At 41.7% G+C, this 72,089-nt stretch overlaps 1 protein-coding gene across 3 annotated transcripts; it reads right to left on the bottom strand.

Annotated features, from left to right (window-relative positions):
• Positions 1 to 25,111: 25,111 nt before the first annotated feature.
• trak1a (trafficking protein, kinesin binding 1a) lies at positions 25,112 to 59,450 on the bottom strand. 3 transcript variants are annotated; one of them, XM_084557108.1, is made up of 16 exons: positions 59,281 to 59,450; positions 51,213 to 51,407; positions 39,293 to 39,369; positions 37,456 to 37,572; positions 37,189 to 37,289; positions 36,925 to 37,033; positions 36,600 to 36,678; positions 36,316 to 36,446; positions 36,136 to 36,210; positions 35,801 to 35,938; positions 35,433 to 35,509; positions 35,086 to 35,325; positions 34,333 to 34,661; positions 31,685 to 32,161; positions 30,381 to 30,483; positions 25,112 to 29,567 (listed from the first exon to the last, which is right to left on the bottom strand). In XM_084557108.1, the coding sequence occupies exons 3-16, from the start codon at positions 39,341 to 39,343 to the stop codon at positions 28,511 to 28,513; spliced, it is 3,084 nt and encodes a 1,027-aa protein (XP_084413234.1). In that variant the 5' UTR covers positions 39,344 to 39,369; positions 51,213 to 51,407; positions 59,281 to 59,450; the 3' UTR covers positions 25,112 to 28,510. The 3 variants fall into 3 exon arrangements, with proteins under 3 accessions (XP_084413234.1, XP_084413233.1, XP_084413235.1); XM_084557107.1 differs by lacking the exon at positions 59,281 to 59,450 and adding an exon at positions 54,201 to 54,265; XM_084557109.1 differs by lacking the exons at positions 25,112 to 29,567; positions 59,281 to 59,450 and adding an exon at positions 54,201 to 54,265 and having other exon boundaries at positions 30,073 to 30,483.
• Positions 59,451 to 72,089: the final 12,639 nt, after the last annotated feature.

Below are 72,089 nucleotides of genomic sequence, written 5' to 3'. Positions count from 1 at the left end.
ATTGAAGGATTTTAAGAATGACTTTCTCAAGGGAAATAACGCGAGACTACATTCAACAGCTTTTTCTAATGCAACCTTTCATCAGTACTAATGCTTCTCTCTGGGCCATAAAAACAGCGTTTGCGTGTGTCTGTGTGTAATGTTCACGTTACCACTTACACATGTCACTTTATCTGTGTCATTGTGTTTGTGCGTGTGAGACGGTAATGACAGAGGAGTCTGAGGGATTGAGTTGAACAGGGGAAAACTCTTATTAGGAGAAATATCCATTCTGATGTTATTAAATTGTCCTGGATGTGAGAAAATACCCTTATAGTGGCATTTCTGAAATAGTAGCAGACGGGATGTACAAAATGCTGTCCTCGGCTATAGGTGCAGAGTGGGTGTTTTGTGCTCAATAAGGTTGGGATCAGCTGATTCAACCACTGCAGCATATTCCACTTCTTTATCCACAAAAACCCTGGGTAGCTTTCTCATCTTCTTTTGATCTCAATAAGCTTTATTTTGAGGCAACTACCATGTTTAGATTGGGTAGATATATCCTGACCAAGTTTTTTTGTCCCTCGTCCCATACCGATCTTGTAATATTCAGTATCGGCCTATTTGAGTCCCGAATCCGATCTTAAATAAGCAAAATGTCCTCTCCTTGGAGATTCATATAGGCTTTTTTTTAAATCTTCTCCTAGATCACGTGTGCACCGTGTGGCTGTATTAAGCTGTCAAAGCTAATGTAGCACGGAAACGTTAGCTTGTACCTTGGCTCCAGAAAACCTGCGTTCTGTAGTACAGAAAAGGGCTGCTCTAACTGTGTAACCCTCTCTGGAATATCTTTCACTTTGACTTTGTCTCGTGGAAAGGTTTCTCTTCTATAAAACGAAGCATTCAGCGCTTTTTGTTCTTTTGTTGTTTTGGTGGCAAATCAAGTTGGCAATATTGAATGATAATCTCCTGCTACCACCTCGCCAAACATCCACATTGCATAATTAATAAATGTATGTCGGCCGACTTCTTTCACCAGAGTAAACTACTTCCACACAGCAGTCACGTGAGTTTGGTTCCTCTTCTTTTGATTTTTGGTCGCTTTTATGCTAGCCAACCAAAACCGTAGAAGAAGTCGTCTTTGTTCTTTTTGGGCAGCTTCGATGCTAGGGTTACCACAAGCACGTGGTTTTGATTTACGGCACACCTAAAATAAATAACTATAAACGATTGGGCTTGGCTGAAGCCCGATACTGATCCGATAATTTTAAAAATTCCCGGGTTACCAGTCGGGCCATCCCTAGATTCTGTTTAAATATAAAGGCAATCAGTTGCGGGGTAGAAATTAGAAGCAATGTCACATTTCCTTCTCTCCTCTGTACCTGGGCTATATTTCAAATTACTATATTCCCATCTTATATACAAAGATTAATCTGAATCAGAAATAGCTCTGTCTGAGCTAGAAGTTTCCATCCTCAAAGATCCTCTCCTCTCCTCTTTTAGACAGTTATATTGCCAGCCTGAGGCAGTCTGTCACTGGCAGGAAACAGAGGAGTTTTGCTGGCAGGATTTAGTAAATGTGTTGAAAACACTGTGACAGGCTGCACACACAAGTATTTATACATATACAGAGAGAGACACTGGAATATAACAGACCAGACAAACTAAACCATAACCACATCCACATTAAGTGACATTACACGCAACAAAATGATGTGAAACCTTCTGGTAACTACACTCCCAACTCCAGGTTTGGAGCGAGTGAACATGACTTTTTTAGTTTCGCACTTGTTGTGTAAAGTTTCTTGGCCGTCGTGTGTGGTATGAAAGAAAAACATAAATATTGTATAAAGCAAGCCCCTTATAAGTTCTGTGGAGGTGGAAGCGGCAAATACACTTGCTGAACATATGATATTGGAGGTTTCAACTGCATGAGCAAAATGAGAATTGCCATTTTGGGCAGGACTTATATTTAATGGATTATAATCACCATGACTTTAAATGTACATTTACTAATGACATAGATAAGATGCTTATATTTGTTTGAATAGCTTGTGCTGTTTAAATACAGGTCTCAATATAATGGTCTATATTGAGCATGTCATATCTAAATGCTGTTTGCAAACACTGCCAATATTATGTGATATGACACTATATAATTATTACTTCAGGGGGGCTGGTTGCAACACCACGGAACTGATTGGTCTCAGTTGGCTGGGTCAGTGTGTGTGATCCATCATCACCTGGATGATTAAATAACACTGAGGACAGATCATTGACTCACACACACACATACACTCACCCTCTGTTACTCACTGCTTCCGTTCTGTCCCTATAGCTCCATGTGTATAAAATCAATAAGAGTCCCAGCTCCCGCCAAAAGGTCTACAAAGAAATGACTCCAGAGGGATCACACTGACCATCTTGTGATTAACCTGCAGGGGCTGTCTGTATTGTTCACTTCCCACGGGGTGTGGGAAGTGTTACAGGATGCAGGTGTTTCTGTATCTGCACCATTGTTTTTGTGTGTATGTGTCTCCAGGCAGCATGACACCAATAAAACTGTGAGAGAGAGACACACCATTCAAATGATGGACTTAAAAAAGGAAATGAAGGCATGACGCCTTCAGAGTCCACCCAAAGGCTAAGAGAGAAAGAGGTGCTTCTAATATTACAAAGTGCTTGAAGAGGCGGCTATGACTATGTTATTGCTACGCTTTGTTAGAAGTGCGGGGCGATGGCTTTTATTTTATTTTTAAGTGCCTCCAGTGACAGTTGGAAACTGAGACAAACAGAGCTGAACTAAAAATTGTGTGTGTCTCATTTCTTGGTGTAAACCATCCCCAGGAAGTCCCTGCTCAGGGTGAAGTCCTGGGTGTAGTTCAGGAATGATCTGGTTGAGCTTGCAACGCAGACTGTTACCAATTAGTCAAGTGTGAAAACATTTTTCCCACCTATTTGCAACTACCTTTTCTAAAAACGTGCAGCTGAAAACAGGTTTATGTTCACTGTGCCATGACCAACTATATGGAGGTAGTCTTTATTTGGAGCTTGTTTTATTTGCTGGGCTTTGACAGCTCTGGAAATGCAGATAACTAAAGGTTGAGTTCCTTTCAGTCAGGATGCTCACATCAAAGTTTAAACCTCGTATCACAACAATAACATACAGTTTTAGCAGTATTTATAACTTTGCTTGTGATGCTTTGGAATCAATGTAAGTAGGTTTGACACAGACTGTCTGGGGTTCTCCTTGAACGCTAGGGATCAACGAGTCTCTAACCGGAGTAACCATACCATTTGTCCAGTCATTTGTCCATACGTGCGTTTGAAATCCTAGTGTTGTGTCTTAGGTTCCCCTGCCTGCAGCAGGTGGCAACTACAATATAATAATGTAATTTGGCATTGGTCAAACTTGCATTGTTTGCTTGCCCGATGTATGAGATAAATGGGTTACTACTAGTTGAGTTGAGTTATGCTTTGTGGGACCAACTGGGCAAAACACAACACCGGTTATATCCATCTGGTTGGTAATGAGGCTGTGGTGGGAAAAATTAGATATGGCATGCTGCCATAGTCATATTCAATATTAACGGAAAACTGAATTTCAAAGTGATCGTAGCTGTTTGCTCATTCATTCCCTATTGTCCAATTTATGTCTCCCGACAGTGATTTAAAAAAACAGGTTGATTCATATTTGCCTTAACGATGCAAGATGGGCCAGCGTATGAATTCTGTAAATAAATATGCAGAATCTGGTTATGGAAAGTGTCCGTTTGTATCCGCAGTGGTACTCATACCCTGCAGGCAAACAAGCTTGCACACTGCATTTGCCAAGCTATTACCTTAAACACATCCACTGTAGTTGTTTTAAATCGTAAACTGCTGACAGCTCAATTTCCACGTCTCAAGTTGCTTGTCGGACTGCGACAATGACCCGTGCATGGAACAGGAATTGTTGACTCGGCTTTCTATCATCCAGATATCCACTGACTGCACCGGGAGCTAGGGCTGAACGATTAATTGCATTTGCGATAAAATCGCGATATGATAAAACGCGATTTTCTAACCGCAACTTGCGCGATTACAAGGTGGTCACGTGACGCGAGCGACGCGGATGATAAGCTTCTGACCTGGACGATGTCTCCGAGCAGCGCGCGCACCCGCGACGGTCGGCTTGTTTACCTGTAATTTGCTACCACTAGTTTTTTGCAACATGGCTGAATATTTGTCCGACTCTGAGGTTGTGGACGAACCATAGCGGTAGCAAATTACAGGTAAACAAGCCGACCGTAGCGGGTGCGCGCACCGCTCAGAGGTCAGAAGACATTATCCGGGATGATGTTAACATAACTCCGGACTCAACGGGGAATAGCATTAGCGTATCATAACAAAGTATTGGCGGAATTAACGAGTTTCGCTGCAGATAATGCGTTAATTAGAGGCTGCGTTTCGATGCCCTGACCACTCCCGCTATATGGATATACACTGATCTAAATATCTCCTGAACAAGTGCAAATGAAACAAAAGTGATATTGGTGAGTAAATGATGATATTTTATGCTAGAAATAAGGTCCAGGTTGTAAAAAACAGTAGTTTCCCTTTAAATGCACAGTGGCAAAGCCACAGATGTTTCTGTAATGAGCAGTTAAATAAAAATGTCATTTATTTCAAGTCATACATCTTTTAATTTAATTCTAACAAATAGGCCCAGCCTATGGGAAAGAACATTTTACACTAAATGTATCTAATATTGTGTTGTTCATATTTAAATCATTCATTATGTTTTGTTGGGGGGAAAAAAGAGAATGAAATAAAAAATAAATAAAAAATCGCATATTAAATCGCAATCGCAATATTGGGGGAAAAAATCGCAATTAGATTATTTTCCCAAATCGTTCAGCCCTACCGGGAGCCCTGAACCACTGGACGTTTCCCCTTCACGAAGTCATCAGATGATAGCTGATCGGTTCCCAGATTGACACACACAGTCAAGACCTTGAAGTGACAAATAACCAACCCTCTTTAAACATGCACTCACAAACACATATTTAATTTGAGTTTTTTTGTGTTGCCATTAGGGTGAAGAAAGCCAGTGCACTGTTACCAAATAGTCGATACACGTCTATCAAACGCTTATTATATAGCACGCTCTATTTACTGTCCTCTCATCAGTTTTATATAACATTGACACTATGTTGATGCACAGTATTAGTTGTTTTCAAGTGGCTTTAGATGTACTTTTAGAACAGTACGCATACACACACACGCTCTCTCTTGACGACCTTTTGTATTTCCATAAAGATGAGATATGCTCATGTAACTACTGTAGACACAGTGCTCTTAGTCATACATTTATTTCATATTCAACACACACACACACAAATCAAACAGCGTTGTCACCAGTGTGGGTTCAGCGATCACTCGTCATAATGCAAGCGACCGTTGCATGTGAATCACTGGATCAACAACCTATTGTTTCTCCGTTCTTCATGTAATTTGATCGAGGGCAGCTGGATGAGCAGCACGGATATTCCTCAGTGAGCGAGCTCTCACATGATCTGTTTCTTAATGGGGGTCACGGTTGTTCGCTCGGCTTTTACCTCTCGAGTTTTTCCTCTCAGCATCAGTGTGATTAATTGCAGCATTACTAAATTTAGTCAACTTTCCGGATAAAAGCGGGTTTGAAATTTACTTAGGTTGTAGCTGTGTTGGTCACTACTCACTCACAGCAGCCCTTTTTAATGCTCTGTGCATTTAAAGCAATAGTTGTCATTTGAACAGAAATATTGATGGCACACATGCATGTATGCTAAACATGAAGCTACGTCAAGAAACTTCCAAAAAGACAGGAAACCGGACTCAATTTGACGTTTTACAGGGAGATTGCTGTTTAGACTATCGTGTTTTATATGTGTGCAAGTCCTGGGTGAAGTTTCATATTTATCTCACAGACGGTGAGCTTTTGGTCACTGGACCAAAACAGATTTACATATTTCAATCACGACTGAGAGTGTTTGATCTCCAGACACACATGGACGTCAAATATTCACCTAGTATTTGTGGTAAAACTTCCCATGACACTTATTCTCACTATAATAAGTAAGGGCTAACCTAATCATGCCTCTAACGCCACCTCTAATAGACTCAAATAGTGGGGCACTGAGAGAAAGTACTGGAGCTGGAGTCGTAGCACACATCTTCAGTTTGTGATTGGTGAGACGGATAATTGGGGAGGCTTGAGGAAGAAAGGCGCAGTGAGAAGGAAAGGGGTTTAATTGGATCGGAGCCACTCTGTAGAGTCATTTATGTTTTCATTGAGAACAAAGAAACACACCTCTGACACACTGACAGTGATGCTCATTTACAAGACAGACACACTGCTGTTTAATTGCTAGGTTGGAGTGTTGTGTGTCTCGTTCGATTTCGCTAACAATCTTGAATGTGGAAGCAGTTTGTCTGAGAATTACCCTTGTGAGCAGAAAGGCGTGCTGTTGGGTTTTCAGCACTTGAGGTCAGGCTCTCTTTCATTCATATAATCCCTGACCAATTAACAGATAACCGGTTTACTGGAAACGAAAACAAATGGAGCAGGTTGGAGGGACTGATGCAGAGGGAGGTGGAATGGCGGACTTGGTAGTTAGAAGTTTGAAGTGAAACTGCCTGTAGATAACGTTATGAGTTAATCAGTAATGTATAAGGGACAGAGAGATGTTTTCTACAAAAAATAATGAATTTGATATATATATATTATACAAAAAATAACAACACTCTGCTAAGACTATAAAATGTATTGGACAAGACCGTGAGGTAGTGGGAGTGGGTGAGTGGGTTTGGCCAACATCCTTCTCTCACCCACGTCCTCGATGGAGTCCAGAGACCAGTCCAGGACAGAGCCGGCCCATCTGACCAGCTTGTTGAGTCTCTTCCTGTCCCTCGACACCCCAAAAGACCTCAGTCGTCTGAGCAGGGGAGGACGACTTTCTATGCCCTTCTTGTACAGGGCGTTTGTATTGTGTGCCCAGTTCAGTTTGTTGTTGAGGTGAACACCCAGGTATTTGTCAGTCACCACCTGCTTCGTCTTGCTGGCTTTGATATGCAGGTGGTTCAGTGCACACCAGTCTACAGAGTTGGTTATGACATCCCTGTACTCCAGATCGTTTTCCTGAGATTCTACCACATCAGGCACACAGTCACAAGGCCTCACATACTGCAGTCTGTTGGTGAGGTAGTCGGTGGTTCATGCAGCCAGGCTACTGTCTACTCGAGCTCCTTCTAGTTCTCCCTGAGCAGTGATATTTGAATGGTGTTGAACGCAATGGAGAAGTCAGGATTTGTCAGGAATCTTCTCTTCTTCCATCAATGGGCTCTTACCACCTGCCAACTTCCATTACATATTATGACTGACCATTAACAGCTTAAAGGCTGTCAGTCTGTGTAGTTGTCTTCTTAGAGAAACTGTGGAGAGCCTTACCCACGTAGTAATTAGTCAAAATTGCTGTCTGACAGGAAAATATTTCCAGTTAAAGTGTGCAGGTTTTTTTCTCCCACACATCCACCAGCTGCCATCCCATATATAAAAAGTAATCAGAATTAGGACTGTCATGAATCAATCAGTATTTGATCTATTATTGCTGGTAAAAATGTTTGCGTATTCTTCTTGTTTTTTATTTATTATTTTCTTCCACAGTAAAAATGACTTAATAGATTTAGTCTACCAGTCCATCTGTGTGTAAGTAATCTTCAGGGTAGTCGACATCCTCGTTTCCACCCTTTTGTGCGTGTTCATCTTATTCTAATCAGCATCCAACAGACAGCCCAGCTGTTGCTGTCTTAACATCTCACATTTTAATATTTAGACTGTCACGAGAGGATGAAATCTAAGAAATAAAGTGCTTGAATCTGTAGCCAAAAAGTGGTGCTCACACCTCTCAGTGGATACATTTCAATCACATTAAAGATTAAAACCCAGCCAGTCTCTGCTCATTAAAGTTTACTACATGATCCTGGAGTTGTGAGTTTGCCCAGATTTAAGTATTGTCTTCTCTTTCACAGAAGAAATATAATGTTAGAACAAGCTTAAACTAGAGTTTTATTTCAGTCCAACACAGTAAGAGCTTATTTCATTTATGCCTTCGACCTTAAAGAGCAGATCCAATGGGAGCAACTGCAGTAGGCTGTTCATTACCAGGACATCATAAAAAAAACTGACGATAATGTTTTAAATCCTGTTCTCTGCAGGCAGGTTTAGACACACACAGGCTCATTAGCAGTTTAGTTTTTCTGTGTGTTTAGTCTCTGGGGGTTACTCTTTTGAGTTGATTAAATCGGGAGTTATCATAATCCGTTCTTTGGACTAGATCTGTTTTTTTTTTTGTTTTTTTTCAAATCCACCCCATGAGACTGAAACTATAAAAGCAAAAAAGCAGAATATGTGAAAATTAAACTCACTGCACACTGGAGAAACGGCCAGCTACTTTACATTTATAATTATTCTTTCACATAGCTATACCTCCATCCATGTATAAAATCATTTGATAAGATGCATCTGTGTCTGTGTGGTGCACCACCTCTGTCCTTTGTTTCTACCACAGGAACTTTTTCTAAAGTTAGGGAACTTTTGAAACCACTCACGCTGGCCCCTGCTCCACCCTAGGGACCTGGACAAGTTTTATTTAAATTATTTCACCCCTCAGGGGGTTGTACTTTACAGAACTACAGGAACCTTGGGTTGGGTCAAGCAATGCTCAAACCTGTCCGACTGGTCAAGTGCTCACACTCCAATAGCTCTTCAAATCTGTTTTCTCGCTATTATTATTGTGTAGTTCACATTCATCACCTGCTGGACTAGAGTGGGGCAGGTTGTTATGTAGCTGCACAAAAAAAAAATATGCAAAATCTAAAAACATCTGTTGCCTTTTCATCCTTCAGAAGATCCATTTACTTGCTCTTAGGAGTCTTTAGACCACAGCTTAAATGGAGACCACCAGCGCATAGAAGTACCATGTTAGTTCCTTGGGAAAAGTTCTTGGGACCAAACGTTTTAAGTACTTTGGGTGAAACCCACTGATGGACAAAGACGGACAAACCTTCTGTTTTGTCACCCATAGGATTCCTAGTGTCCCGGTGATCTTGAAGCTCAGTTTGATGGTTCTGGCTGTCACCACCTCTGGCAGTGCTTTTGACTCTGCTTAACTCCTGGCTAATTCAAAAATTAAGCACGAGGGGAGCTGTGGTGGGCAATTAATGCTTAATTGGACAACTACTGACCTGTGACAGCACACACTTGTCACTGAGATGTGCCACACCCTTAGTTATCTCACTCGTTATGAGTGTCTCAGTGGTGCTTTACAGTCAGAATGACCCTCACATAGGCACGTTGTTTGGATGTTGGATGTTCAAGGGATCGAACCGAACAGATGTCACTGGGTGAGAGAGATGGGGCACAATGGACAGGTCCCCAGTCTATCACAGGAAGAGACAAACAACCTTTCACACTCACATTAACACCTACAGCCAAATCACTATTAACCTGTCTTTGGTCTGAGGGAGGAAGCCGAAGTAATCTGTGCTATTATTTACAGTTGTCATGACTGGGTAAATTCTGCGACTGTAGAGTTTGACATTTTGGCTTGGGGGTCTGTCTGGATCGACTTTTGGAGCCAGCCTCAAGCGGACATTCGCGGAGCTTCCTCTTTATTCTTCAGCTCCACGGCTCTTTAGTGAGTCATCACTCCTTGGTCGTAGAGGAATTCGTCAGTGCTCAGTTATTTTCTCAAATATCCCCCGGTTTGATTTCCAGTCCACAATTTAACAGCTAATCAAACTAGCAGAGTATAATTTATCAACAGCTAAGGGGCCACTTTCACTGTAAATGCAGAAGAACGGTCTTGAACTGTATTATGAGATACACACAGAAATCGATATTTCTTGTCTTGTAAGTAAATACAGCCAGGAGCCTCTTATCAGTCCACTTCCAGCAGAGAGCACACCCCAAACACACGTCGACTAATTAATCACCATAATTCAGCCTTTTGATGGGCATGTAAATAATGAGCTCCATCAATAATCCCACGTATTTCTCTGCTGACACACTGCATACACACACTACCTGCTGTGTCCGCTATCATAATGGCTTCCTGTGAGACTGCTGAGCAGCAGGGTTATTAGTGTGTCATAAATCACATTTAACACCGCTGAACTAATGATAATCACACAGAAAGAAATGAGACTCCACGTGTTTAGTCATGTAACTGTGCACCCAACAAGGTTTCTGTTTAGATTGTCAAACATTTTCAAAAAGTTGGCGCACATAATGTTTCATTGTTTCGTCGGCTGATCAAAACCAAAGAATCCTGCACGCCTGCGTGCTCACTTTAATAACTCGGTTTAATAACACAGGATTCTGGTCCTCAGACTTTGTTTTGGAAGAAAATACACACGGCCTTTATATCGTTGGCGCCGTTTGAATTGTGATACTTATTTGTATTAACGCTAGATGAATGAAAGTCTCAGGACCGACAGATTGAGTTAGACGTCAGCTGTAAAAGATAAATCCTCGTGGGGCACGTGGAAAAGTCAGTAAGACACGGTGGAATGATTCATCACGTAGACCAAAAAGATCAATGAACAGTTGAATCGACCTGCTGACGCATCATTTGTCAGATTTCTCCACAACAGCATAAGAGCAAACACAGTTTCATTCAACAACAAATGTATTAATGGGTCTTTCATTGCTGTGTAAATACCGACTTAATTGTGCCAGTTCCATGCTGTGTATATAAAACGGAAGTAAGAAGTACTGGATACCTAGAAACGTGAATTTTACCTCTAAAACATTGAAACATTGTACATTTAAAACACATTACTATGAAATAATGATATTATTGGATACCCAGAACATGTGATTTCTACTTTTAATTAATTGGCTTTTTTCCATCATTATATGAGTAACTGTGATCTGATTTTATACAGAACAGTGGGGGACAGTTAAAGGAGTTTGTTGTCCGACTGAGTAGTTGGAGGTGTGGAATCTGTCACCTGCAGCTCTTCATCTAACAGCTCATCGTGGCTGCTCCTTCCTATCCTGCTACTCCTGGCTTGATTTCAAACTGATTTACTGTCAAAATATGAAGCAGCAGCAGTAGTAGGAAATGTTCACTTTGCATAAGCAGGCAGCTATCGTCTCATATCAGTAGTCCGCAAATATATGGACACTACAATACATTCATCAGTGGGCTATAGGCTCTGTCACCATTGTTTTAATAGACAATAAAAAAAAAGTCTGTTTGTGTCAAATACGCACATTTTCTTACATTAACTGACCGACACTTTGCGAGTAGTCACAGTTGCGATTCTTTTCCTAACTCTGAGGAACTTTTGATTCTGCAGTGATGTGTCTGTTCAGAGATTCATTTTTGAATTATCATATCGTGATTTAGCCAACCTCTTAAAAGCCAGAAAATTTTTATTCAGCCGATGTACTAGGACCGTTACAGTGGAGGCCACTTCTGGTCTAATGAAAGTGCAGCTCCCCCGAGCATCACGCTGATGACCCTATCGCTGATTAATCGTCTAGAGGGAAAATCCTGGAGCCTCGTCACATTTACAGCTAGGCGGTGCCGCTGGTGGCTTTTTGAGAAGTATGAGAATTTCAGATTTCATTAGCATACGGCGTGTTAAAATGTGTATTCTCAAAAAAGCAGCGTTGATAAGAAAGCCGTCATAAGAGGGCATGCAGACACAAAGACAGACTCACACAAACCACAACCACGCACCCTAGCAGAGACGTAAAAACAGAGTCTGATGTAGGCTGTGGTTTAGTTTGACCCACCTCTTTCACAATGACCGGTGAAGAGGAGGGTCCACTCAGGATGTGAGCTGTCCTGATTAGCAGAGCAACGTGCCCGAGCATGCTAACAACTGCCATGAACTCAAAGTCAAGTGGCCATACTGAACAATAACCACTGCAGGAGCACACGTGTTTGCTGTGAGTTTGCTGTGAATGATGTACATGTTTATTTTTGTAAGACCTAAGTGTGTTGACGTCAGCATGATGGTTACGCAGCTCTGTCACATCCATTCAAAATTAATGCATCCGTAAAAAATTTTTTAAAAAACAGTATGTTTGCGTAGGTTTATGTCCTCAAGGTAATCTCTTTATGTTTACAACAATCATGTTCAAACACTTGCAGCTAAATTATTTTCGTTAATGGTCGCGTGCTCGGTCCGTAATATTTGTATAATCTCTCTTGAGAGAGAGTGGCATCTCTTTCAATGGGAGGCTTTGAATTGATGGTGAGGTACTGGCATGACATGGCTCAGTGTTTATGCTGCGGACCTCCGTTATTAAATGTGTCACTTTAGGTTAGAGTCAAACGTCGTGAAATGGAAATCATGGTGCCAAAACTCATCAGGCAAATATTCCAATAACGACTGCAGCTCATAGCAATAAGAATGACTGCGTGAGGCCTGGAGCTATTGTTGGAGACACAAACACTGATTCAGAGAAACATCTCTACCTTGTATTACAGCAGGCAGAATAATGTATATCTATATATAAATAACTGGATAAAAGGTGACAGCAAATGCTCACTGAAAAATGTAACAAAGCATTGTAGGTTGAACATGTAATCTGAAAGGGGTCACCAGTGGTGATGAACACAGAGAATTATCACTTTTTCAACGTTTTTCAGTTTTTTAGAAATTGTCCAATTGCACCGTTTTGAAGAATGGTGCAAAACGGTGCAAATGCAATAGTGATTGCCTCCAGTTATGTGAGGATAGCTGGTGTGTCCTCTGTTTTGTTGTCATTGCACAGTAAAGCTTTTTAAAAGCTGATAAACAGCCATATCTATGTTGGCTAATTGCTATTTACATTAAGAACCTAAGGCTATGTTCAGCCCTGGTATTAATATTGAGTTATCCGACCCCAAGTGAGCCGATGTGTTTATGGTGATGAATGACATCGAGTTAAGAGATTTTTCTTTGGTGTTGTGATCATCTGCCTCTGTTCGTCCCTTGGTGAGTTTCAAATGGCAACCTCCGAGGCTGAAAAATGAAGCCAACGCTGAAGTGCCATAAACTAACTCTAGTGGCCACTTGAGACTGGTTCCAGAAACAAGTCAATCCCATACACTGTAGAAAAATATATAAAAAATAGTGCTTGACAGTGTAATATGGTATGTAACACACACACATGCACCTATACACACACTTCCCCACTTCCTCCCAGTGGCCAAACTGATGCTAGAATTACAGGGATATGGGCGGCGCCATCTTGTGAGGTAATTTTTTTTTCTCCTTCCGCAACTGAAACTTTTGCTGAAATTTCACAGAAACCTAGAAATTTCTCCGCACCTCCTCAGTTAAACTTTCCCTGATGTGTTCCATCTTTATTGATGCAAAATTGCGGAGATGGAGAAGCAGCCGGAAATACTAAAGCGTAAACATGCTACCACCAAGTGGACCAATCACAGCTCTTGTGGTCTGCGTCGCTGTGACGCATAGTTACATTTCTGGGGAGGTGCTCGTCAGGCTGTGGCGTTAGGGTCTGCATAGGGTCTGGGCTGTTGCTGTAGCAACTCAAGTTGACATAGAGGAGGTGTGGCTTATGATCTATACTGCAGCCAGCCACCAGGGGGAGCTCTGCATGCTTTAGCTCAATTTGGAGGAGCTGCCATGGTGTCCACCTTTTTTTGTAGCTTACGGTCAATACCCAAAAACCTCCACGTTAGAACAGAAAAAAACAATGTAAACATGTTTTTATATATAAACTCACTCATTTAAATTGTCATACGTAATTAATGGTGTGGTCATGTTGAGTGACAGGTGTTTCCCGACACTAACAGTCACTATCCCGAGTTAGCTCTAATCAAGCTTTACCTCTTTGCCCCTTTTTGCATCAGTGAACTTGATTATAATCAGTAATGAATGTTGATATAATGGCTCATGTGATTTATTTTTTTTTTTTGCTGACAGATATAAATGTTCAGTCCAGTTCTGCTTAAATTCTGAGTTTTTGGGTTTCGGTTTAATGGCGTTCTACCCCAGCATTTTGACAAGAGCTATGTTAGTAAAATAAGTCTCTTATCATTCAACTGGCCTGCCTCCCAGTGCAGAGAGCAGCTGTGCAGACGTCCCATGAATCAGATTCTGGTTTGCCAGATTATGGTTGCAGAAAGGTTGAAATTATGTCGAGTGTGGACTGCCTGTAGACCGTAGGTGATCCTTCTGCTTGGGAAACGTATGTCTCCAGTTATTCATAGTAATGTCTGAGTGCAAATAATGTCAGTTTCTCAGGAGAAACAACAAAACAAGAAGCAAAATGTAAAGAGCTGCCTCTTACAGAGTTGTTAGCTCCAAGTGTTTTTGTCAGGGCTCCGTTTTCTGGTCCCCCTGTGCTCTCTCAGATGCATCAAACACCTCTCCAGCTGAAGAAAAAGTTTGTGCTGGTGCTGCGGTCAGTGTACGGGGAAATGTTCTGACACAAGCAAAGTGCAGACGTGTTGCTACAACAAACCTAGCTCACACAAAAGCACACAGGTTTAAAATGTGGCACACCGTAGAGAATAGATTAGTGGTGACACAGACCGTTCATCTGTTCATCTGTGCATTTAAGGGCGCACTGTTTTTTTTTTCTTCAGTTGTTGACCATTACAAGCAGCCATAAAGGCATCAGGATGTAACCACAGGAGGTCGGAGCCATAAACACACACAGGAGAGGAAGATGTGGCGCTATAATGTGCATAAAGTACACAGATCAGCAGGAGGCTTCTGGTGTATGAACGGACAGAGAAAAGGGCAGATAAGAAAGCCACCGAGCTTCAGTTATAATCATGAAATAAAGATGCTAGATATGAAAATGGGTGTGTTTGTAGGGTAATGTACAATAAAACCCTCACATTGTCATTTTTAATCTGTGGTTAAGTTGGGTACTGTTCTGGTGTTGCTGTCACGCTAGCAGAGAGCATCTGTCATCACTAGTAATGCTAGTATTATGTTGACTTTAATACGTGAAAAATTAATTTTCCATGCACTAAATATTGACAATAATAAGCAGATTTTAAACTTGGATAATAAATAAAACCACAATCTGAGCTAACCTACCGATAGTGTTTATGTGCTTATTAAAATTAAATGTTTAATTGCAGTGATTCTCTAAAAAAAATGGGGGAAACAATGTAAAATGACTGGAGATGTTCCTCTGCATCTTTTCCTTCCTGATACCAATACATGAAAATAGCATATGGACCAATACCAAGTACTGGTCTGTTTTATTTAGTTTTTTTTCGACAGCTTTACTGTACACTGCAAACCGTGTATGAATGTGATATAACTACTAATCACCTGCACATCTCTTAAACTTGAACTTGTGCTTAACTCATGCCCAGCGTTGGTTAATGACCAAATTCGCAGGACAATAACGAAGACATTAGATTTATTGTGTTTGCACCAGCACAAATCAGTTTTTGTTTTTTGCACAAATTCCTGTGAGGAAGGGTTTCTTTCTGTCTATTTTCTTCAGTATGTTGGTTTGACACGGTGGTAATGAGGATGATGATAAACACAAGCTTTTGTGGTTCTTAAGTCCATTTGCATCTGGTGGAGTGAGTGGTGTTAAGAGGCAGCAGCAGCAGCAGCGCTTCACGTTACTGTGAAACTATATGAGATGATCACAGCTGCTACAGAAACACTGGTTGATCAAGCAGTGGTTCATCTGTATAAAATGAAGACAAGGATCTTTACTGTATCGTCTTAACTTGGTGAAGTAACCGTAACATGCAGTGTTTATTTTTTTCTTTTTACTCTAATCGTCTTCTTTCTATATTTATTGATAATCTAGCAGGAAACAGTTCAGGAAGTCGTGTCTTTAAAAGAGATATTAGACTTCTTTGATGTCAACTTTCATGTGCAGCGTAGTGTAGTTGGTTCTACTGTTTAGTTTCCTGTTGTCAAATCAGACTTGTGTACCTGCTAGCACGGGACATCCATGCGACCTGGCAGCCCTGGCGTCACAACCGGGCAAAGTGACTGCGTGGACATTAGGGATAGGTTATTGTGGGGCAGTTGAGTGGGAGGCATGGAGAGCTGGGGTTATTACTTGATGAATTTATTCTTAAAATGATTAATATGTTATTTCCTCCATATTGATCCTTTAACGAATATAAGAAAAAACAGACGCAGTGTGTGCCACTTATTTTACAACAATTTTAAATATATGTTGACACGCTTCTGTTGATATAATACTTGTTTACTTACAGCTGTTCTGTCTGGTTCCCTCATTATTGGCTTTAAATGGTTTTACATTTTAAACACAGGAAACATCGGTATAAACTTGTTTTTGTGTTGCTTACGTTTAAGAGTAACCCGCAACTGCCTGCATTAAAGGAACAATATTAAGTTTCGTTTATAAGCAATAAATGTCTAAATACTTCCATTTGACAGATGAGTTCTGCCTCACTCATGCAGAGACACGAGTAAATAAAAGCGACATCTTCTTTTCCATGTCATGTCATCTTGTTCTACATCCTCCCGATGACGCAGGTGATACGAGCAGAGACTGCTAAATATAGCTTTGCACTGGAAATGTCATCACTGTCACATTCCTGAATAAAAAAACCTCGCCGTGTTTTCGAACTTAAACTGATTATATCCTGGCGGGACCAAGCAAACTTCTGCGGCTTCCATCCTCTCCGTGTATCATCCTCGCATCAGTCTCGCATTCTCCGCCTCCTTCGCCTCTGCTGTCTAATGTTTAATCATTTGTGAACTACAACGATTAAGAAATTCACATAAGTGACAGTTCCCAAACAACCCACGTGTAACCCTGCAACATATGCAGATATTCTTCTGGCCGTTCGTTTGGTAGGCGTTTCAGGGACTTAATTTATTGGTTCAAAAGTTCTGGAAAGTACCTTTTCTCTAAAAACGCACATATTTGAGATTAGATTAACTTTGTTGCCTTCAGGTGCAGCACAGTGCTTTATAAATGACAATAATTAATTCACTGGGGTCAGGTCAATCTGGGTGATAAAAGACTCATAATGTCATTTTCTGTACATTTTCAGTGAGTTTGTTATAGCCTGAATAATAGTGGAATATGAAATATTTTTAAAAACAATTAGATTTCATGCTTTCTGACATGGATGCACACACAAACCAGCACTTAGCGTACACCGATCAGCCACAACATTAAAGCCACTGACAGGAGAAGTAAATAACATCGACCATCTTGTGACAATACAATGTTCTGCTGGGAAACTTTTGGACCTGGCATTCGTGTGGATGTTACTTAGACATGTACCACGCACCTAGACCAGACCAGACACCCCCACCCCATAGCAGTGATAAAGGCAGTCCACTCTGGGCCAAGTTCCCCTGTGGAGTGTGAATATTTTCTTCATCATCGTTGCTGTCTTCATCACCCTTGAGAGGTTCTGCAATCTGTCTAGCCTTGCAAATGTGTGGTATTGCACAGGCTATGATGACTTTGCAGACTTGTATCAGGGGTCAGCCGCACCCCTCCGTGGAAAACATGAAAGCGCCTCTTCAGTTGGCCAATGCCACGCTCCACTACTGCCCTTGTGGTCTTATGGGCCCTACAAGTTAATACAGACATAATCAAAATTTCATTCACTGGAAATAATGTGAATGATTTAACACATGACAATGTACATTATTTGAGGGAAATATTTAAACTACTAGGATACTCCAACATGCTCTTTACATTTTATTTTCATGCATAATTCTGTATTGTTTGGGTTACCTGTTGTAGTTTAGTTGTGGCCCTTCGTCTGGATGGACGTAAGGTGTTAGGAGCCATGGTTTGCATGGGTAGCAAGTGTCAATTGGCTGGCACAGAATGTCCCCCGAAAGTCTGTCTGAGGCCACTCTCGGAGAGTGTTTTGGCATCATGTGTTGAGCCTGGCCATTTAGCAACAATGTCCAAAATCTTTAAGAGTATTTATAAGTGTGGATATCCAGCGGAAACTGTCGTGTTTGCTTGATGACCTTGCTGATGGAGGGTTGTGACGGACCCAAGTCATCACTTTTGCATTGTTGCTTTTTTCCTGTTGCTAAATACCTCACGGTTGTGATGACTTTCATTTCCGGTGAAATTGCATTGTGGTGTTGGGTTGGAGAAGCAGGCGCATCTCTAATGAGATCAACCACGAACGTGATTCCTGCACGATCCAGTCTGTAGCGTTTAATTAATTCACTGTCATCCAGTGTTTGAAGAATATCTCTCCTGCCTCTTCTTTCTGCCATTTTGTCTTCTGCTTAAGAAACTCCTAAGCCTCTTAAAAGTCCTCCTCCCTGCTCTTAACAGATCTCACCTTAGGAGCACTCTTAAGAGCTAAGATTCTTTAGGAATAGCTTTTATCTTTACTAGGATCTACTCTTAACTTTGAGGGGAAAATCTTGGCCACTAGGAGCAACTCTTTGCGCTAAGAATCTTTAGGAATGCGGCCCCTGTGCCCTCCAAATTCCCTAGATCCCAAACTGATCAAGTATTTGTGGGATGATCCACAGAGGCGCCTCCCCTCAACCCATAGGACCCAAAGACCCCCACTGACAACACTCTGTTGCCAGACACCACAGGACACCCCAGAAGACCCATGTCCATTCTCTGATGAGTGACAACTGTTTTGGAGGCACAAGAGAGACCTACACAGTATCAGGAAGGTGGTCATAATGTTATGCCTGATCGGTGTAAATTTACAGTACTGTAAAAATATATTTCAGTGTTTCGTAAAACTAGTTCTCATATAACTTTACAATGAAGGAATCGTTCTATTACGTAGAGTATGTGTATGTGCGTAGGTAACGGATCACTGTCCGGATAAAACAATTTTTATCCGGAGAGACATGTAGACAAAACATGTAGAGTAGTCCTGTGGTTAATCCAAACGGGTTATAAAGAACAACGTAATAAGTTGAACCCAAATAATTTATTCAAACGGAAGTGGCTGTGGTTGCTGACGAAGTGACAGCTTCATCTAAAAATCTAAAACCCTGGGGCAAGAGTGAGCACAAGAGTCAAGGTGGTCGTAGCCAGAGGCGTGTTTCCAAATGTGCCGACTGAGCTCTTCTTCAGAAACAGGAAAAAAAAAAAAAAAAAATGCAGGTGTAAGCCAAGGAAACTCAAAAAAACACATCGAACTGACTTCATTATGGACGGTATGAGCACTCACCTACTGCATCCAGCGAGAACTGGATGAGTTAAATAAATAAATGGATAAGTGTGTGCAGGCTACCGTAAAACGTGGTGGCTGCATCTATCCAAATGGTTGCGAGAGTCATAAACCGCTATTATCAGCCATAAGGAGTACTTGCAGATCTTCAACAGGCCTTATGGTCCACACAGAGTCCTGATCCCAATGTCTAGGAGTAAGTCAGGGATTAGGTGAGGGGACAGAAGACACAGGGACAGATGAAAATTCTCCAAAATGCATGGGAGAGCCAGTCTGTTAAGTACTAGATTTTGCTTCTAAATAATGGCTTCTTGTTGTTTTTCAATTTAATCCAGCTATTGTACTCTGTAACCGAGGAGATAAACTTCAACAAGGTAAAACTAGTGGGATTTTATTGTGTTTTCAGATTAAGATCATCATCAGATGATGATTTTTTTTTTTTTGCCCAGCGTGTCCGGAGGAAATGTCAGCTGATTGTTTGCTTCCCAAGCGGACCGAGAAGAATTCAATTGCACTTCATCTGGCCTGATTCAATTTGCCGTCTGGCAAATTGTAATAACCTGATATAAATATTAAAGTTAAAAATGTCACAGTGAAACCGTAATGAGTGGAGCAAAGGGCGGAGGAGGGGGACCTGCCTCACGCAATTCACTTTCTCTGGCACCGGGAAGTGGAAGACATTAACTCTCATTTTGTTGGGCCCTTCTAGACCCGTTGATAATCACATGAAGGAAACCTGGGATAAATTGAAGTCAGTTACCTTATGGTCGTGTTGTCTCAAACAATGAGAACATGCAGTGATAGTGTAGGGAGTATCACACCATGATATTGAACTATTGAAAAGGAAATACTAAGCCACAGTTTACATGGACGCTCATATTCCATCAGTTGTCAGTGTAAGACCTCAACCAGAACCACAATGCCTCATGTAACCACTTCAGTCAGAATTTTCATTTGGTTTGAGTGGTGGTGTAAGCCTCTGATAATCCCTTCACGGGGAAACTAGTAGCGGCTAATAACCTTATAAAGGTTTGATCTCATCTTTTGTCTCTGGGTGCAATAGATGAACTCATTCTGAGTTGTTAGAAAAGATAAGAACAAAGTCTGATGTGCATGTGGTGGCCTATTAGAATCCCATGGACCTCCATGTTCATGTCCAACTTTACAGCAGAAATAAATTCCTTGGTACAAAAACATAACTTTGGCAGCACAGTGGCGTGGTGGTTAGCACTGATGCTTCATAGCGAGAAGGTTCCAGGTTCGATGGGTCCTTTCTGTGTGGAGTTTGCATGTTCTCCCTGTGTCTGCGTGGGTTCTCTCCAGGGACTCTGGGTTCCTCCCACCATCTAAAGACATGCTCATTAGGTTGATTGGTGATTCTAAATTGGTCGTAGGTGTGCATGTGAGTGTGAATGGTTGTCTGTCTCTCTGTGTTAGCCCTGCATGGCGACCTGTCCAGGGTGTACCCCGCCTCTCGCCCAATGACAGCTGGGATAGGCTCCAGCCGCCCCGCGACCCTTCACAGGACAAGCGGTTACAGATGAATGAATGAATGAATGAATGAAAAACATAACTTTGGGCTGTATTGCTACTAGATTCATGACAACCATGCAGGTGTGAACCTTTACGCAACTCTCCTGTTTAAATTATATCAGTGGGCTTGACATAATTGGACTGCTTGGTCTTAAATGTTCTTAGTGTGACCAGTAATTTAATGAAACTACATACATTTTAAATCATTTCATTGCTTTTATGACTCCCTACACTTGTGCTGCTGTAGCCTTTGCCGCTATCCTGTCATTTGCTGTTCAGCTTCAGTTACATTGGGTCACGTTAACATATATATACCACAATTATATGTATACAGTTCTGATGGTAATTACAGAAATAAGGACAGCGTCAGCCAATTAGCAGCCCGCAAGTGCCTGTATGCAAACATGTCGTGATGAGCTCTCTTGCTGCTGGTGAGATGACAGGAGCCCGGAGGGTCCTCGTCATTCAAACTGGATTCAGGCAACTCTAAGCATGTCAGTGTGGACGGACAGCACAAACATCTGCACTGATGTGGTGAGCAAATTAAAGCTGCAAGCAGCATTGAGGGGGCCAAGCAGAAAGTTCAGCAGTCCAGACTCAATGCAGTTGCATCAAACATATAGCATTAAGCAGTCACAGCAGGTTTCAAGTCAAACAACCCAGGATTGGTTGAGATATAAGCTCACTTCCTGTTTGGCGGCTTCGCTGCAAATTTCGATTGGCTGTTACGGGCGAACGGTTTTAGTTCCGAAGACAAAAAGTAATGCATTAATGAAGCATGGTCTGTAGATGACGTGTGTGAAGTTTGGTGTTGATCGGACAAAATTTGTGACCTGTGAAAACTTTTAAGTGTTTTTGATAAAATCCGAAATGGCGGAAAATCCATCATGGCGGAAATTGACGTCATAGGGTGCGTTGAACTCGGCTTGGTCCAAGGATTCCAACGATACCTCATTTTTGATAATCAGGTCAACGGGTCAAAAGTTACTTGCGTGAACGCACGTCCAACTTGGGCCTGTTGGTGGCGCTAGAGCACTCGGGGTGCCGACATGAAACTTGGTGAAATTAATCAGGGGACTGTCCCCAATCAGTGTGCCAAATTTCACAACTTTTTACCAGACGGTTCTATGGGCTGCCATAGACTCCCATGGCGGAATAATAATAGGGAAGAAAACGTACAAACACAATGGGTGCCTTCGCAGCTTCGCTGCTTGGCCCCCAATAAGGAGTAGCTGCTATAGGGGGGAAACCAACTATGTTCCAGGGCTCAGGATGCACACATCTGCATCACAATTAAAGAGCTGAAAACATTAAAGATTCATGTCCATACTATGCTAGTATAAATATGGATGAGGGGGCACTTCTATCTGGGGTTAATTAACACGAGGCTTCAGTGCTGCTATAGCTGGATGTGCAAACAGAAGAAATACATGCATGATGAGTTCAAGTGGGAAGTGTGGCAAAAAGAAACACTATGGACCCCGATGTAAAGCAAAGTAAAAGTATAAACCAATGCATTTTGGAGCAGACATATTCTGAAGGTAGAATTGTTAAATGTGTGTGTGTTTGTCTGGTGTCACTGAGTCAGATGCTGCATTTATGGATTCAGGCTGAATCTGCCCAAAGTCGGTGATAAACATTTAGTCAGTCTGTGCAGAGATTACGAGGATTCTCTGTCTTCTTCAATCAGTCTGATGGCATTTTACTTAAGGAACTGAATTACGTGTTAAAAATGGGTAAATGCCTAAAATTGTGTTTTCAGCTTTTATTATAGTTTGGCCGTGATTATATTTCAAAACACGCATAAGTGCCTCGTGAGAAACTGGTGTTCGGTAACTCATCCGTCTGTTTTATATATTGACAGTCGGCCTCATTAACATAGTTACCTCCGCGTGTAAACGATGCACTTGCGCTGAATGATTGGTATCACTTAAGGAAACACACTCACCCTGGCAGATTTATTGCTCCCTGTTGTCCAGTGAACATATGTTTCGCATGTTTACACTGGATGAGGAAACCTCTAATGGCAGCACTTTAAACCCCGCAGCTGGTTTGCGCTGTGTGTGGCGGCGGCGGGCGGGTGACAGCGGGAATCGACCGGGTGAATAAGCGGCGGCTGAGCTCACAGTTCTGCTGTCTGTCTCACAAAAAGACAAAATCGGTGTTAGAAGGAATTCTGCAGAAATGTGGGAAAATGCACATAGTCTGAACATCTCAATATCATGAGGATTTATCCAGTAGCTGTTGAGGCCTCTCACTTAAAAGCACAAATGTCAACCGTGTCATTTTGAGGAAACCATACTAAATGGCAACCCTTTCAAATGTTAATATATCTGATCTGCAGTTGGTATTAAATGAAAAAGTCATGGAATAATTTCTTATTTCTTTCGTCTCAACCCATTTGACAGAAAAATATATGAAGTTAAATTCATGACCTGCTTAGAAATAACACATCAGTGATAATAATTTAACTTCTAAACACCATACACAGTTTATATATGGTTTAAATCTGCTACGTTTCCGCACGTCTTTCGTCTCTAAAGGCTGTGTTTTGAGATTTTTATTTTTTTGTGCCAGCATTTGAGCTGATGACACAAGCTGGTAGAGCTCTCCCTTTGGTCACAGGGTAACAGATCGCTGAAGGATGCATCCCATCGTGCTTCACCTCTTGAGGGGTACGATCACACATCCTGTCGCTGAAGTGGACCCTCCTTAAAAGCTGCTGTTAATTAATCCGTGCCCAAGAGTCTCTTGAGTGATCTCGCTTCTGAACGGCGCGCGGCAGCTGAAGGGGTAGAGACACACGGACTTCAGTTTTAAGAGCTTTCTGTATCTTGAGGGAACCTTGAGGGCTTTCTTATTATTATTTTTTAAAAATATTGATGGAGACAATTAACATTTGTACACCGGTCAGGCATAACATTATGACCACCTTCCTAATATTGTGTAGGTCTCTCTTGTGCCTCCAAAACAGTTGTGACTCATCAGAGAAAGGACACTGGCCTTCTTAGGGTGTCCTGTGGTGTCTGGCAACAGGATGTCGTTAATGGGGGGGACTTTGGGTCCTGAGGGCAGGGGCCTCTGTGGATCATCCCACAGATACTTGATCAGTTTGGGATCTAGTGGATTCTGAGTCCAGGTCAACACCTTGTGCTGTTTGTGCTGAGTTGTCCCTACTTCCCTGCTGCCATCAAAGAGTGTCATTGCTATGGGGTGGGGGTGCCTTGTGGGTGCTACATGTCTAAGTAGCATCCACATGAATGTCAGGTCCAAACGTTTCCCAGCAGAACATTGTGTTGTCACAAGATGGTTACTGTTATTCACTTCTCCTGTCAGTGGTTTTAAAGTTGTGGCTGGTCTGTGTATCTTGAGATGAGATTTTTTTTAGTGTTTTCTCTATAATTTCCACTAAGATTCCAGTTCCAGATCTCCAGCACTAGATTTGATTAGCACAGCCATCTCCGTCTGATACTGGTACTTACCTCCACAGATCACGAGCTACAACGGACCATTGTTGATCTGAACTGAAATATCATCACTAAACAAGCTGAGCGAGACAGAATCCTTCTCTACCATCATCTCAGTCTTCTTGCGTCTTTTTACTTTTCTGCCCTGGCTGACTCAGCTTTGCAGAATGTTCTCATTTCCCCCCCCGTGGGAGCACACACACCTGCCAGTCCTCCTCTAAGCATCGAAGACATTTCGCATTCATCCATCGCTGTCTGTCCATCTGTCCCCTCTCTCTCTTCTCCAGACAACACTCTGGAGTTGCCTCCCTGCGAGTCTCTCTTCTAACTTTCTCCTGATTTTCAAGAGGCTCATAATCATAATCACGATAAATAAACAATAGTTTGGAGCCCTCAGAAAAGTGAGAGTTGGTGAAGTCTTTCTACCCCTGAGTTAGCCCAGAGGAGAGACAGGAAGGAGGAGAAGCCCAGAGAAAGCGGCTAAGCTCCACTCTCGGGTCAGGAAGAGCACACATGGGTTTGCTAGATCAACACTGGATGCTTCCCGTAATCTTTCAGTTTGCTTTCTTCTGCGGGCTTAAGAGTTGGCCGCGGTTTGTGTTTGCGCCAGCTGTCGGGTCCGTTCTCTGAGACACACTGCCTCCCTGTGGCATGAAGCTGGAAGTGGAAGCAGTGAAAGCCAAACGAATACACACTTAAAGATGAGAGAGCTGGACGGCAGCCGATGAAGCCACTATATGAATGTGTTAGATTAAATGTTTAGACTGGTAGACAGCTTTTGAAGGTGAAAAATAAATGGTGGAATAAGATTATGGTGGAGAATGACAATAAAAGGGCAGGAGTCATTTTTGAAGTATTTTTAAATATAGGAATGCATTCTGGAGATCATAGTGTCTAGTGTGTAGGAGTGTGTAGTGTGAGCTGTACTGGTGTTCAGTACAGTCAGTTGCTGTTTGCAACCTCACCCCTAGACTCAGCCACGCTGGAACCGTCCGACGGGACCCTGTGTACATATGCCACGTAGAAAACACTGTATTTCTGGTGCGACTTCACCTGCTACCAAGGAGCCTGGAGGTGAAAGGTAAATTGTAGGAAAGCCAAGACCACAGCAGCGCTTGTAGTTAATGGAACAACTTTATTAGACCGACGCGTTTCAGCTCGTAGCCTTTATCAGGGTCATGGGATTTCTTGACCTTTCTATATGGGCCATGTATTCATGCTGTTTGTCCCAGCTAGTCGTCAGCTGCTGTTCAGCTAGCACAGAGCTGGCATCGTCATGGTAAAGGATGCTGTAATTCGTGAACCAAATGTGAGTCACGTTGGACTCAAGCTTCACAAAATGAGTGTTTACCGAATAAGTCAGACAAGTCAGTCTTCATGTTTTTATTATTTTATTGACAGTACAGTCTGTTCTGTAGAATAGAACTCATCAATCCCTGACCAGAAGTTTGTTTTCCTTCCTTTCACTAATTGAACTCATCTTTTTCCAACTTTTTATTTAAAAAAAAAAAGAAAAGAAAAAAGCATGAATATCTGTGATGCATACATTTACAATGTCATAATAGTCCCCCTAACGAGGATAACAAACTCAAGTTAAATCAACATACTGTACACAAATATATGGCCCTACAGCAGATTACTTTTTGCAATAAATTACATTCAGATGATACACAGTAAAACCAGCACACACAAACACGCCAACTCTCCGTTCCTTCAGTCCGAACACTTGTTCTTAAATACTGTAAATTGGCTTTGTTTTTCTCTCTCTCTCTACTAAATGTGCCACTGCCATGCTGCTTAATACAAAGAGTAATAAGCAGCATCAATGTACTGCAGGCTTGTAGGCAGCTAATTATACTTTTTTTTTTTTAATGGAAATGTTGCTAGGAAGCCATTTTAATTTAAGTGCCACAGAAATGTTGAGCATTGAACCACAATAGCACAAACTTGAGAATCGACAAAATAAATAAAATCTGCAAAAGACCTTCACTTAAACTAAGTAAAATGCTTCTAATGATAAATATATTTAATAATCATTAATCTCCCAGCAGGTTTAGCCCCTTAATCATTAAGGATTACAACAACAGATCGCCAGCATCACAGCCAGCTGCTTTACCCATTTCATTCAATCAGTCATCGGTCCACTTCCAACGTCCACGACTCAGACTTTGACGGATGTAACCTCCATGATCAGCACAAGTGAAGACAGACGTGTGGCAACATGTCTGAGCTGCCCACTTGTCAAATAAAGCTGACAGAAAGTGTGTCTTAAAAATAAAACGAACCTCAACCATTTGTCCTTCTTTGTGGTGGGGCTGTTACATGCATCAAAGTCTGAGGTAGACACTGAAACTGAGTCAGCGATAGCAACACTTCCCTTCATCAACAGATACAAGCTCAGGCTCTTAAAACCAACTGTTGAATATTTCAAGTCTCTCTCTTTTTTTTTTTTACAGTTACATTCAGAAAAGTCTCATTGTTTAATATTGCTTTACATTTTTTTATTCCACCCACATGCTTGTTTGAGTTTGACACAGTAAATTAAACCGTGCCGATCTGTGATTCGATTTAGCTATGAAGCTGCTTTGTGGAGACACAATGTGCACAATGTTGCGAACGGGCTTCGACCCTGGTTTCAACTTTGGTTTTTAGCGAGAGCTTAAGGTATTTGTGCCCATGTCACGCCTCACTCACAATCAAATCACCGTACATTCCCCTCAAACTCTGCCTATAATGACGAGATGAATAGAGCAGAGGTGAACCAAAATAGAAAACAAAGAGGGGAAAAAAATGTTTTGTGTTGTCTGCAGGTCTGTAGTGAGCGTTTTAACAGGTGGCTGTCTGGCTGGAGTTGCTCCGCATTTCGATTTGTGTACAACATGTTCCCCTCGGTGTCTAAATCTCATTAGGAGACCAAAACAAAGAGCTACAAGCAGGCATCTCAAAACGAGCATGCGTGGGCAGTTTCAGATGCAAATTAACCCATTAGCACTATTACTCGCATTTACATATCATGTAATAAAAGGCAAATGAATACAGTTAAGCAATCAAAGAAAACAAAAGGTTACTAGGAGATAGTAATATGTTGGTTTTTAGGCACATAAGAACGTTCAGTCACAGCAGGAGGACATATCAAAGCCCCAATCTGGATTATTTTTTAAAGTACAAATTACAGAATCACGACAGGGGCTGCTGGTAGAAAATAATCTCTAGAGCATTTGTGGCCCGTCTTTCATTTAACTTCAGTGCAGCACAAACAAACCATCAGGGATTAAAAAAAATACCGCAATGACCTGAATATAAGACAACAGTGGTTTTAGAGTAAGTTGATTGTCCTAATTAGTCTCTCTATCTTCTTTGGCAAGACCATTTCATATGTTAGACAGAAGAGTGGACACATGAAATAGTTTTTTTTGTGTGTGCAAAATATCAGACTATCCACAAAAAAAGTTTTTGGATATGAAATGAAGAGGGCACAAAACTTTACATTAGTTTATAATCTCCTGTAACTATGAATCATTATGGTTTTGTTTGCTTAGAATGATTCATATCTACAGAGGGAGGGTCACCATGTTCCTAAAGTAGACCAAAAATAGACAAATAACACTAAAATAATGCAGAAAATTAATAATTTATAACTGGAAAAAAAATAATCTAAATATCAAAAGTAATTTCATCATTTGATGTATTATGACTTTTTGGTACAATTGTAGACAGTTATATATTTGAGAGCAGCTAAAGTCACCTGGTGGCCACCAAAGGTTGCAGTTGGCTGCTTCACCACTAGATGTCACTAAACACACCACACTGGTCCTTTAAGGCCACATGATGCAGCACTTTGTTCAAGTAACTCAGCGTTATCCCAGATAATCCTCAAAAAACAAACTTATATTCAGGTCATTACAGCATATTTAAAATTCATATATTTATATATTTTTTTAATTCACTCACGGCTGCTGAGAGGGAGAACAAGACTAAAAAACATGTTTGGGGGGGGAACACAGTACATACGCCAGATTGGGCCTTTAATAGTACACTATATGACACAGTATATTGCATATACAACTACAATAAACACGGAGGAAGGCAACAAAGTAATCATCAATCTGGCCTGACAGTATGAGTATAACACAGTGTAACAGTTTCGGCCACTACTGGTTTGGTTCATTCAGGGGTAATTATTTTAGTGAGTCTCTGGGTGGACTGTCTCTTTCATCTGGGTATACTCTACGGCCGTATGGTTCTGTATGGTATTTTTTTTTAAATAAATACATGTGTGTAATCATGTCATGAGATTGTGTGTCGTATATTATGGGCTGATACACTGAATATTTCCTTTTATGTTCCAGTTTCGTCATCACTGTGTTGGTTGTGTCTTGCCGAATCCCGCAATCCGTCTTTTGGCCTGGTGTGTCTCTGTATTATCGTCTGAGGTGTGAGTGTTTCCAGTGCATGTAGAGTTTGCGGTATGTGTTTGGCCTTTGGGATTAGTGTGTGGTTAGTTTGCATTTTGCTCGTGTCCTGTGCGTGTTGTGTGTGTGAGGCTTGCATCGTATGTGGTATCAGTATCTCCGTGCTGGGGGGGCCTCCCGGGTCTTTCATAGCCATACTAGCCCCCACCATGGCGGGATAACTTCGATTCCTTCTCAGCCCTGTGTTCAAACCTGGAAGCCCCCCACCCAATGCACTGTTCCCTAATCCAGTGGAGGCAAAGGGGGCCAGCAGAGTACTCCCGGATGAAGCCGAAGTGGAAAGAGGGGAAAGTGTGCGGAAACGTTTCAGTTTGTCCACAAGTCGCAGGTTCGTCATCTCTGTTTGGCTGTCGTCGTCCATCTGGGCCTCTCGCTCTGCCTCCCCCAGCACCTCCCTCAGAATGGTACGTGCCGGCTTAGAGGCGAGGAAGATATCGTAATACGGTGGGTCATCAGCGGATGGACTGAACTGAAACATGGGCCCTGTAGTGGTGGGAGAGGCAGATTTGGGGCAGGGCGAGCTGGGTGGGGTGGAGGGCTGCAGGAGGAGGAGGGTATCTGGCCGCTTCGACGGCGGTCTGTCTTCTCTCATTCCTGGTCTCTCCGTCCACCTCGGCTCTTGCGCTCCGCTCACATTTATCGAGGCTCTGCAAGCATCCAACCCTCTGTCCCAGCTGCAGGGGTTATACACTGAGGCAGAAATCCCATGCTCCAGCAGCAGGCGCACCAGGCCTAGAGAGGTGCTGGTGGTCTTGGTGGAGTCCCGAAGGTTGGTGGAGGATTCGGCCAGGGAGAGAGAGAGGGAGAGGCGGCGAGGGGTGCAGCAGGGCGTGTAGGAAGGTGTGGGCGGGGCAGAGAAAGGTATAGGGGAGGCAGTGAAGGTAGGTGTACAAGTACTGCTCTGACACGAGGCCATAGCTGGGCTGGAGAGGGACAGAGACAGAAATGTGTTATCAAGTCAATACTGAAAATAAACTCTCATCTATGAACACCGGCAGTCTAAAACATGGCCATGCATGAATGAAACATGTTTAGGCAACTGAGCAGTACATATAAGACTCACACAGAGTTATTTGTTACAAATAACTCAACATATTTTAAATGGTAACCGGACACAGGTCCTGGGAACCAGACCTTGATGTTTAGATTACATCCCTCAGATTTGCTCTGAGGCGCAGAAACTTATCTTGGAGACATTGGGTTGTTAGTTGGGACCACTACAGGCAAATTAGATGCAGTGCTGTGACATAGCCGCCCACACAACACTGTCTGATCCGTTTGAGAAGAGTTAGAGCGAATCACTTCTGGTTTACACACCACACACCTAGAAAGTTTAGGAATGCACAACCCATGCATCTCCTCACCCATGTACACAACAGTAGGTGCACTCAATGGGCCTGCTCTACTTCAGCCATGACCACCATATGATACAACTCCACTCCTTCCTCATCACATGACCTGTCAAGCCAATCAGACAGCGGGGACATGGAGAGGATGAGCCAGGTCCTGTGGGATCCAAATGTGTTTTTGAGGGAAATGAGAAGGAGCCTTTTATAAAGAGATTTTAGTTTTTAGATTTTTGTGTTTTGTTTGGTTAAAATGAATGGCTGCCATCATGTGTTCATTGTTATTTACTACACTTTGAGATATCAAATATACAAGGACATTTTAAAATGTATAATCAGTCAACCGGCATATGTCACAATAGACTTAGAGTGTTTAAATTGTGCTTTTACCTGGGGGACACAGAGGTTAGCTGATCAGAGGGGTGGAGAATCCTGCAGGTGGTGAAGGTATAGGTGGAGCTAGTGTGGGACATACACTTCCCTGGGAAATGTACTGGAGGGGAGAAGCAGGGGAAGGAAAACATAAAGGAAAGGCCGTTAGTAGAGACACATAATTTAACAAACAGATACTCAACCAATACACTATATGCAACAAAATGGAGAAGAAAACAGGCCATGGTCATAGAATAAGCCCCAAGCAAAAGCAGCAACCCCAATTAAAAGGAATAAATAAGTATATGAAGCATCTACTGATTCCATTACACAGAATCGACCAGCTAAATTTAGATTTAAGTCAATTCAATCAAATAAATCTGTCATAAAAAATGACGTATCCCTTTTAAAGCAAAATCATTACTCATTGCATTCAATAAATATAGTGTAATGTGTATTAGTTAGGCTAATGCGTTTGTTTGTTGATGATTCATGAATAATAATACTAAAAAAAACACGCTTCTGCTAAAATATAAAGACCTCCACTGCATCACATGGAGCCGACTGTAATAAATATAAAGGCTCAGAGCAGCTATGTTTTTTGCTGCCTTGGTTTAAAGGCTCTGTAGTACAGTAGTATTTGCACTGAAGAAGAATACCATGTCTACGTGCGAAGGTGACCCTACACCAAAGCCAGCTCCAATATCCAACACACGTGGACGTCACGAGTTCGTGTGACCCGAACAGCTGCACTAATAACAACCTGATACAGCACGTACGCATGTACGTGAGCATTAACTCGACCTCAGCTGTGATATTTCTCCGTGCGTTTGAATGCTACGCTGGTGTTTTTAGAAATGAAATGAATCTAATATGGATATTACAGCTTAGTGTCAAATCAGTTTCAGTTAGTTTCTCTAGTGACTGTAGAAGACTTGGTTTAAGAGGAGCAGAGTGTTGCAGAGGACTGGAAAATGAGCGTGATTGGCTGAAATGAAGCAAAGTGTGGCAGTGAAAAGGAAGACTATGAAGATATAAATTAAAGAACAAAAAAAAAAAATAACATGTACTCTGTCTTGATGGGGTTCGATGGCTGCCCACAACAAGGACTGCTCCTGGGATGGATGGGTGGGTGTGCAGGTGTGTACACATGGGCTCTATCATGCGGGAAGGGATGTCACTTTGGGATTGTGAGATGTCCTGTGAATGCCTTCCCCGGTCCCTTAACTTCCCACCCCTCCTTCTTCCCCATGCTCCAGGGTTACAAAATGAGGATTTTGAGGTTGGATTGTTGTGTTGTGACCCCTAAGAGGCTCCCTCACCAGGCATGTGGTCCACAGTGGCAGGCTGTAAGGCTTGGATCTCCTTAAGGTCCACGTGTCCATTCATCTCTGAAGAAGAGGGGAGAGGAGAAGAAGCGGAAGGGCTGGAGAGAGGAAATGTCATGCCTGCAACATGTCCACCTTTTCCTTCAACTGCTTCTCTGGCCCCGCATATAGCTCCATTCAGTGTTTCTGGCTGGCTGTTTTCACCAGTGGCGCTATTCCTGCCGTAGCAGGCAGAGGGAGTTGAGGTAAAGCGAGGCAGATCCATGGGAACAGAGCTCTCTCCCGACAAGCCTGTAAATGAGCCACATGAGGCTTCGTCCTCCTCTGGTTGGTCCAGTGGCCAGCTGCTGTCTTCCTGCTCCTCGTGCGCTAGAGTGCGGAAGCCCTTTGTGACCACACCGGGCCGATGATCCAGCAGAGCGCCCATGTGGGGTTGAGCCAACTGCTGCCATGCGTGGAGTGTAGCGGAGCCTGGGAGAGAAAAACAGGATAATCTAGCGTTATACAAATTCACTTCTCTTTTCATGTGTCAGGGTGAGGACTAGAGGTTGGAGAAGCAGCTTTCAGACTTAAAGTGCACTAGTTCAATCCTGCGTATCTCCATTGCTGAATTTGAAAAACCTAAAATTGCTATTTAGGCACTTTGTATGACTGCCTACTGCTCCAAGTGTGTTCACGTGGATGGGGTAAATGCAGAGAATGAATTCTTTGTAACTGTGTACATACATACTGTACATAGCAAGTAGAGCTGATTTCATCTGATAAAAGAGGAGGCCATTTCTTCACTTCCTGTCACTTATGCATAAAGCTGTTTGAAGGTGATAATATTTGTCACCGACTAAACAGATGTTCTCAAATTGCCTTTTGGTTGTTACTTTACAATAATTTTAGTGGTGTTGGTGAACATTTCCACGTTTCTAATGTTGTGAGTGCAACAAACAAATCAATTTTACTCTGTCCACTCATTCAGACGCATCTACATAGTGTGACTTGCGTTAGTCCATGCTTATTATAGAAGAAAAAGAAGGATTCACAGTTGTCCAACTTCGGCTTTCTCAATATGCTTATTCCCAGAGGGCTGACCATAAGCACACCTTTTTCCCAAAACCTGAAGCAGTTCAGCTTCCCACGATATATTCCATTAGCTACTTTTACTGCAGTATCTTGCAAAAGCATATAAACAGAGTCTCACACATACATCGGCGACAGTAAATATAATGCCAGTGTAGGTGATGTGTTTGTTGACAGAGTGCTTGCACAGATATTTGGTTTAGTTTCAAGTCCAGTGAATGGTTGTTTTCTCATGATACACGTTGACAGGTGTCAGTACAAAACTCTATTCTATAAAACTGAGTAGAAAAGAATAAGAGAAAAGGTCAGAAAATTAGTACGAGTTTATTCAGGAAATAATCAACAGAGAAAACAGACAGGTAGAATAATGAAATAAAGTGCAATGACAAAACTGAAATGAAGAAAAGAAAGGGCAACAAAAGACGAGTGAAAGTGGGAGTACAAACAGTAGAATGGCTCGAACCCACCTGTTGACAGCACCAGCCAGAAATGTATGAATAATGTAATTGTGAACAAAATAATAGATCTTACATTTCATGTTTTAATTTTTATGTCTCATTCATTTTCTGGCCTTTACAAATTATATGGCGTTTAGAAGTCTGATTTCAGTGTTACCATGTAGTGCTATAACAAAGTCTGGACGCTAGGTGATGCCATACAACAGGAAATAAGGACTAAATGGAATAATTTACCAGGTTTAAGGCTTTTGTTGCTTTTTGGCCAACTTGACAGTATAGGGATATGTGGAAAATTACTCTCAGCTCGTACTACTTTATAAAAACAATCCGTCTCCACAAGCTATACAGTAGGAAAATAATAAATTACAGGATTATAAAAGCCACCTTTTAAAAAGCAAGGCCTAAGAAACTTTTCCAACATGTGCTGAAACATACAGAAGTGCCATTTAATACAAACCATACTCACACTGTGCAGTGCTCACATGTTGTGGTGTACTTGCAACAAATGGGACAATTAAAAATAAGGCATTGCCTGTACATCTCCTAACGTCTGAATATGTGCAAAGGATCATACACTTTAAGTAGCAAGATACGATTTGAAAAACCATTAGCACTGTTACACTGTGGGCTGTCTAGTGTGTTATATTTCAAACCAGCAGCGCGGCTGTGTATGTCTAAAATAAAAGGTGTGCTGAAGGTGTAAACTACCTTCCTGTTGTTCTACCACCTCCAGCAGACCTGTGGCTAGAGCCAGTGGAGCCTTACGGGGAGGCTGTGAGCCCGACAGGCCGCTCAGCTCTAACAAACTGGAGCTCCTCCGCAGCTTGTTACGATCCAGCGAGGCACTCAGAAAGATTTTGGACTGACTGTGGTTGTGAAAAATCAGATATTGAGTCTGTTGCTGGTTCTGAGGGGCTTCGCTTTGTGTCTGATCTGTTTGAGTGTAATTTTCTGGCGTATTTAGGAAACTATCCTTGGAATTTTGTTTAAGGTTTAGATTTTTCTTTAAACTCTCATTTTCATTGTGAAAGGCTTTTTGAACATTGAGATTTTGATTCTCTTTTTTACTCTGTGAATTATTAGTGGACTCGTGGCTCTGAGAAGAATAATCACCTTCTAGCGGCTTTACAATCTGCAGCTTCTCCGGCAGGTAGGACCTTGCTGTGAATGAGTATCCCGACCAGACGCTTCCGAGGGAGGGATGTGAACACAGCGACAGCAAGCTCTCTGTCGGGGTCCCTGGCCCTCCGCTACTCTCCCCGCCTCCCTTTTCGTCCTGTTTGGCCAGATAAGCCAGCTTTCTCTCCCGCTCTTCCTCGAAGTAGCGTTTCTCTGAGAGGTAGTTGTCACGGCGGAGAGAGAGACGCCGTAGGGCTGCCGCCAGGTCTCTGCTGCCCGGCGTTCCGGGAGTACCAGGGGGGCGCTTGTTAGAGTCCTCCGACCTGGAGAATTAGACGTAGAGGTTTTCAATGTAGACTTAAAAAGTAAGACGCTCTGTTTTGTTCTTTCGTAAAGCTCATTTAGTCCTTGCTCTGTGAGATAACAAAAAGACAGGAGCCTGAAAATTGAAATTTAGGTTCACATGCTTGGCAACACTAGCACGGTGGAAGAACTTGGACAAAAAGGAAGGAAGAGAAACTAAACAATTCAAAAATGATCAATTAATCTGCAGAATATTTTCTCCATTAATGATTCAAGGTATGAAATGTAAATAATAAAAAAAAATAAAAAACACATTCTCAGTCAGACAAAAAGGCAAACCGTCACATTTGAGAAGATGTTTGTGACGTTTACTTGAAAAATTTAAACGATAAATCAATTACAGTGAGAGCAAAAGACTAAATCGTTAAATAAAACTGCCCATACCCGTCATCGGGGCTCTCCAGGATACAGCCAGTCCTGTTGTCCAGCATAATTCCACCTCCGGTCTCGCTACCATAAATAGAGTTGGAGCGAGGCGTGCTCACCCTGCTGGAGCGCCCTGAGGTGAAGCATGAAGTCTGATTGGAGCCTGGGATGTTGAGAGGGGAGGGGGCTACAGGGGAACGCTGCTGGCGCATCAGGTTGAGGTTTTTCACGGTCTGGAACACTCGCTTTGGGTGCAGTCTAGAGAAAGGTGACCATGTAAATAAGAGTACATTCATGAAGGTAGACTAATTAATTGACACTATTTCATCTGCATTTTCATTTTATGGTTTTGAAACGGGTTATACCTCTGCTCCTCTACGTCTGGATCATCCATCTGGAGTTCCTTCCTCATGGTGCCCTCTATTTCTGCTGCCAGAGAGTCCTGGGGAAGAAAAATAAGTTGTTCCTAACCATAAAGACAAACCCTCCATGACGTCGCTCATAAAATAATTTGAAGCTCAGTGTGGTGGCTCCGTCTGTTGCCATCTGTTTTTAGGAGCAATCATCAAGTGGCCATTCGAGGAACTGCAGCTTATGGCACTTCAGCATTGACTTCATTTGGTTGCCATAAAAGCCCTGAGGATGCCGTGACACTGACAGCCGGTCCCATGATGTAACAAAACACTCTACATAGAACTGGGGGATTGAGAAAAGTCTTGACTGCTTCACTCACCATCGGAAACAGACCCAAGGAATGGAAACGCCTCGGTGTGCTGAGTGGTAGAGTTTTATTTCTGAAGTTCTTCAGTTCCTCCTGAGCTTCATGGAGCATTTCCATACACTCTGCATACTTATCTTGCAACTCCTGCAACTAAAGGTATAGAAAGGAAGGCCCAAAGAATGAAACTTGGGCAAAGACAGCACACATATAATACTAAAAAACAGCTGAAATGTTCCAAGGCCATTCTTGAGCAGTCTGTCCTAGACCATTAATATTTGTAGGTGGAAGCTACCGCAGCAGAAAACACAGCGATAAGTCCACAGTTAGCAGGTTATGGATTGCCTTACCTCAGCAGTGAGTTGCCGCTGGGCGTCTTTGGCTGCACCTAAGTGCTGAGTCAACTCCTCATTCTCCACAGCAAACTGTAATCACCAAAGACAAAATGGGACAGCAGGCGTGAACCACACTTTATCTGAAGACACTCGGTACTTAACATTGAACTGTGAGAGACGTCAGAGGCTTCATACGAGCTTGGCCTTCTTCTGGAGGTCTACTATCTGAGAGAGGAGGTGCGTGATCTCCTCCTGCTGCCTGGAAGCGTCTTCACTCTTCCTGGCCAGCTCCTCAGCCAAAGAGGAAACCTGCAGGTTGGCATCACCTGGGAAACAAGAACAGGTGTTCATAAAAAACAAAAAACAAAAACAAAAGCAGCCTGCTTACGCCAACACTGCTAGAGAATACTTTAGAGAATGAGGAAGGAGCTGAAATCACAGTGACAGCTCAGACATTATGAACCCAGTCAAATACTCACGTAGTTCTTTGACACAATCATTGACAAGCTGCTGCTCTTTCTCCTCATACGAGATAGTTTCCGTCTCCAAATGATTTGCCTGGAAGAAAAAAAGATAAAACAGACAATACTAATCAATATCACACACTTCCCTATCTTAATAATTAATCTGTCAAAAAAGACAAGGTCACTCTGTGATCATCAAGAGACATAACAATGAAGGTAGATTGTTTTGGGGGTAAAAAGCAGGATTCATCTCTGTTTTACGACACAATTAAAATTAGATGTTGATGATCATCAGCTGTTTCCAAAAAAAACCCCACAATGTTTGCAGTGGCACGTCTACCTCAGATCGCAATGATTTGTTTTCTTCCTCCAGATCTTTGAGTTTCTTCTGCAGTGAATCCAGGGGGAAAAACATTGGAGTTGACACACTGGGTTCACTGAGATGCACCCTAGAGGAAGGAACATGAGGAACAATGAAGAATTTTATAGCACAAAAGTTTTATCCTCAGCCGTCTGAAGTGTTATGTGTTTTTTATTTATGTGGTTCATTTTTATTTGATCAAGACGGAAGCTGAGGAGACAAAGTGACTGAAAAGAGACTTACGGTGTGCCGGTGGCAGAGTCCCCCTCACTTTCTTCGGCAACGCTGGTGTAGAACTGTAGCAACTCATCTTTCATGGACAGGTCGTGACGCAGCTGAGATACCTGTAAGTGGGAAAATAGGAGGCCTTCAGATAGAGAACTGTTACAGGAGATCAACACACATTATACCATGATTTTTGCAACCACTGGTAAGGTACTTATACTGACGCATATTTACAGACAATATAACATTTTAACAGAAACACACAGAGACACTCCGGCTATGTACCTCCTCTCGTATGTGCTCTACTTGTTCCTCCAATAGTTCGTTCCGCTCACTGAGCGTTTTGTTTTTCTTCAGCAGTGACTGTCCGATGCGCGCTGCTAACTCCAAGTCACGCTCTTTCTGCAGAAGGACACATTCGTGTTTAACAAATATTTGTTTTCACAGTTTTGAGACCAATCAACATTCAAGAAAAATACACGTATTTGCTTTCAATGGTCAGGCTAGCAAGTCCTGCTGTTCAAGCTACAGTTGTTAAGAGATAGTCATGGGTTTGGTAACCATCTGTTTAATATGATGAGAAGAAAATATAGTTCCTAAAATGTTGAACATTACCTTTAAAATAACCAACTCATGAGTAGCGAAACATCTTCAAGAAACCCTACAAGTCCAGTTGCCTTTCTTTAATGTTTTGCATAATGTCAATTATAAATTAACTGGGGTATCAGGAAACGCAGCATTCCTGTTCATTTGAAATCATCTATGTGAAACTGGAAAATCCCTCTCTGAACAGGGGAGGTGGACTGAGGTATAATCGGTCATTAATTTACAATTCAGTCTTAACGTCTGTTCCCGAGAAGTTTCACTCCTGTTCACACCTTGAGACTGGAGTCTCTGACTGATAATGGGTCAATAGAGCACCACTCATTGGAGAAAGAGGATAGGATCAAACCGTCTCCCCCAACGTCAGTTTCTGATGGGTGACACCCACAGATGTTCCTGTTTAAACCCCAACACCCCACCAGACCTTAAGAAATGAAGAAGCTACTTGGATGAGACATCTTCAAGAAACTCTACAAGTCCAGTTGCCTTTCTGAAGCAAGAAAACTGAATCCTCCATAACAATTTAATCTTCTTTCAAATACCCCTGCAGCAAGGAAAAATGCTAAATGAAACCAGAGGGTGATAGGAACATTATATAATATGCATATACACTGATACACTGATCAGGCATAACATTATGACCACCTTCCTAATATTGTGTATGTGTCCCTTGTGCCTCCAAAACAGTTGTGACTCATCAGAAAATGGACATGGGCCTTCTGAGGGTGTCCTGTGGTGTCTGGCAACAGAATGTTGTTAATGAGGGCCTTTGGGTCCTATGGGTTGAGGGGACGGGTCTCTGTGGATCAGGCTTGTTCCAGTGCATCCCACAGATACTTGATCAGTTTGGGATCTAGGGAATTCGGAGGCCAGGTCAACACCTTGTGCTGTTTTTCATGTTTTTTGAGTTGTTCCTAAAGCGTTTTTGTGTGTGTCAGGCTGCATCCTGCTGGGAATGGCTGCTGCCATCAAGGAATGTCATTGCTATGGGGTGAGGTCTAAATAACATCCATACGAATGTCAGGTCCAAAAGTTTCCCAACAGAACATTGTATTGTCACAAGATGGTTAATGTTATGTACTTCTCCTGTCTGTGGTTTTATTGTTGTGGCTGATCGGTGTATACTGGCAATAGAAAAGAGCTGTCATCTGTTCATGGCAATGGAGGTCACCTTCGTGCTGAGGGTAAGGCGTCTCTGTATGTTGTGTTTAGACAACAAAGTAGTTGCCCAATTGTTGAATTTCATGGTTCATTTAGCGGTGACACCACTCTGTTTACAGAAGCTCTTCTCCTGCTTTACTTTCTGCTGGTGACCGAGCAGCTGAAGTGGATCAGTCAGATTTGAATATACGGAAATAATTTTTGTGATATGATTATATAAAAGCTGCTTGGTTTTGACCCTGATACAGCAATCTATATGTAGACATAATCAAGTAAACACCGAAGTGCCTCACTGTCTGTACTTGCTGTAGTCCATTATGTTTATTCTACTTTGACTGATCGTTTTATGGGATCTTACCTCTTCCAGCAATCGAGTGACAGCGTCAATGTCACTGTAGGTCTTCGTCATCTGGCCCACTCTGTCAGCACACAACACTGCAGAGACAGAGAAACGGTATTAAAGGCTCAATGCTAAATTCTCCATAGAAGATTTGTGCCTAGTCAGCGCACCAGTCACAATATTAAACCACATTAACATTGTGACCTTTTTTTAAATATTTGTCTGCGAAGGTGTCCGTGTAATCCACATACGTATAAAACCATCTAATAGCATATGATACATGGCTGGACACTGCTGATTTATTTCATATCGGTTTCCATGCAGTGAAGCTACTGGACACTGAATTTCCCTCGGGATAAATAAAGTGTCTATCCATCTATCTAAATTCTGAACATCAGGCATTTTATTTCAGCACCCACATTGGTCTATAAACATCACACAGAACACAAAATATATAGACTTGCCTTTAGTTGCCATGTTTATTTTTTTTACAAGAACAAATTTGGCACATGTTGTGTTTCATTTTGCATTACTTATATATACGAGACTGAAATGTGTATATAATTAAGAGTCTGGTACAAGTCAGATTAATAAAAGTCAGCAATAATTCACATTATTCAGGTTTTAATAAAACATCAACGGGAGCTGAAGTTTAGTCTTGTCACTTTCAGCTCTTTGTAGGAGTCTTTGCTCTGAGTTTACTGAACACCTGCAGTTTCATACAGCAAAAGGATCCACATGACTGCACATGAGAGCAGTCACTCAAATATTTCTCATTTTTTTCCCCACACTTCATTTATTTATTTATTTATTTTTATCTGTATACAGCAGTTGGGATATTTTTATTGTACCTTTTTTTGTCAAAGTGTTTGCTAGAGATGCCGGCTGTATGGAGCCACTTTATAGTGTTATAAAGAAAGGCGTTTCCAGTATCCTCATAGATATGAAAAGGGTGAAGTGTATTAGTTTTACTCAGCTAAGTGGAGGGGTTACCACGCCCTGAATAAACAACAGCACAGATACGTGATGGAATTCATGTTGTACCTAGCACGACTAACATTAATCATGAATCATACTGTATTACTCAGATGTAAACACACCTCTAGCACTGACCTACGCTTCTTCTACCTGCCCAGTCATAAAGAGGAGATTAGTTATTAAATGTAGACGCAGTGATCAGAGGGAAGGGTCACACCTCAGCTCTGCTACTTCCTTTTAAGTTGTATGACTTGAATGTATTGATAATCCTTGGTTTATTTGAGACTTTGTTGCCCCATTTATGTAACGTAACATTCACTCGTCTATTTACTTTTGAACAGCGTAATGATGGACGTTCACCTCTATCAGTTGGACAGATAACGTGTGTGATCTCACGCTTTCTGACTCACAATACAATAGATGCCATTACAAAATAATTTCCACTGACTTTATTTTTAGTGCCATGCCAGGAACATAGACAATAGCGCAACTCACAGGCCTCACAGGATGCAAAATAGCTGGCCAATGCAAACACCGTATTTTCATATCCATCCTTGCATCACAGGCAGAGCAAGGCTACATAGCCTTGAAGCCCTAGCTGATATTTCCCATCATTCATTATTTAATAAGGTTTTCTAGCGAGGCAAGGTTCAGTGAGCACGTACGACAGTGAGCAGCTTCACAGGGACATTATGTTGGAGTAAATAAGGACACACCAGCATGTTCATCATTAATCTTTTCCCCGAGGTTTCCATGGAGGCCCAGTTTTCGAACCATTTCACCTCTAGTAACACCTCATAAGTCAAACAACTCAAGATTACATTGTCTTTATCACATCTCAGCTCACATCGCATACTAACATGCATAGTGATAATGTTAACATGCTAAACTACAGTGGGTTTAAAGTTTGCCATCAGAGATTAGCATGTTAGCATGGTCACATTTGATAAAAAGCACCAAAACACATTCATATATTCAACATTTTGGACATGGTATTGGACAAAGTAAAGTTCTAACCTTACTGATGGTGCTAGAGGAAAAGTCTGTGTATTACTTAAGCTACAATTGACAATCGTTAACGTTGAGATATTTCAGTCAAGACCAGACATATTAATCAAATGGAGGAAAATTCAGCACATCACCAAAATCAGGAGGTGTCTTCCTTGTGCAAGAAAACATCAACACTGCCGCCATGATTAAAACCTAACCAAAGTCACAGTCCAGAGCGTTTAATCATTTGAAGCTAAGGGGTAAAACTGCACAGATGACTATACACATCTGTTGTATACAGACACACAGTAAGGACCCTTTCTCCTCGGTCAATTGTTAAGGCACAGACTGTGGGAGCAAACTGGCAGGACAATCGCCAAGCACATACACGAAATGCCCCACTTGATTGCATTAGCTATCAGCGCCATTATGAGATTGTACAATTGATAGGACAAGGTGCAGCCTGTTCACCTGTCACATTGTACGCGTGTTCTCTCTGTCAAAGAACAAGCTGGTTTATTTCCATGGCAACTCGCCACCCAGGTCAAACAACTGAGCTGAAGGGATATAACAAACGCTTGTACGCCAGCAGAAAAATATATTCTCTTCCTGGTTTTCTTTATTAATTCAATTTGCTCATAAATGAGCATTGAGGACGAAGGTTAAGAGACGGCAACTGCTGCAACGTGGCTTATGTAAAAGGAGACGTAAGCTAATACTGGAAGGTTATCAGAATGTTTTCTCGGTATTTTCCACAAAGAGTAGGTAACCCAAGACACTCTCTTCTTATTATTTTTTGCCAAGAGGATGACAAAGCTGAGGAGAAGTCAGAATTTTGGTATCACCTATGTCACAACAGGTGTATCGTTAAAAACTATAGCCGTTCCACCTTAGATAGATAAGGATTGATTGTAATTGTAGTTAAACATCTGTATGAAAATATCAGCTGCTATTCCTGTTTTTCTGTCTGTGTACTAACTGAAGTTACAGACAGCCTAATGATCCTGACTGCTACTGGGCAACACACAACACACAAGTTCAAGGAAACAAACACCAAGGAAACAGACGTACAGAAAGGAGGCTTTGTTATTCTACCCACAACGCAACCTGTAGACAACTGTATTATTGAGTAACGCTTCTTTATTGGACCTGGGGTTACAGCTGTTTCAATTGCCACTGTAAAACAGCTAAGTCTCCCAAGCTTTCATAAACACTTCATACACTATCAATCATTCACACAAAGAGACCAAACATGTTTGTGTATTCTATTGAATTATCTCCTCTATTCATTCGTATTTTGTAATAAAGCTCCACTTCATCAGTTTTCTTTCACTTTATCAGTTTTTTGCTTAATACAGTACATTATAGTACATGTGCACGTCTCTAAATATACGCAATTCTCCCACCATCACTACCCCTCTCTCTGCCTTTCATGCGTCATTTTAATTATGGCATCATAAATGATTAATAGTTAACCATCTAAATGTCAAGATGTCCAATTTTAACTCATTTAAAACACTATACTGTTGACACTTAATACACTACACCGACGTGACCGCTGGGATAAAGAGCCAAGCACGTATTTGACCATGTCAGCCCAGCATGTAGATGACCCATGCTGTGTCAAGACCGAATACACAAAACCAAATGACAAGCATCAGGGAGTGCACCTGCAGAGTGCACATCCCTAAGGAGACGTGACAGCCTTCATAGAAGCTTACACATGTATCCATGAATACCCTCCAGAATCAGAAGCAGCACCTCACAACAACTAATTAAAAACATACAACAAAGGCTTGATGTACTAAGACAATGCACATACCAGTGGCAACCAAAGTAAGAGCCACAGATTAAAATGATGATCACAACTACCTTCATACAAAACTTGTAGCTCTTCATCCATTTCTTCTTCTTCCTCTTCTTGTTTGGACACTCCACAACTAGCAAAACAGGCATATTCCTCCTCCTCCTGCTCTCCTTCTCCTTCTCCATCCTGCTCTGTGGTTTCATGACTTGGCAAAGAAACATACTCTGTGTCCTCATCTGGCTGGTTAGAGAATTCCAGCTCGTCCTCAGTGCCCGAGATGAAGAGTGCCATCCTCCAGTCCGGCACTAGTGCAAACGAGTGAACCACAAAGGCAGCAGCAACGTCATGGCTGCTTCCTGGTTTGGTTTTAATCTATGAATCAATATCTGTGTGTGCACAGATGTGAATGTACACATCTAACACTGTGCGTGTTGGTAATAAGAGAGAGGGTACAGTGCTCTCTGTCCACTCCATTGTATGTGACAGGCGAAGTCAGTCAGTGCGTGTATGTCAAGTAGTATCAGCTGTATGAATTTCTAAAGTGGTGTGTATTATCTCTGAGAGGCGACCAGACAGCCTGACTCCTCCTCCTCCCCTATGTGACTGGTCAGTGAAAGGCCTCCTCTACTTCTCCACAGGCACAGGGCAAACTAGCACACTCATATGTCAACAGGAGGTTGATCATCAGCTTCTTAAGATTAAAAAAAAAAAAACAGATAAGGGCATTTAAAGTCTGTAATCCTCAACCGATCAACACATTCAGTGGTTTTCTTTTAAAGGGTTTTTATGGGTCCAAGTGAAACAAGTCCAAAGAAATAAACTCCCCCAACCTGAAAGTAACTTGGTACAGTCCCGTTCCACCTCTATGGTGACAACCGGCCAGGGCAAACAATAACAGGCAATCACCTGTTTCTAGGGTGGGGCCAGGCACAGGTGAACCTTCATTATCAAGTGAGATTCATGAGATAAAAAACGTTATTTAGGGCTAGAGCTTTCCTCCCCTGTCTCTTAATGAGAGTATAATCATAAGAGAAAAGGTTATAGTTTTGTCTTGAATAGGAAAAATATGCTTAATTCAAAACACCAATAATTAAATTCCTTAACCTGTAAAATTGCGTGTTATTTATTTTAACATTATGAACATTGACAGGTTTGGATATTCTACAGCACGTTCAAAGCCTATAATAAACAGATCCCTACCCTTAACTTTAAATGAACAAAAAGACAAAACTGCGTAAAGTCTAACAGAGTGTCCGATATGTTCAACAGGACTTTCTGGAAAATCAACATAAATGCTTCCTTCAAATGGAATATGATAGTATGGTTACAACATCTGAAGTCGTGAATAACATCTGTAAGTCGTGAGAACAGGAAACTGATGGCATAAAGAAGCCAACAAGGTTAACAGCTTAGTAAGCTAATGAGTGGCTAATGACGCAGTGCAGAAAATGTAAAGGCACAATGAAAGGATGAGGCACCTGAGAATATCAGCATTTCTCATAGACATATTAAAGTATGAAGAAAATGTCAGCATATCAACTCATTAAAAAACTCAGCGTGAGCATGAAAAAAAAAAAATCTGGTGGCCCTATCTTGTCCAAGGCCGATCACACTTGATATATATATATATATATATATTTTTTTTTTTTTCCATATGTTAAAATAAGCTATTACCACAAATACTTGAGCTAAATGCACCACAGGTTAATCATACAAGTCTCATACATCTGCAGAGACAAACTTTTACTCTGTCTTAATCTGCACAGCGGTAGAAATTGTGAACATCAGGCATCTTATTCATTTGGTCTATAAAAATTACAGAGAACATGTACAGTTACAAAGTTGTGAGTACCACAGGAGGGCGCCATTTGAAGACAGAAAAACAACTGAAACGTGAGAATGCATACTAATGGCATATCATCCGTATGCCGCGGTATGCCAGAAGCCAATCTTTCAGTCTTACTGCAAAGTTTTCTCTAGAAGCCTGTCAACGAGCAGGCAAAATGTTCAGATTTGTAAAAGTTTAATCAAAACTAACATTATTTCTACTACTATTATTACTTTAATTATAAACAGTATTCTGTTTGTGAGCCTTCCTTGACTTGGCTAGATGACTTAAGCTCGCCACTAAGTTGTAACTTCATCACATCCTTTAAATGATTCAACTGAAGAAGGTGTACTGTCAGACAATTCACTGATCAAACATCCTAGGTGCTCGTCCATGTGCATTTCCACCAGTTCTCCATCAAAAAGAAAATGTGATTCAACTTTCTAAGCATCTAAGCATATTGGAAAATGCATAAAAATGCTTTAATGTTACATATTTAAAGTTTTTAGACAAATTAATATAAACAGTTACAACTGTGTGCTGCAATATATGTCAATGTCGCATGTCAGTCTAAGCTGTAGACCCAAATTCTTCATAAATAATCATGGACCACATCAAAGAAGCCCATGTTCAACTCATTAGCCACTACCCAAGAGTTATAATTACTGTAATTTGTGTAGAAAACTGATGCCAGCTTAGTACTGCCCTGAATGCTTGAGTAACTCCACTCAATGGTCTATAAACGCTGCCTGCAGGCAACAAAGGAGGTCTGGACAAACACCTCTCAGTGATTCAGGGCAGTATTCTTCCTTTCCCATTGCTTTTCTGGTCACATCCACTCTTTACGCTCCACTAGATGCCCCATTTCCACTCTCATGAACCCTCATTTTTTTCAGTCTCACATTATAAAAGAGATAATAATGTATTTTTTTCAAGATAATCATTAATATTAGCTTTAAAGAGATTAAACGTTAAAAGTTAAGTTGTGTATAGACATTAAGATACAAAAGGTGAGATCCAAGAGCAAGTAAAACTTCCAGAGTCAAATTATTCCTTCTTTGACGAGTTGAAAAGTAAATGTAAATGAGATAATTTTGCCACAAAATTCCATGTTTTCTACAACTATCCCTCACATTCCTGCTACAGGAATAGGTCGGCCCCATTTATCAGCCCCAGCCCTCTGTCCTGGTTGTCCTCCATCCGTTCAGCCATTTCTTTTGAAGTCTTCCAAAGAATATCTGGCAGGCTTCAATCAACAAAACTGGCTTGAAGCGGCAAGCTAAATATAAGCCAACCTACTTCCTCACTTCCTCCCCATGTATTTCTGAGAATAAAACCAGCTGCTTTCTATTTCTGTCTCTACACTGCACCAGAAGATTTATCAAAGAACCAGTGCATCCCTTCTCATCTGGTATTTAATTTATTTTAGCGTCAAGCACATTGAAATCTATTGTCAGCGTCCAGGCAGGCAACATTTGCTCCTAAAATATCAAATCGCCAACGACTGGAACTGGGCTGGCTGCCACAGCTGCATAATATTGCAGACATTTAAGCTGTGCAGCTCACATTGAGAAGGTGCTGAGCTGCCTCACACTGTTATGTAAGACTTTTTACAGAGCTTCTCTGACACACATACATAATACAGCGCATGCTCTCCTTATTTCTTGCGATCGATCAAATTACATTGTACAAAAACACAAAAAAATCACCAATAGTTTTCTGCCAAAAGGAAAGCAATTACTGATTAGTGTGAAATCCGTAGGACATCCAGTAAGCAGCTTGAAAACACCTTGATGACTAGAGAGGGGATAGAGGAAGAGCTGGGGGCAGTGCCACAAGGCTGTTAATAAACCAACCACTGCTACAACCTGCTGTTAGTCACACCTGTCACATGATCAGGCACCATCACCCCATCAGTCTGCCACATGTCCTGTGTGAGGATCAATCTGTAGAATAATTACCTACACAAGTTACATATTGAAGCGACTGCAGGACAATAACACCACCAGCTTCCACAGAGCTTGTTACATAAACTCACTCATTGCACCAAAATCTACAGTTAAAGGGCAATTTTGCAGCTTTGGAGGCCTTTTTCATCCATAACTATATTGTTTCATATTAGTGGGTTGCTTTTCCAAAAATATTAGTGGGTTGTCTCAAATCCCAATACAGTACATGTTAAGCTTCTAAAAGTTCACAGATTTGTTTCACCAGAAAAACGTATTTTTCTCCATTACTATACATCTTCATGGGATATCACTACAGTTATCGTTCTATTATAGTTATCCCTTAAGTTTTTGTAGGTCTGCTGGTATGTGATGATCAGGTGGCTAGCTTTAGCACAAGTAGCCCTGATCCAGAAACAACAAGAGGAACCACCGTCCAGCTTCCCACACTCAAGACGCACAACTACTCTTGGGATCTATTTTAGAAACCACCCTGACTCAGCTGCCACACGGCACCTGTTACAACACCCACTGTATCGAACACCCTGCTTTACTGCCGCTGTCTTTGTCCTTTCGGTATCAGCTAGCCTGATATTTTTATTTATTTATTGTGGTGGGATTGCCAAGCCAAAAGGTCACATTCACTTTGTTTTGTTGGGAGTACATCCAAAAGAAAATGATCGCTTTTAAGAGGATTTCTTTCATGGTTTATTTTTTGAGCTACATATAACTCTGCTTTTTTTTTTAATCAAATTAGTTTTTATTTATTGCTCAAAGAGCTTCTTAAAAGTGTAAACTTTGATTCCAAAACTGCCTGCTAATTTTCAAGGAAATTCTTTCTACTTGTTTATTGTACGCACTGTACAAACAACAAGTCTCCCACAGTGGCTGTGTAGTTTCTAGGCAGTTCTTTTCTTGTTTGGATACAGCCAGTTTAAATAAAGTCATCCCTGCTGTATGCATGTCGTTACCCAGGTAGTAGTAGTATTTACTCTTAAACTCACTTCACTTATCCAATAGATGCTGCTATGATAGCAGATCTTACCAGCTTGACATCCCCTACAGTAGTTGGACTCTTCAACAACTGTAAAACTATACTGTAGCAGAGTCTTACCATCTGTGCACTCTTCATAGTACCAGTCCAGTTCGTAGTAGTCTGCCTTGACAAACCTCTGGCCTCTGGTCTGACCTCGTCTCTTCATCCTCACTGCTCTGACAGACAGCTGTATCGTTTCCAAAGTCCCAGCATACTTAGCCGTAGCAAAATCTCTGGCAAATCCAACTTGCCCGCATGGTCAGAGACAAACAGCTGTCGTTGGGGTCTAATTACTCAGTCCGTTGGTCGGTCGGTCAGCACACAGCTTTGCTACCCCAGCATGCTTTGTGGTCACCAGTGGGAACATGGTCATCATTAAGAGTCTGTCTTGTCTCATCATACGTCCTCTGTGTTGCACGTTAATTACAGTAGCCTGTCAGTTTGTTATGCTCCATTTGTTGTCATACTGGTGCCATTTCTGCATGTCATCCCACAGAACCGTTACTTGCGTCATCAGTCGTCAGAAGGAAAAAAAAAAGTCACTTAATTGTATTTTTTTTTGTCGATCGGTAATTAGTTACCCTTTCTGCAAATTTGCCATCTTCTGTCGGTCTGCCTTCTTTCACTCAGTCACTCCAGAGCTTCAGTAAACGTTCCATATCCTCTCGCCCACATCCATATATAGCTTCATGTCAGTTTGTCTTCTGCTCCCGTGAGTCTGTCCTCTTGCCAGTGTTGTCTTCTTGAGGTGACATTACAACCTTTTCTTTTCCTTTTGTAACACCCCTTGCCCACTGACAGCCCTAGACCCACACATGGACCGCCGCATCTCGTAACAATGACTCAATATACACAGAGGTGCATGGAGTGAGAGAGCAAGCAGCAGCAGCAGTCACGGGTTTTGCAGCAGAAATGATGATAATGATGACGTCGTGGGATGGGGTGGAATTAGAGGGGGCCTACAGCCAATGGGAGGACGAGCCATCGCCGGCTCACTCCCGCCCACATTCGCTTGTCAGCATTTCTTCCCCCCCCCCTCCTCTCCTCTACTTTGCCCTTCTGTGTGGTTGCTATAGTAACAGGATCAGACTCCAGCATGTAGAAGCCGTTTGCAGGAAAGCAGTGTAGTGTTGGCGAAGGTGACGTGGCTCACCCAAAATGAATGAACACAATGGGCGTTCAAGGATTAGTCACGGCATACGGGGAGTGATGAAGCAAATGCGCATGTATAGGGAGACACAAAGCAGCAAGCAAAGCGGAGTTCACCGTCAACCACAGTGGAAGCACATTTTAACTAAGCTTAACCAAGCTAACATACTAACTGATGCTTACTAAAAGAAAACTGCAGCTGTTTCTGATGCAGTGTTAAAAAGCAGCTACAGCTACAGTAATAAAGTGACTGGCCTCTGTTTGATGCTACTGAGCCAGAGGTCACATGTCTTGTGTAACACAGTGAGGTTGCATCAGGCCACTGTTACAGATGCAGTCAGAGCTCACCGTGCGTTTCTGCATGAGGATACAGGCTCTATCACTATTTAGATATGTATGTAGGGCTGCAACTAATAACTATATTTCCTAATCGTTTAAAAAATCAGGACATATTTTCAGATGAATATGAACGAAGAAACAATTTGAAAGTTTATCTTTTGCCTAATTATACAATTTACCATAAAAGATCAGATTTGTTCAGTGTTTACCTAATTAGCAAGCATGTTGTTTACTGTATTATATCATTAATTAGCAAAGACAGTTTCTAGTATGATTTCACTTTTAATGACTAGACTTGAGGAGAACAGCAGAAATGGGCCTGTATTATTTATGAGCTAAAGGTTTCTCAGATCCACTGAGAGCGTAATAATAATAATGGAAATCTACGTCATACGGTTTTATAGGTCCATATGTGCAGAAACAAACTGCTAAACGACTAAATTCACTGGAAGGCAGATTTGCTGTGTTATCAATTAGCATCTGTCTTTGTTGACTTCTTTGATACAAAACAGATGTGGAGTCGTTAAACTCAATGGGTCTCTGTTTAATGAATTCCATCACTTTTTGGTTCGGGTTTATTTCGGTGCGGGAGTTGACATACGGACGAAAACATTGTGAAGCGTTGCGTTTACATCAACGTCATCAAGAGAAGTATTTTCAAGAAATACTATTTTTCATATGGTAGACGACACCAGCTACACTGGTGGTCAGAATGAACCAACCAGACAACCCATCTCCTTTGTTTAGTGAGACATGTGGGTTTGATATCATCACAATATGGAGCTGCTCTGCTGCATTGCTCAGCTTCCTCCTTTTCATCGTCTTCTCAGACATGTCCTTCTCATGCAGCAGGTCAATTAAGCAGCCACTTGGGTGACGCAACAGTGTGTGTGCACGATTCCCTTATATTTTTTGTTTCTTTAAAAGTGTCTTGTTTACCACGTCATGCTTCTCACATGTGCCTTAAATTGCCCCTTGAGGTCAAATAAAGTGTTGTGAATCTGAATCTAGAAATTCAAAACATAATGAATGAGTGCTCCTGGTTAAATTGTCCGTCTGGATCATTTGTTGATTAAATTAATGCCTAAATAGCATCTCCTATACGGCACTTTATGATGATTAGTGTCATCATTTTGTCAGAGAACATCATACTCAATAGAAGCTGAGCTTTGTGTTCGGGATGAAACCAACACGACATACGGCTGCTCATATATCGCAGCGCCTTAGGGTGTCAAAACCCGGCCACCAACAGCAGGGATGAGGAGGATAACTGGGTAAAATCTGATATAGCACAAAAACATCGTTGCAGACTATCTCAAAATGGTTCTCGTGTAACATGACCTCGTCTTTGCCTCTTTGTCTGGCTGTCTGTGATGAATGTCAAGACCAGTGTGACCGTGCCGACACCAGGCAGCGAGCTGAAGTTTCACTTCTCAATTCTTCTCAGGCCCATTTACAAGACGAATAATGTATTTTTAGAAACACTTTTTACCCTGAGTCACTACTCAAGTAGACATGAATTAAACCTGAATTATTGATAGCGAAAAAACAAAACACTTTACTTTCCCTGAGGTTTGCCGTGTGCTGCGTTTGCACGTGTTTTTCTCAGCGTGTTTTTTTGATTTTAACCGTCTGTTGAATGACTGGTTTGCAGCTGGCACAGACAAGGCAGTTTCATAGGGCACAATCAAACACGTGCATAAACACAACGTGGGGGCTGTGTCCGAGGGACGGCAAAACATTAACCAGCGCAGACACACACACACACACACATCAGGTATGTTTGTTTTGGCTACCATGGCCAGCCGTTGCTCCCACAACCTCTTGCCCTCTTGTTTTTACAGTTCTTTTATAGATCAACTTACAGAAGTACTTGAGCGTCTCCTCTATCTGTTCAGTAGTCAGGTCAAGGGCGGAGTCAGGGTCCACGAGCGGTGTGTGCAGCCAGTCATCTTGGTCATAGCCGAAGATGGTGTCGGCCCTCAGCTTGTAGACCGGCAGTTGCTCCTCCAGTAAGCTGATAATCTCAAGCTCCGGCAGATCAGTACTGTTGCACACATCTGCACAAGGAGAAAGACAGATAGTGTACAGTCATTGCTCTCTTCTTTAGCAAAGTCACCACAGATTGCATAAAGGCAGTGGACATAAGAAACAAGCTGTCAATTTTATTGTTTTGTGATCGAACCGAAAGGCCAACATGCTTCATGGAAAAATCACTACAAGACACTCGTGTAGTCTGTTGGATCTGCAGGTGTATGATGCCCTCTAGTGGCTCATTCAGAAACTGGCCAAAACCAACTTAAGGTTAATTTGCGTCCGTTTGCATCCTCAGTTAAATTAAATTAAATGTGTTGAGGCTGAACAATATAACTCCTCTGCTTTGCTCCAAATCCATATGTGTTGTACCACTACCGTATCTTTTGCAATAATGCATTCCTCACTCATTTTACACAGACATGTCATTACTCAAATTACATATCTGTGAAGATTCTCAGTCTTCCAGATCATGGTATATCCCCAAAGAAGTCCAGCTGCCTTTGTTTTGGATAATCAAAACACTGTAATACAGCAGTACTGAAAACCAAAAACTATTCTGTATACATGTCCAGTTCCTCAGTGTTGTCTTCACTTCTGTAGCATCAGTGTAGCTAAATTATATAGGATTCAGTGTCTATCTGAATGACACAAAAATATTTATAAATAAATCAAGCATAATTATTCAAGATTCTAAATATCGTCACAAAAGTACAACTACAGAGAATAAGGAGTATTTACAGTAAACCAACCACTGCTTTTCTATTAAGATAAAAAAAAAAGACCTGCAGACATTTATAGATCGTGAGAAAACCTCTCTGTGTTTTCTAAAAGTCAACAGTAGACTTCTCAGTCACACCGCTAATTCAAACAGAGTCATATTTCACATTAGAGGGATGCAAAACTAAAAAGCATTACCTAAGCTTGCAGCTATGTGCCTCTGTGTTTGCGCCAGTATAGTTTGCTGTTAAAAGGGCCATCCATTTACTGTAGAACACATTGTCTCGCAGAGAATCCAGGTTTTAGTCACTTTTTCTACAGTAATACGGAGCAGAGAAGGTCTCTGGTGGACAGAGTTTAGACGTAGGATGAGACTTAACGCGCAGTAAAAATAAAGTCCTTTGTTTCTCTGTTCTGTTGCTCCAGTGTCCGTCTGTCTATGACTCCCTAACAATGCTGTCTCTTATGGTTTGCTAATCCAGACTGAATGACTGACTGTGCTGAAAAGGGGCAAACACACACACACACACAGCAGCTAGGGAATCATTCAGCAACAGCTAACACAGCCCGTGGAGTTTCAACACAGAAGTAAGTAGTGAATTCCTACCAACGCCAGCGGAAAAAGGGATGTATTAATTGGATTTTACTCATTTGCGCCAACTTGGATTAGTATGGTTCTCGGAAAATGTTATTGCCAGTGACTAAACATTTGGTTTGTTCCATACAGACACTCTTACAGTACAGCAGCAGACCAGCAGTAATACTGTACATGATCTTTTTTTTACCTTTAACAGCACAAACCTTTATAAACACAAATAATACTTGAGCAAATCTAAATGTTAGGTGGGTGTCGCTATTCAGTATCACAATATTTCCCCTTCTGTATAATATGGGCAATGCACTTCAGCTGTTGGAATGAGTACTGAATGATTGGCGATATTAATAGCCAGGCACAAAAACCTTCCTGTGCTTTTGAACTCACAAAAAGGTCAATGGAGATAATAAAAGCTGCTTATAGCTGTTGTACTGGGTTAAACAAACACGACCAGTTTTTAATTTTATTTTAACAATTCTGAAACGGAGACTCCGCCACTAAATGAGCTGGAAAAAAAGCGGGAAAGGTTCACCAGTCTGCGATAACTGGGAGTTTGTGACTTCTTTATATTAATTTATATGTGATTTCCTTTAAGACAACATGTTGTAACACCACATTAGCATCCAACAACTGGCCGATGCATGATCAAGAGAAGTTTAAATCCGATATTCAAATGTAAACATTAACTGGAGGCGTAAAGAACACAAGCTGCAAGGACATGCAAAACATTAGCCCCCCCAGAGCAGGTCAAGTTCAAATTCAAGTGTAAGAATAGATCACTGTCACACACACTGAGCAATAAAAACAACAATATATGTATATATTTTGTAAAACTAAAGGACACATCCAAAGTCAAAAAGTGTCCTTCTACCAAGTGAACCACAAAAACACAACATCGCACACACAGTCCTAAGTGTAGTGTCACTACACTACGAGCCTAAATTAGGTTACCGAGGAGCATGAGCATGTGAGCTGGACTCAGACCAGCGACACATGCTACTGGTGTCAGATGGTTGAATCGCCTTGGATACGACTTTGTATGCTGCTAAACACAAAGAATGAATGTATGGGCAAGAATCAGCATCAAAGAGCAGAACGACGCTGCTCAAGTTCAACATGGCCGCCTCCTCTTAAATAACACAATGCAGTAACTCTACTTATGGCCAGCTGATAGCTAAAGAGCCAAGCTGACCTTTCAACAGCGCCCTCTCTGCAACGTTTTAACCTTTCAAACATGAATTTAGATGCTTTCTCTACTGTTACTACACGGATGTAAAGTTTGCTTTTCAGACAGTTAAATACAATTATTTAACTTGTAAAGTAAATACTCTGAGGCTGTATTAACCGGTCTAAAATGGCAAGAAACCAACTGACTCGCTGAAAAGCAAAAAGAGACAAATAGACAGAGAGATACAACGAGTGAAACTCTATCCAGATGTTAGCCAGGCTGAGGCTGGTCGTAATCCTGACTGAGAACACCACTCACTGTGCACAGGATACTCACTCATGGTGCCTGAAGCCGGACAACCACCAACTCTGTTGCCCCCCAATCACATTTTCCACTGATCCAGGAGAGGGCAAGGTCGCGAGAAATAACACAGACAGGAGAGGGGGAGAGAAAGAGTGTTGGGAGGGGAGAGAAACAGGAAGAACAAGAGAGACAGAGAGAGAGAGAGAGAGAGAGAGAGAAGGCTACAAGTTTTAGAGGACAGCACCGGGCGTTAAGAGGCGAAAAGAGAAAGAGAGGAAAAGAGGGAGGGAGGAAGAGACCCGAGCCAAACTGGTCCGTCATGCCTGACATGCCAATGACGATAACCACATGGACCGCCCCGCACTGAGCGCTCTCTGTCTCGCCCTCTCTCCCCCTGTCAGCAACAAACCCAGCTGGAGTCTTCCTAGAGCGACTCCCTCTCTCTCTCTCCCTCTTCCTGACCTGATCCTGTATAAACACACTTTGGGTAGCAACCAGCCTGAAGCTGTTTGTACTATTGTCACATCCCAGCTGCTGCAACTCCTTTATACACGGAGAGCCAGACGTTTCTAATATGTGGAGGACGGAGGTCTTACAGGACCTTAAAATGACATCTTAATCCTCAGGGTGATGAAAAAGCTCTGAGCCTGTGGATAATTAGATGAACAGCGGATTTTGTTTGCTACTGCAAGTGTTCAAACGGTTTGAGCAACAGGTCAACGGAAAAGATTGTAGTTCCAGCAGTAATCATAGCCTGTACAACGCAAGCAAAGCTGCAGCAGAAACGCTGCCAAAACCTCCACTCAGTGGGTTTTTCATGTAATGCCACAGATCCCAGCGTTTGGCACTGACTGGAACCTGATATAAGCTCATATATAATAGTCTTAGGAGCAGACTAATAGCTACACTAATCAGTTTAGAATCACTTGTTACTTCAAATGTTTTATTTTAGAAGTGTTTGAGCTGCAGCACAGGCCTGTCCAGAATTAGACTGCGGCGCAAGCTGCCTCCAGTCACAAATGAAATGCAGGAGAGCATGAGAATGTGGTCAAATATCAGTGGCAGTCCACAAATCTACATGAGGGAAGATGTACCAAGGTGATCAAATGTCACTAACCCTACAGATCATAGAGTCCTAGTAGACAGATTTAAAGAGTAGTGGAACAAGTCCAGATTATTGACTATGTCCATCTTTAACATAACATCTATCATCTGATGATCACAACACGTCTTTAAAGACAACTCACCTTTTCATCTAAACTAACACTTGATGGATTTATTATTACACCACTGACACTGAAGAGGTGTTTGACTGGTGTATTGTTGAAATAACATGACAAGACTTAGCTCTCACTCTTTGTTAATGTGGGTTAGACTCTGACTCAAGTATCTAGAATCTGTTCTGTAAACTATTACAGAGAAAACCTGCAAACTCCCACACATGACTAATCATAGTTTGATTAGCACAGCTAGCACTGAGGGTGATTTTAATTACCTGTGGTTGTTTCTTAAGAGACATATCCGTTGACCTCTATATGACTTTGATGATCATTCGGACTTTAGACCCTGAAGATAATGCGAAATCCAGTGCATTTTTATGCCAATGTTGCAGTTTGCAGCAGTTTCTTTACTATTTTCTCTGCTACAAGAGCTGGAAGCAACACAGTGAGGAGGCATGAACTTGACAGGACATTTGTCTTGATCACACACAGTATGTAAACATGAGACATCACAGGCAAACACCACTTTCACAAGCCTGAAAAAAAATGAGCCGTAATAACAAGCACTTCATTGTTCGTTCAGTTTTGGAGGGAGATCAATCCAGATTAATCTGTTACAAACACAGTCAGAACAATTAATAACTTACATCCAGATGTAAAATATCATTAAATATTTACAACCCCAACTTCTAGATTTCTACAGGAATCGGTACAATGTTGAATTTACTCCCATGAGGTTCAAGAAAGGCTCTTATAACAAACAAACCAGTGCAGTTTAACTTGTTCTGTCAAGTGCGTAGTCAGCCAGTCTGCCTCACTCTCAGTTTGTTTTAGATTTGAATTATTCAGACTTTTCTGAATAAAAAAAGTGACTTCATCCACACCAACAGCAAGTTACATTTTACAGAGTCACTACACACACCGACCTAACCCTAACAGCTCACAGAGGACAATTCCACAGCACACACACACAACAGTGAACCAGAATCCAGCTCTCCTCTAAACTTTACAGCACAATGGATGTTCATGAGAGTCGTGATTGGATCAGAGGCATGGAGCGTACTCAGCAGTTTGGATCCTTCTGTGTTTGTCCACTTACGTAACTTTGTGTCTCACTCAAGTTCTCTGTCCCCTGTCTCGTTTCCGTCCGCTTGTTCGTTTCCCGATCGCCCCCTTCGCTCCTCGCCGAGGATCCCATAATTTCACCGTTGCTCAACTCTTTACATCACCGCTGGCCGGTAACCACGGAGAATTAACCTCACGCCCAGGAACTGCCCCGTAGCAAAGAGCCGCTCTATTCAGCTCATTGTGTTCATTCATCCTTTGGACTTAGTGAAAATATACACACTCCCACACAAATACACTCTCACTTTCTCTCTCAGTGAGTATTCGTAAAGAAGGAGACAGAGAGACGGACAGCATGAAAGACAGTGAATAATGGGACAGGAACAGGTAGAAATAAATAAATAATATAATATACCAGTTAGTACATTTGTCTTGAGGAGTTGATGTTGTTCTAGTAACCCCATCACACCAGCAGATGGCAGCACTGACCTAACCCCGTCAGCTGCCCTACAACCAACGATTTATTAGACACACGACTACAGCAGATATTACCACAGCATGTCATTTCAACATCTGATTTCACACCTGGTTCTGATGAGGATGACAAGTGGAAGCTGGTCAGACTGAAAATGAGAATTGTGTCTTGAATGTTTTAGATTTTTTTTTTTACTACCACTTAAAACTACTGAGGACTGTTACGCCCCTCTGAACCTCCACTGGCTGTGCAGAGGGGCGTAACAGGACATTGGACTATAAAATACATTAAAGACAACTAAAATTAAGATCTTAAACAACAGTCTTATTCTACTCCTGGGTGTTTCTTCAGTGGCAAAAAATAAAAACGTCATAAATTTCTCTGACACTGTTTAGATAAACCTGGAACCAATGAGCTGCAAGGAGGATTTACAGGGCTACTGTAACTGACTTAAGTGCACTAAAACCAGAGCAGCAGGAAATCAGAAGCTGATTCTCATTGGAAACTTAGTGGAAATTAGTGCCTGCTCCCAGCAGGTGGACCTTCCACAACAGAAAGCAAGAGAATTTCCAAAAGAAGCTCCGATTTTCATGACCAGTGTAGGCCAGACTTCTCCAAAACCTCCAAAATCTTTCATACCTGAGCAGCTTGCATCTGCTCCAGTCCTGCACAGAGCTATAAAATAATGAGTGGGTTCTGAAACTAAATAGAAGCCATGTCTGGAAGTGTTCAAGAAACTGCTGTTTTAAATAATACAAGGAACTGAGGTGCAGCTAAATGGAAGGGGCAGTAGGGACATAGGGAGGGTCTTTTCCTGTAGTTTGTGTATGTAAGAAAGTTGTATAATCTCAATCACTGCTAAAGTGACTCTTTGGTCCAGTGCTGTACGAGTACATGACTCTTTGGTCAGATTATATTCAGCTCCTTCTCTGTTCTTTACGGTTCCTCTGGGTCTTAAGCTCCGGTTAAACAGTGGGATAGCAGTGTTAAGACATAGATGAGGAGGTGGTGTAGACTAGACTCACTCTACAGTCTCAGCTCTGTCCGCCACACTGATGTCTGTCTTTTAAAATTTTACAATCCAGGAGACTGTATAATTAGCATCGCAACAACAAATCTGATCAATAGTCATTAATCTTTAATGTAAGATCACTTCAGTTAAAAGTGTCTGGAGAACAGAAAGGAGAAGAAGAGCCACTGCTCATCTACAAACACCGAAGACATTGGTGTCGTACTGCTCTGTGGGCGACGGGTGAGGGGGGGTGAGACAAGAGAGAAGAGTGAAAGAACTGACAGAAACTGTCCACTGAGCTCTTCTCTTATTTCCATGCTGGCTAAGACACAGAGCTGAGGTCCCCTGGAGCTGCTTTACTGACAGGATGTGACACTGGAGAAGGGTCATAGAAGAAAAACTGTTTCTCACAGCTCCACATGGATCACATGGGTCATACATGCAGTGTTACTTCTACTTTTTTCCAAAACCATTACAGATTGAGGGCTGGTATTACTGATTACTATTACTTTTAACTGGATTAAATCTGGGGTATAACGTCTGTAGTATGGCAATGCTGCCACTTGACCTTTTGACCCATTAAGACCTAAAAATACTTCTAAAACCTAAATGTTATTTAAAAACAACCAAACACTTTTCTAAATTTAAAAAAGACACCATATAAAACACGCTCACCATACACCTGACTCTAGAGAGAAGAGTATGCAAAACATGCACCTCCTCTTAAAGGGATACACACCGATCAGCCACAACAATAAAACCACTGTCAGGAGATTTAAATAACATTGAACATCTTATGACAATCCAATGTTCTGCTGGGAAACGTTTGGACCTGGCATTCATGTGGATGTTACCACCTAGACAAGACCAGGGACCCCCACCCCATAGTAATGACACTCCTTGATGACAGCAGCCATCCCCAGCAGGATGCAGCCTGACACAGGCACACACACAAAATGGTTTAGGAACAACTAAAAAAAAACATGAAAAAAAGCACAAGGTGTTGACCTGGCCTCCAAATTCACTAGATCCCAAACTGATCAAGTATTTGTGGGATGATGCCAGACACCACAGGACACCCCCAGAAGACCCATGTCCTTTCTCTGATGAGTCAGAACTGTTTTGGAGACACAAGGGAGACCTACACAATATTAGGAAGGTGGTCATAATGTTATGCCTGATCAGTGTACATATGCATGTTGCATCCGGTCTTAATGGGTTACAGGAGAGACATTTTGACAGATGATTTATATGTATCTAAGCACACAGTGCTGATTGAACATAGCCAAATGGATTCCAGTAAGTTTCATCCACCTGTGGTTATAACATATGCAACATTACCGGTAATGGTCTCAGCATCTCTGTAGGTGAACTTCTCAAGTGCAGCCGGCAGACTCGCCTCACTGACATACTCCTCCTCTTCCTCCTCCTCGCTGGCCAATTGGAGCCCTGGGTTGTGGAGCTGAGATGCGGGTTCGGAAGACTGCTGAGGGGTCGGGGTAGAGGAGCAGGAACAGGTAGGGGAAGTCTGAGTGCGCGGGTCCAGCTTGGCGCTGAGTGGTTACCGATTTGAAACAGGACAGGCCATGGACAGAACTTGGACCAACCTGAGCCTAATTAGATTTGTCTTGAGTACATTGCTGGACTGAAGTACAAGACAGACGAGGGACGAACACCAACCACTCACTTGGGTGTGAAGAGATTATTCACAGCATATCTGAAAGAGGAAGGAGAAGGGTAGAAGAACACAGGAAGAGTAGATTATTAATTTGCATAGTTTTCTTTTTATATAACGACTTTTAAAAAGGTCCACAGTAAAGCCAGACTCTGCAAAATCAATGTAGAAACACATTTTTACTGTACGTTTCACCAATATGAATACAGCAAACAAGAGTATCCCTGTCACATTAGGGCGACTGGTAGTATTTATAGATGGGGAGTCATCTGCATGATGGGGGACTGGCTCATAAATAGAACACATGCTCTAGTTAATTATAGACGAGTCGACTTTACACCGTGTTATCAGCTGATTAGGTGTACCTGTATCATCTAATGTAATCCAGTTCAACAGACATTTAATGAGTAATACCTTCGAGCAGATTGCAATCATATTTTTTTATTGTCACTTTGTCGGGCAGGTTGCAATTCTGCTCGTCATTTTTCCGGGCAATAACAGTTGCAAACATTGTTAGATTGAATAGGAATATTCTTAGGAATATTCTTGCACACACATAATGAGTGTAGTGCAGTGTAGTGCAACACCATCAATAGATAGAGCCTCATCTGGAGTTAAGTTAATACGCACAGCTGTTATTTAAAAGGTTTAAGGGGAATTTAATAATCTCTTATCTACTGGATTAGCAGGATTCAGTAAGAAAAAAGTAAAAAAAATCCTTCATCAAATGAGTTTTAAACAGAAGCAGAAGATTTGATGCACACACATAAACTGCACACATACACATACACCAATCAGCCACAACATTATAACCACTGCCAGGAGAAGTAAACAACATTGACCATCTTGTGACAATACAATGTTCTGCTGGGAAACTTTTGGACCTGGCATTCGTGTGGATGTCACTTAGACATGTACCACCCACCTAGACCAGACCAGACACCCCCACCCCATAGCAATGACGCTCCTTGATGACAGCAGCCATCCCCAGCAGGATGCAGCCTGACACAGGCACACACACAAAAACGGTTTAGGAACAACTCAAAAAAAAACAGCACAAGGTGTTGACCTGGCCTCCAAATTCACTAGATCCCAAAATGAACAAGTATCTGTGGGATGATCCACAGAGGCCCCTCACCTCAACCCATAGGACCCAAAGGCCCCCACTAATAACATTCTGTTGCCAGACACCACAGGACACCCTCAGAAGACCCATGTCCCTTCTCTGATGAGTCACAACTGTTTTGGAGGCACAAGGGAGACCTACACAATATTAGGAAGGTGGTGATGACGTTATACATGATCAGCTGTAAATCTCATATAGAAAAAGAGAACTGAGAACTGGAGCGAGAAGTTGACTAGGATCACTATTTAGCAGGACTCCTGATATCCAGATATCACAACAAAACTAGAACACACTTTCTACAGTTCAGCTACGGTACCAACAATAAAAGGGAACCTGGTTTTCGAGCTTAATGGTGGACAAAAGTAAAACACAATTGTATCAGTAAGCAGGCTGCCAGCCCAGCACCATAGAGGAACATGTTTCTATTTATAGCCAGCCCTTTAAAACACAAGCCAGGCCTCTTGATATGTAGACCTCGGGTCCCTCTTTGTTGTCATTTAAATAACAAAAAAAAAAAAAGACAGCTGTGGTTTTGTTGCACCACCTCTTCCGTTTCTCTACTTTCTGTCTTCTACTGTATCTAAAGCTCTCTGTTTACCTTCCTTCTTTCTGTATCCACACTTGTAATGCTATTTCTCAACATCTCTCCTTTTTCCACCCTAGCCTCCTCTTAGACACAACTGAGTCAGATCTCATGGAGCATTGTAGGAAGTAAAATTTAGGCCACAGAGTTTCCATTATTTAAGAGTGAGGGACATCCAAATGCCCAAACACTGTCGCTAATGACAACAAAACATACAGTGGCTGCAAAATATATGACAGCCTACATTTTCTGCTATAAGTCAGGACCTGAGGATTTCTCATGAATGGAAAAACAGGCCAGTATACCAGACTAGAGCAACAAGGAAATCCTTTTATGATTGCAAATAGCTGACAACCTTAGAATCTAGCACGTCGTGACATGTTTTAAAATCAAACGGACACTGTACAAGTCAGAATATGTTCATTTGTTGTCCAATTCAGTAGTTTTCTTTTCAATTTACTGAAGCGTTTCAAGGTTGATATCTGAATGAATTATGTTTTCTTATAATGTAGCTGCTCTGCTGACTTTTAAGATAAGCTTCAGTAATATCAGTGTCAACAATACCAGCATTAACTATGTTATGGGTGAAATATTTCCCACAGGGAGGGAATAATGTGGCGGGGGTTGAGTTTACTGGAAGTGGAAGATTTTAACATGCAGATGGAGACGGTGCTCAAGGACACAACAGTGGATGGAGGACGAGGTGTGGCTTTCTTAAAACGTGTTTTTGCAGCAATGATCTAGTGACTGACAGAGGTTCTCCAACCATCTAGTTATGTCCTTAGTCTGGTACAGATTTTGCATCAGTCAGTTATTTCTTAACTGATAAATTGTGGTCATATACTGTAGCCGTGCAACTCAACAAGCATAGGGTTGTGGTTGTTTCAAAATAATGTACAGTATGCTACAGTTTAGTCTGAGGGGGGAGGTGAGGTAGGACCCAAACGCAGGACAAAAAGTGAGGAGGCGGGAGTCGGCAAAACTGGTCTTTAATTAAATAAAAAGGAAACAAAAAGCGCTGCAGAAAGAGCAGGATCTCCGGCAAACTAAAATCAAAAACTTTCAAAAGACAAAAAAAAGGAAACAAGAGACTCAGGCAAAAAAATCGCTAGAAAACACTGGAGACACATCAAAAACACAGAAGAGCAAAAACATAGAGACGCACAGTAAAAAAAACCATTGGGAATGACACGGCAGGAACAAAGGGGAAGGCAGGGCTATATATGCACACATGAGAAACCAAGGGGTGACGAGACACAGGTGACAGAAATCAAGAGACACAAGGTGAAACCAATTACACAATCAACACAGAAACACAGAGAGGTAATCAAAAACTCAACAAAATAAAACAGGAAACAGGAAGACGAGAAACATGAGCGAAAACTCAAAACGTGAACACAGAAACCACAGGAACAGAACCATGACACAGTAGCTGCTAACAAAAATATATGCGTGATATATGTGGTGGGTCCTAACGGCTATAATCGTTTTTCATTCTTAATGAAGCTTCAAAATACTTTACTGCTACACTCATTTATGGACATGGTGTATTCAGTCTTAATCTAGTGTCAGGGCGAGAACAAACAGGAGATGATTTCTCAATGCATTGTGTTAATCAGTTACTCCTGACTGTGGTGGACATTACAACACAAACCACAACTATTCATCCTCAGCTCCTTTTAAGAAACAAGAGCAGCACCACCCAAACCTCTGTCAGTAACTCTACAAACACTTTCCATCCACCCCAGAAAGCACGGCGCATTTTAGTGTTGTAACTTGACCTGTAGTCGACCCTTGCAAACCAAAACCAAACACGACATGTATCGTCACATCGAACAATTGCAGCTGCAAAGATAAAAGTATGTGCTCCGAGACACACACACACACACAAAATGTTCCTGTCTGTCCTGCAACGTGCAGAAATTCGGGTGAATCCCATCGACCTCATCGGTCACACGTGAGTCTGAGTGCATGTGAACTCTGCGACAAAGTCACCACCAAGCGTTTGATGCTTTGTGGTTAAAAGACGCACAAACACATGCTTTTACAAGGCGTGTGCACTTTTGTGTGTCATCTTTCCTGACAACAAGTCTCTCACAGAGATGATGAGGCCTTTTCTCAGTGTCGCACTAATGTGACAAGAAAAGCAACACGTTTAACGCAATGATGTAAATGAAGCGAATAATGACGTTGGTAGCGGCATCGACACGATGTGCATCGATCCTAATGGACTTGAAAACAGTACACAAAGTTAGCTGATCTGTCAGCTACATGCTAACTCTGGCTACGCAACAGTTTTCTAATTGAAAGTGTCGGTTGATTTGAAGAACTTTTAGTCCTCAAGTTGGGGTCAAAACCAGGACATGCAGCTCATTAGTCACCCTTTAACCAAACACCCCCAACCAAACAGTTTGCCTAACAATGTCGTAACACTAGTGTGTTATGTGATACCATGATACATCTCTTCACAATGCACGCCTCAGCAGCTGTGTGCTCAGCTTTGTCCTTGCTAGAGGGGGTTTCCTCACTTTCAACAGCAGATAATGTAGAGCACTTTGACGTGCAGCTTCCAGTGTTTTAAAATGTAGTGTACGCGTATGTATGTGTGCGTGTGTGTGTCCTGGCTAATGGACTTGCGGACAATGACATGCTGATGGACAGCCGTTTTCACTGGTCATTTGTCTGCCAGTAGCAGAGTGCACCCACATGCTGTGACTGACAGTCTATAAGCCAGAGCTCTAACACAGGAAACACTGTGTACACCGTAAACACCTTCCTGTGAATGTGCTTTGCCATGAAACACTCAGCGGGGCACATTCTAGCCCGAAGGCAGGAAACCCAAATCAGCTGCAAGACATATTAAAGAAGCAGGCTACACTGACAGATGGGTTCTGTGTTCTTGCTTTAGTCAGCTGTAAACATAGCATCGTGGAGAAGACCTTGTAAATGTCCCTTCCCTAGGACGACCAGATGAGGCTAACAGAAAGAAAGGAGTAAATATTGGTTTGGACCGATAAATGAAATGTCAACATAATCCTGTTGCTCAGTTACATGTATACGAGAGTATTAAAGCCATCAGGGGCAGGTAGTGTTTCATGGATTAAAGCAAAGCTAATATAACAGCCCTGCACTAAGTCTTAGCTTTGTTAAAGTTAGTTAAAATGTTAGTCATCATGTTTGGTTTACGTTACAACGGCATCAGAAAAGTAGATAGATAGATACTTTATTTATCCCATGGGAAATTTGGCAACGTGACAATCATGTTCACTCATTAACATTCAGTTTACATTCACTTTCTTTAACAGTACACTCCCTTCTAGACACTTCCCCTCCCTCCCTTCCTTTCTTTCTTTACAATTTAGACCTAAAGAATCGTTGGAGGAACGGAGGCACCAGGGCGGAAGGAAGGAAGGAAAACAAGCATAGATGCAAAGCAGAGCAGTTGCGTCCTTAAGCTTTTTGCTGGAAATCAGTATTGGCAGATTTATAACAAATACAAACTTACTTTAAACTACAACTGCACGAATCCCACACAATAAACTGCTGATTTTTACCTATAAATCATGTACCGATGACATGATGCTTCGCCCACGTTAATGTTCATGAATCCACCATCAGTAGATTCATGAACAACGCGGACAAGGACAAAGCCACTGCTCTCCAAGAAGAGTCGTTTAAACAGACCTCTATAGACTATACAGGTGTGTAGTTGAGATAAAAATGAACACGGTATCCGAATGTGGACATGATTCGAGCAAAGGCGCCTGAAGTAGCACTTTACATCAGTCCTACATTCATTACGTTTGGTGTAGTTGGTATTGCATTTAACCTGTGCCTCAGATTCAACAGATCACAAGAGAATCCATCTAGCCTGGCGTCAAGCTATGTTCTTACCAGTCAGTATCCTATGAGAACGTTGCTATAGCATCACCTGTACCAGAACCGGATGCTACTCCTCCACTGAAAGAAGGTGAAAGTGTAGCACAGGAGGCTTTCTTAAACGGGACAGATGTGTCACGATGCTCCCAACAAGAGTTACAAACGGATTCGTCAACGTCACATGGTTCATTGAGCCGATCGGTTTGTTTTAGTCCGTGATTGACAGATATTTAACCCTGCTGTTTTAAAAAATAACAGTGCCTGTTATGGGTGCAACATGTGTCCAATCGCCAGACGGTCTCTAGTTGAACAAGTATTATAAAGCCATGCCATTCGAGTCCACTGGTTTTCAGCCAGTAGTGAGAATACATAAACAGTCCTGCACTAAATCACAGCTTCCTGACAGTTCAGTTTATGTCTAATTCAACTGTTTGATCATTTTGGAGGATGTAGTTTGTGCGTGGTGCCCTTTACCTGGATTTAGCCTAGCCCACTGGCTGAAATGGGGTTGCCAAAATAATAGGAACACGTTACAATTCAATAGTTCTGCAAACCACAGCCTCTAAAATAAAAACACAGCTGAATCGACTGCTCTCTGAGTTGGTTTAAACAAATGCTGAAGACTATAACCTTCACGAAGACAGGATTTGTAGCAGGATTGTTGTACTGGGTTGCATTCATTTTCACTAGTGTACCAAATGAAGTGGCAAGTCTGTGCACTTCTCTGACTGGACCTTGTGACAGTGTGGCTTCTTTGTGATTGTTTTGCAGAATTTGAATTTGTGCACCAAGGAGTGTCTCTTTTAAATGAGCTTTTACTGAGATGGGATTACAGCTATACCTCCATCTGAACTGATTCAGATGTGACCACAGAGGACAGGACAGGAATAACTGGGACTCTGCACGGGTCTTCAGCTGCACCGTAGAGGACGATCAGAGGATTGATTAAATCAAGTCACTTTCATCAGTAGAAGTCGGACTGAATACAACGTCACAGAGCAGACTCGACACGCGCACAGCCTCGCTTCTCCGTCACCGTTACAACTTTCCAACCGGCGAGGAGGCACCTGCTCAGCTCCACTATCACAATATTACAAAACTAGAAACCCGACACACACAAAAGACTTCTTACCGCTCAGGCAGCGAAAACTTCCTCCCAAAGAGTCAGAAAATAAATCAGGTTCCTCCTTTTTGGTCAACTGGTTGAAGACTGCTGACTGTGCGTGAAAAAACAAAAGTGGCTCAATCTGAGCAAACAATGAAATAAAATAAAATAAAATAAAAAAACGTGCGACGGTGAAAGAGGGAATCCAAAGTAAGCTCCGTGCCGGTTCACTAAACTTGTGTAACCTTTTTTTTTTCCTCCACCCGTTTTCGTTTGCGGTAGCGAGCAAGCAAGTGGTTGAATGGAAACAAAGCTACTGGGCTGAATCAAAGCACCAAAGAATATGGAGGCACATCCGGTCTGTGAAATTTCAAAATAAAGTCACTGTCACACCCAAATCAGGGGGGGTCACATACAGCCCAGTTTGATCTCAAGCTGTCCGGAGCAGTAACATAACAGCTTAATAACCTGTTAATATCAACAATTTCTATTTTGTTTCCCCTTTGTTTTAGTACAAAGAAGCATCCACTAAAATTACAAAACATTTTATGAACAAAGTGAAATTTCTCAAGTAAAATAAGAGCCATTTTGGCACATAGCTGTCTACTGTTTAGTTCTGGGTGTTGTGCTCTGTCTGCTACTCTTACTAAAAAATTGTCTTTGCAAAATTCATGTTACGGCTAGACCCTCTAGCGAGCTGGCTTTGGCCCATGGGCCCATATGTTGGACAGCCCTGACCCAATTGAAGGACGGACAGGCAACGAGGCGGCGTAAGAAACAAAGGCAAATTTAATAAAAGAGACTGGTGAAGGATTTCAGTATAGGGTGGACCCAGACAAACGAGATGAACTGACAAAATATGCAGACACAAGGGGCTGATTAGATAAAGTGAGACTAAAGCAGCCATGGAAGAGGTGTGGGCATTCCCTGTGATCAACCACAGACCCTTAAATTAAACCATTAAATTGCTGTCACTAGTTATATAACAACACCTGTTTCTGAAATTTGCCCTAAGTGCATGAATTCCTTTATTTAAACAAAGTTATGAAGAAGCAATCATGGTTTTAAAGAATCAATAGAATTTATTTCTGACTTTCATTTTGGTGAATAATAATTGCTAAGAGGAAACGGTACCCTTAGCATCTTTACTCATCTTTATAGGAAGTCCTATGCACCGAGTGGCTTTCCACTGTCCCCTGTTGTTCAGTCCTTGTCCAAACAAGCTGTAGCATGTGTTTTATATGGTTTAGAGGTGTTCCTGTTTCATAATGCTCATTTTGGCTTTACTTTATTCAACATTTCCCGTTCCTCAATCCACAAAAGGCTCTTTATTTTTATTTATTTATTTATTGTGCAGACTAATTAATGTGTGCAAGGCAAAAGGTAAAAAAATAACACATTTTGTGCTACTGTTTAGCATCGCTATAGAGACTTTATTTTGAAATCGCGCAGACCGGATGTACCTCCGTATGATACAGTGCGTGGATCCTCCGGTCCACTTTCACATGGCGAACAGACTCAGTATCTACCACTACCGGACCAAAAAGGAGAAAACCGGGAATATTTACTGATTTAGGGGATATTTACACTGCCTGAGCGGTAATCTTCATTTATGTTTTTGCTAGATTTGACGCTCCGCAGTGGATAGTGGAGCTCTTTGCCCACGTCAAAAGAGATTGATATATTATTGCCTCATTTAGTTTAGAGTCAGTGTAAATTAAATTTAGAGCTAGAGAGAATTAAAAAGAAGACACGTGAGGTCAGACTCTGCCCTTTATGCAAGTGGTGCTGCTCTGGTTTGTGCTGTAATGTCCATATTGTTGCAGTGTCCACCACAGTCAGGAGTAACTGATCAACACAATGCACTGAGAAATCATCTTCTGTTGTTTGTTCTCCTCCAGACACTGGATTAAGACTGAATAAACCATGTCCATACATGGGCGTAGCAGTGAAGTATTTGAGGCTTCACTAAGAACAGTTGGAGTTACAACTTGTGAAAAACATGGTCCAGAAATTATGTCAGATGAAACTGATTATAGCCACATATACCACATTTATTTTTGTTAGCATCTACTGTACCTGATTTTGAAACAATCATGACTCTGTGACGTTTTATATCACCACGATTTATCAGCTGAGAAATAACTGACTGATCCAAAATCTGTTCCAGACTAAGGACATAACTAGATGGTTGGAGAACCTCTGGAAGTCACTAGATCGTTGCTGCTAGTGACTTCCACTGTTGTGTCCTTGAGCACCGTCTTCATTAGCATGTTGAAATCTTCCACTTCCTCTAAACTCAACCCCGCCACATTATTCCCGCCCTGTGGGAATGTTTCAATCATAACATAGTTAATCCTTGTATTGTTGACACTGCTACTATTAAGTCAGGGAGACAGCTATAATATAAGAACACATAATTAATTCAGATATCAACCTTGTAATGCTTCAATAAACTGTAAAGAAAACATAAATGACTTGTACAGAGTCCCTTCGATTGTAAAACATTTATGATAAATACTCTGGTCCTGACTTATAGCAGGAAATGTAGACCGTCATATATTTTGCAGCCGCTGTATGTTTTGTTGTCATTAGCAACGGTGTTTGGACACTTGGAAACTCTGTGACCTAAATTCTATTTCCAACAATGATCCATGAGATCTGACTCAGTGTGTATCAGAGGAGGGAAGGGTGGAAGAAGGAGAGATGGTGAGAGGTAGTAGCAGGACAAGTGTGAATGAAGAATGAAAGAAGGTTCTACTCCCAATGTAATCCAGTTAAAAGTTTATCAGTAATACCAGCCCTCAATCTGTAATGGTTTTGGAAAACAGTAGAAGTACACTGCATGTATGACAGTGATCCATGTGGAACTGTGAGAAACAGTTTTTCTTCTATGACCCTTTTCCAGTGTCACATCCTGTCAGTAAAGCAGCTCCAGGGGACCTCAGCTCTGTGTCTTAGCCAGCATGGAAATAAGAGAAGAGCTCAGTGGAGCTCTCTTCTCTCACCCCCCTCACCCGTCTCCCACAGAGCAGTACGACACCAATGTCTTCAGTTTTTGTAGATGAGCAGTGGCTCTTCTTCTCCTTTCTGTTCTCCAGACACTTTTAACTGAAGTGATCTTACATTAAAGATTAATGACTATTGATCAGATTTGGTTGTTGCAATGCTAATTATACAGTCTCCTGGACTGCAAACAACCTGATGCCAGATAAGTCTTTTAAAGTTTTAAAAGACAGACATCAGTGTGGCGGACAGAGCTGAGACTGTAGAGTGAGTCTAGTCTACACCACCTCTTCATCTATGTCTTAACACTGCTGTCCCACTGTTTAACCGGAGCTTAAGACCCTGAGGAACCGTAAAGAACAGAGAAGGAGGTGAATATAATCTGACCAAAGACTCATGTACTCGTACAGCACTGGACCAAAGAGTCACTTTAGCAGTGATTGAGATTATACAACTTTCTTGCGTACAGAAACAACAGGAAAAGACCCTCCCTATGTCCCTACTGCCCCTTCCATTTAGCTGCACCTCAGTTCCTTGTATTATTTAAAACAGCAGTTTCTTGAACACTTCCAGACATGGCTTCTATTTAGTTTCTGAACCCACTCATTATTTTGTAGCTCTGCGCAGGACTGGAGCAGATGCAAGCTGCTCAGGTATGAAACAATTTGGAGGTTTTGGAGAAGTCTGGCCTACACTGGTCATGAAAACTGGAGCTTCTTTCAGAAATTCTCTTGCTTTCTGTTGTGGAAGGTCCACCTGCTGGGAGCAGGCACTAATTTTCACTAAGTTTCCAACAAGAATCAGCTTCTGATTTCCTGCCGCTCTGGTTTTAGTGCACTTTAGTCAGTTACAGTAGCCCTGTAAATCCTACTTGCAGCTCATTGGTTCCAGTTTTATCTAAACAGTGTCAGAGCAATTTATGACGGCAGAGAGCGTTTTTATTTTTTTGCCGCTAAAGAAACACACAGGAGTAGAATAATACTGTTGTTTAAGATGTTAACTTTATTTGTCTTTACAATATTTTACAGTTATAGTATAACTAGTAAAAATATAATACAATTCTCATTTTCAGGCTGACCAGCTTCCACTTGTCATCCTCATCAGAACCAGGTTGACACACACTGTGTAACATGTGTTTTGTGAAATCAGATGTTGAAATGACGTGCTGTGGTAATATCTGCTGTAGTCGTGTGTCTAATAAATCGTTGGTTGTAGGACAGCTGACGGGGTTAGGTCAGTGCTGCCATCTGCTGGTGTGATGGGGTTACTAGAACAACATCAACTCCTCAAGACAAATGTACTAACTGGTATATTATATTATTTATTTATTTCTACCTGTTCCTGTCCCATTATTCACTGTCTTTCATCCTGTCCGTCTCTCTGTCTCCTTCTTTATGAATACTCACTGAGAGAGAAAGTGAGAGTGTGTTTGTGTGGGAGTGTGTATATTTTCACTAAGTCCAAAGGATGAATGAACACAATGAGTTGAATAGAGTGGCTCTTTGCTACGGGGCAGTTCCTGGGCGTGAGGTTAATTCCCCATGGTTACCGGCCAGCGGTGATGTAAAGAGTTGAGTAACAGTGAAATTATGGGATGCTCGGCGAGGAGCGAAGGGGGCGATCAGGAAAAGACCAAGCGGACGGAAACAAGACAGGGGACAGAGAACTTGAGTGAGACACAAAGTTATGTAAGTGGACAAACACAGAAGGATCCAAACTGCTGAGTACGCTCCATGCCTCTGATCCAATCACGACTCTCATGAACATCCATTGTGCTGTAAAGTTTAGAGGAGAGCTGGATTCAGGTTCACTGTTTGTTGTGTGTGCTGTGGAATTGTCCTCGGTGAGCTGTTAGGGTTAGGTCAGCATTCAACATTCAACATTGAACTGATTCCTGTAGAAATCTAGAAGTTGGGGTTGTAAAAATGTAATGGTCTTTTACATCTGGATGTAAGTTATTAATTGTTCTGACTGTGTTTGTAACAGATCTCCCTCTAAAACTGAACGAACAATGAAGTGCTTGTTATTACAGCTAATTTTTTTCAGGCTTGTGAAAGTGGTGTTTGCCTGTGACGTCTCATGTTTACATACTGTGTGTGATCAAGACACATGTCCTGTCAAGTTCATGCCTCCTCACTGTGTTGCTTCCAGCTCTTGTAGCAGAGGAAATAGTAAAGAAACTGCTGCAAACTGCAACATTGGCATAAAAATGCACTGGATTTTGCATTATCTTCAGGGTCTAAAGTCCGAATGATGAAAAAAAACAAGTCATATAAAGGTCAACTGATATGTCTCTTGAGAAACATTTAACAAAATATGTGAGGAGACGTACACTAAGCAACCACAGGTAATTAAAATCACCCTCAGTGCTAGCTGTGCTAATCAAACTATGATTAGTCATCATGTGTGGGAGTTTGCAGGTTTTCTCTGTAATAGTTCACAGAACAGATTCTAGATACTTGAGTCAGAGTCTAACCCACATTAACAAAGAGTCAGTCGACCAGAGAGCAAAGTCTTGTCATGTTATTTCAACAATACACCAGACAAACACCTCTTCAGTGTCAGTGGTGTAATAATAAATCCATCAAGTGTTAGTTTATTAAAAGTCGAGTTGTCTTTAAATATGTGTTGTGATCATCAGATGATAGATGTTGTGTTAAAGATGGACATAGTCAATAATCTGGACTTGTTCCACTACTCTTTAAATCTGTCTACTAGGACTCTATGATCTGTAGGGTTAGTGACATTTGATCACCTTGGTACAACTTCCCTCATG

The sequence above is a fragment of the Chelon labrosus genome, assembly GCF_963514085.1.
Source record: "Chelon labrosus genome assembly, chromosome: 12".
In the NCBI taxonomy this organism is placed as follows: domain Eukaryota; kingdom Metazoa; phylum Chordata; class Actinopteri; order Mugiliformes; family Mugilidae; genus Chelon; species Chelon labrosus.
The sequence above is the reverse complement of the archived record's forward strand: the minus strand, read 5'-3'. Positions and strand labels throughout refer to the sequence as shown.

Excerpts from the sequence above, each read along its gene's own strand:
- trak1a (XM_084557107.1), bottom strand. Across the intron at positions 35,510-35,800 it reads CCTTGGGTCTGTTTCCGATG|GACTCTCTGGCAGCAGAAAT; the intron begins GTGAGTGAAGCA and ends TTTCTTCCCCAG. Across the intron at positions 34,662-35,085 it reads CTGGAGAGCCCCGATGACGG|GTCGGAGGACTCTAACAAGC; the intron begins GTATGGGCAGTT and ends CTAATTCTCCAG.